Raw genomic sequence first — 72,089 nt, 5'->3', positions numbered from 1 at the left:
TAGGCATCCAAGATGGGTATAATAAAAACTTTCATATAGAGTGCATTAAATACTATGAGAAGTTGGATACTTGATAATTGTTCTGAGATATAAAGATGGTATATTTAGATTCGTGCTAGTTGAGTAATTGTGAAATTGAGAAATACTTGTGTTGAGGTTTGCAAGTCCCGTAGCATGCACGTATGGTAACCGTTGTGTGACAAATTTGAAGCATGAGGTGTTCTTTGATTGCTTTCCTTATGAGTGGTGGTCGGGGACGAGTGATGGTCTTTTCCTAGCCTCTTCGGTACCGTGCATTGCCCTTTCTCACCTTGAGAGTTGGTGCAAACTTCGCCGGTGCATCCAAACCCCGTGATATGATACACTCTATCACACATAAGCCTCCTTATATCTTCCTCAAAACAGCCACCATACCTACCTATTATGGCATTTCCATAGCCATTCTGAGATATATTGCCATGCAACTTTCCACCGTTCTGTTTATTATGACACACTCCATCATTGCCATATTGCCTTGCATGATCATGTAGTTGACATCGTATTTGTGGCAAGGCCACCATTCATGTTTCATACATGTCACTCTTGATTAATTGCATATCCCGGTACACCGCCGGAGGCATTCACATAGAGTCATATTTTTTTCTAAGTATCGAGTTGTAATTCTTGAGTTGTAAGTAAATAAAAGTGTGATGATCTTCATTATTAGAGCATTGTCCCATGTGAGGAAAGGATGATGGATACTATGATTCCCCCATAAGTCGGGATGAGACTTCGGACGAAAAAATAAATAAATAAAAGAGGCCAAAGAATCCCAAATAAAAAAATAGGCCAAAGAAGCCCACCAAAAAAATGATGAGAGAAAAAGATAGAAGGGGCAATGTTACTATCCTTTTTCCACACTTGTGCTTCAAAGTAGCACCATGATCTTCATGATAGAGAGTCTCTTATTTTGTCACTTTCATATACTAGTGGGAATTTTTCATTATAGAACTTGGCTTGTATATTCCAATGATGGGCTTCCTCAAAATTCCCTAGGTCTTCGTGAGCAAGCGAGTTGGATGCACACCCACTTAGTTTCTTTTGTTGAGCTTTCATACATTTATAGCTCTCGTGCATCTGTTGCATGGCAATCCCTACTCCTCGCATTGACATCAATTGACGGGCATCTCCATAGCCCGTTGATTAGCTGCGTCGATGTGAGACTTTCTCCTTTTTTGTCTTCTCCACACAACCTCCATCATCATATTATATTCCACCAATAGTGTTATGTCCATGGCTCGCGCTCATATATTGCGTGAAAGTTGAAAAGGTTTGAGAATACTAAAGTATGAAACAATTGCTTGGCTTGTCATCAGGGTTGTAAATTATGAGAGAATTTTGTGTGACGACAATGAAGCATGGCCAAACTATATGATTTTGTAGGGATGAGCTTTCTTTGGCTATGTTATTTTAAGAAGACATAATTGCTTGGTTAGTATGCTTGAAGTATTATTATTTTTATGTCAATATTAAACTTTTGTCTTGAATCTTTCGGATCTGAACATTCATGCCACAATAAAGTTACATTGAAAATTATGTTAGGTAGCATTCCATATAAAAAATTCTGTATTTATCATTTACCTACTCAAGGACGAGAAGGAATTAAGCTTGGGGATGCTAATACGTCTCCAACGTATCTATAATTTTTTATCGTTCCATGCTATTATATTATCTGTTTTGGATGTTTAATGGGCTTTAATATGCTCTTTTATATTATTTTGGGGACTAACCTATTAACCGGAGGCCCAGTGCCAGTTGCTGTTTTTCTGCCTATTTCAGTGTTTCGCATAAAAGGAATATCAAACGGAATCCAAACGGAACGGAACCTTCGCGAGGATCTTTCTTGGAACAAACGCAATCCAGGAGACTTGGACTGGAAGTCAAAGACGCAACGAGGCGGAGACAAGGCAGGAGGGTGCGCCCAGGGGGGGTAGGTGCGCCCCCACCCTCGTGGGCCCCTCGTAGCTCCACCGACCTACTTCTTTCACCTATATATACTCTTATACCCTGAAAACATCCAGGGGAGCCACGAAACCACTTTTCCACCGCCGCAACCTTCTGTACCCATGAGATCCCATCTTGGGGCCTTTTCCGGTGATCTGCCGGAGGGGGATTCGATCACGGAGGGCTTCTACATCAACACCATAGCCTCTCCGATGATGTGTGAGTAGTTTACCACAGACCTTCGGGTCCATAGTTATTAGCTAGATGGCTTCTTCTCTCTCTTTGGTTCTCAATACAAAGTTCTCCTTGATGTTCTTGGAGATCTATTCGATGTAATACTTTTTGCGGTGTGTTTTCCGAGATCCGATGAATTGTGGGTTTCTGATCAAGATTATCTATGAACAATATTTGATTATTCTCTGAATTCTTATATGCATGATTTGATATCTTTGCAAGTCTCTTCGAATTATCGGTTTAGTTTGGCCTACTAGATTGATCTTTCTTGCAATGGGAGAAGTGCTTAGTTTTGGGTTCAATCTTGCGGTGTCCTTTCCCAGTGAGAGCAGGGGCAGCAAGGCACGTATTGTATTGTTGCCATCAAGTATAAAAAGATGGGGTTTATATCATATTGCTTGAGTTTATCCCTCTCCATCATCTCATCTTCCCTAATGCATTACTCTCTTCTTATGAACTTAATACTCTAGATGCATGCTGGATAGCGGTCGATGTGTGGGGTAATAGTAGTAGATGCAAAATCGTTTCGGTCTACTTGACACGGACATGATGCCTATGTTCATGATCATGCCTAGATATTCTCATAACTATGCGTTTTTCTATCAATTGCTCAGCAGTAATTTGTTCACCCACCGTAATACATGCTATCACGAGAGAAGAGACTAGTGAAACCTATGGCCCCCGGGTCTATTTTACATCATATTAGTTTCCCGTCAACTTGCCAATTTCTGTCGCCGTTTATTTTGCAATCTTTACTTTCCAATCTATACAAAAGAATACCAAAAATATTTATCTTATTATCTTTATCAGATCTCACTTTTGCAAGTGGCCGTGAAGGGATTTACAACCCCTTTATCGCATTGGTTGCAAGGTTCTTGATTGTTTGTGCAGGTACTAGGCGATTTGCGTGTAGTCTCCTACTAGATTGATACCTTGGTTCTAAAAAACTGAGGGAAATACTTACGCTACTTTGCTGGATCACCCTTTCCTCTTCAAGGGAAAACCAACGCATGCTCAAGAGGTAGCATTATTGGGGAGTCTTCTGACAATGATCTCCACCCTCGGAGGTTGGCGGAGGTATGGCCGTGTGCATGGCCGCACATCTCGTTCCTGCAAGAAGCTGGAATTCATGAGGAGTTCATGCAATTCATTGCCAATGCCGGTCTCACCGACTTCATCGCAGATGAGTGTGACCAACACCAAATCCTCACAAATGTCTTTGTTCAAAGCTTTACATTCTTGCCTAGAAATAATCCTCTTGAAGTGAGCTTTGATTTATATGCTGAAAACCACCAGATACCACTTAATAAATTTTGTGACATATGCATGATCCCGTCTGATGGGAGCTTGGCTGAGCCTAGGCCGGCTGATTTAGAGAATTTCTGTCGCACTTTGACAGTGGGTGATGAGAGGAGAGTGCCAGCCATCACTGCCGGTGGATTACATTTTCCTACTGTCCGTTACTTTGCACTCTTCATTACCAAATGCTTGATTTCTAGGGAGAAGGTGGGTGCACTTAGTTCACCAGACCTTGTTGTTTTACGTCGTGCAATAGAGGGCGACAACACCTATAGCTTGGGAGCTATTGTGGCTCGTCGCCTCCATCTTAATAAATCTCAAGGGAAAATACATGGCGGGATTTTTGCTACTCGTTTGGCGGCTCACTTTGAGGTTGCGATACGCCCCCATGATGTCCCTCTTACCACAGTTTACCTAGACCGTGCAGCCATGTAACACCATCACTTTCTTGCACATGATAGTCCTGATATTGCCATTCCTTATAAATTGGTCTATAGCATTGACACTCGTGATGTTATCCCCTTGCCTGCACCTGCTCTGTTTGATTCTGTTGCCAGGGCGGATACCGGATTATGCCTGCAGACATCCTCGCCTACTGGAACGCTCAGGCTGCTGCCGAGGCTGCACAGGCACCTCCGCAGTGGGGTTAGTGGATGCCCGCTCCTCAGGATCCCTACTACCCTCCAGGCTACTATCGATTACCAACTTAGGCCAAAAGCCTAAGCTTGGGGGAGTACGTGTTTCTCACCGACATTATATTCATGTCTACATATCATTCTGTTTGTCGGTGCTCACACTTTTCCATTGTATTATCCATGCTTATATTCATTTTCTTGTTTTCTTCTTGTGTGTTTGAAAAACTTTAGAAAAACCAAAAAATTTAGTTGTAGTAATTTACTTTCTATGCATGCTTAGTAGTAGTACTAAAAAGAAAATCCAAAAATATTTCCTTGTTCTTCTTTTGCTTGTTGGGAGCTTTCCCGTGTAAAAAGTTTTTCTTGTTTTTGCTTTTTATTTTGCTCGTTGAAGAAAACCAAAAAACTCCAAAAATATTTCAGTGTGTTTCTCTGAATTTCTTTTCCTTTTATTCGAGTCGTACCGAGGAGAAGACCACGATGAAAATGTTGAGTGGCTCTCACATGAATAACTGTTGAACTAATAAGAGCACATTTTACCTTGTCTTCTCCTGTTGAATAAAATGTTTTGCAGATTCCAGCTTAGTCCACAGCACTCTTGCACTATTATTATTATTATTTTCATATAATTCGGTCATGTAAGTGAAAGGCAATAATGACGATATTCGATGAGCTGGCCGTGGCAAAGAGAAACTGGTATGAACTCGACTTGTTCTGTTTGTGTAAATATGTTTAACCTAGTATCCAGGCTTCAACCCATTATGATTAAACATGTTTGCAATGAAAATTAGAGATTATAGTTTCTCATGCCATGCATAAGTAGCTGGGAGTTGATAATGATTTATCTTGGATATCAACATTGCGTTAAAATGATTGTGATGTAGTATGATGATATGGTATCTTCCTCCAAATGTTCGAGTGGCTTGACTAGGTACATGTTCATGCATGTAGTTGAATCAAAACCAACATAGCCTCTATAATGTTTATGTTCATGGTGTTCATATCCTACTCATGCTAGTGTCCAATGTTACTTATGCATAATGCCTGGTCATGATCGTTGTTGCTCTCTAGCTGGCTGATTACCAATCTTAATTGCTAGCCTTCGCCTGTACTAAGTGGGAATTCTTCTTGTACATCAAAAACCTTAAACCCAAAGTTATTCCAGATGAGTCCACCATGTTGGAAATATGCCCTAGAGGCAATAATAAATGGTTATTATTATATTTCTTTGTTCATGATAATAGTCTATTGTTCATGCTATAATTGTATTGTCTGGAAATCGTAATACATGTGTGAATACATAGACCACAATATGTCCCTAGTAAGGCTCTAGTTGACTAGCTCGTTGATCAACAGATAGTCATGGTTTTCTGACTATGGACATTGGATGTCATTGATAACGGGATCACATCATTAGGAGAATGATGTGATGGACAAGACCCAATCCTAAGCATAGCATAAAAGATCGTGTAGTTTCGTTTGCTAGAGCTTTTCCAATGTCAAGTATCTTTTCCTTAGACCATGAGATCGTGCAACTCCCGGATACCGTAGGAGTGCTTTGGGTGTGCCAATGTGCCAAACGTCACAACGTAACTAGGTGACTATAAAGGTGCACTACGGGTATCTCCGAAAGTGTCTGTTGGGTTGGCACGGATCGAGACTGGGATTTGTCACTCCGTGTGATGGAGAGGTATCTCTGGGCCCACTCGATAATGCATCATCATAATGAGCTCGATGTGACTAAGGCGTTAGTCACGGGATCATGCATTGCGGTACGAGTAAAGAGACTTGCCGGTAACGAGATTGAACAAGGTATTGGGATATCGACGATCGAATCTTGGGCAAGTAACATACCGATTGACAAAGGGAATTGCATACGGATTGATTGAATCCTCGACACCGTGGTTCATCCGATGAGATCATCGTGGAACATGTGGGAGCCAACATGGGTATCCAGATCCCGCTGTTGGTTATTGACCGGAGAGGCGTCTCGGTCATGTCTGCATGTCTCCCGAACCCGTAGGGTCTACACACTTAAGGTTCGGTGACGCTAGGGTTGTAGAGATATATGTATGCGGAAACCCGAAAGTTGTTCGGAGTCCTGGATGATATCCCGGACGTCACGAGAGGTTCCGGAATGGTCCGGAGGTGAAGAATTATATATAGGAAGTCCAGTTTCGGCCACCGGGAAAGTTTCGGGGGTTACCGGTATTGTACCGGGACCACCGGAAGGGTCCCGGGGGGTCCACAGGGTGGGGCCACCTATCCCGGAGGGCCCCGTGGGCTGAAAGTGGAAGGGAACCAGCCCTTAGTGGGCTGGGGCGCCCCCCTTGGGCCTCCCCCCATGCGCCTAGGGTTGGGAACCCTGGGGGGGAGCTTCCCCTTTGCCTTGGGGGGCAAGGCACCCCTTCCCCCCCTTTGGCCGCCGCCCCCCATTGGAGATCCCATCTCCCTGGGCCGGCGCCCCCCCCCAAGGGGCCTATATAAAGGGGGGGAGGGAGGGCAGCAACCCACAGCCTTGGGCGCCTCCCTCCTCCCCTGCAACACCTCTCTCTCTCTCGCAGAAGCTTGGCAAAGCCCTGCCGAGACCCGCTACATCCACCACCACGCCGTCGTGCTGCTGGATCTCCATCAACCTCTCCTTCCCCCTTGCTGGATCAAGAAGGAGGAGACGTCGCTGCACCGTACGTGTGTTGAACGCGGAGGTGCCGTCTGTTCGGTACTCGGTCATCGGTGATTTGGATCACGGCGAGTACGACTCCGTCATCCACGTTCATTAGAACGCTTCCGCTCGTGATCTACAAGGGTATGTAGATGCACTCCTTTCCCCTTGTTGCTAGTAGACTCCATAGATGCATCTTGGTGAGCGTAGAATTTTTTTAAATTATGCTACGATTCCCAACAGTGGCATGATGAGCCAGGCCTATGCGTAGTTACTATGCACGAGTAGAACACAAAGCAGTTGTGGGCGTTGAGTTTGCCAATTCTTCTTGCCGCTACTAGTCGTTTCTTGTTTCGGCGGTATTGTAGGATGAAGCGGCCCGGACCGACCTTACACGTACGCTTACGTGAGACAGGTTCCACCGACTGACATGCACTAGTTGCATAAGGTGGCTAGCGGGTGTCTGTCTCTCCTACTTTAGTCGGAACGGATTCGATGAAAAGGGTCCTTATGAAGGGTAAATAGAAATTGGCAAATCACGTTGTGGTCATACGTAGGTAAGAAAATGTTCTTGCTAGAAACCTACAAACCACGTAAAAACTTGCAACAACAATTAGAGGACGTCTAACTTGTTTTTGCAGCAAGTGCTATGTGATGTGATATGGCCAGAAGATGTGATGAATGATATATGTGATGTATGAGATTGATCATATTCTTGTAATAGGAATCACGACTTGCATGTCGATGAGTATGACAACCGGCAGGAGCCATAGGAGTTGTCTTTATTATTTTGCATGACCTGCGTGTCATTGAATAACGCCATGTAAATTACTTTACTTTGTTGCTAAACGCGTTAGCCATAGAAGTAGAAGTAATCATTGGCGTGACGACTTCATGAAGACACAATGATGGAGATCATGATGATGGAGATCATGGTGTCATGCCGGTGACGAAGATGATCATGGTGCCCCGAAGATGGAGATCAAAGGAGCATGATGATATTGGCCATATCATGTCACTATTTGATTGCATGTGATGTTTATCATGTTTTTGCATCTTATTTGCTTAGAACGACGGTAGTAAGTAAGATGATCCCTTATAATAATTTCAAGAAAGTGTTCACCCTAACTGTGCACCGTTGCGAAGGTTCGTTGTTTCGAAGCACCACGTGATGATCGGGTGTGATAGATTCTAACGTTCGAATACAACGGGTGTTGACGAGCCTAGCATGTACAGACATGGCCTCGGAACACACGCAATACACTTAGGTTGACTTGACGAGCCTAGCATGTACAGACATGGCCTCGGAACACGCAGGACCGAAAGGTCGAGCATGAGTCATATAGAAGATACGATCAACATGGAGATGTTCACCGATCTTGACTAGTCCGTCTCACGTGATGATCGGACACGGCCTAGTTGAATTCGGATCATGTTTCACTTAGATGACTAGAGGGATGTCTATCTGAGTGGGAGTTCATTAAAAATTTGATTAGATGAACTTAGTCTAAAATCTTTACACTATGTCTTGTAGATCAAATGGCCAACGTTGTCCTCAATTTCAACGCGTTCCTAGAGAAAAACCAAGCTGAAAGATGATGGCAGCAACTATACGGACTAGGTCCGGAACCTGAGGATCATCCTCATAGTAGCCAAGAAAGATTATGTCTTAGAAGCACCGCTAGGTGAAGCACCAATCCCTGAGAACCAAGACGTTATGAACGCTTGGCAGCAGCGTGCTGATGATTACTCCCTCGTTCAGTGCGGCATGCTTTACAGCTTAGAGCCGGGTCTCCAAAAGCGTTTTGAGAAACATGGAGCATATGAGATGTTCGAGGAGCTGAAACTGGTTTTTCAAGCTCATGCCTGGGTCAAGAGATATGATGTCTCCGACAAGTTCTTCAGCTGTAAAATGGAGGAGAACAGTTCTGTTAGTGAGCACATACTCAGAATGTCTGGGTTGCACAACCTCTTGTCTCAGCTGGGAGTTAATCTCCCGAATGACGCGGTCATTGACAGAATCCTCCAGTCGCTTCCACCAAGCTTCAAGAGCTTTGTGATGAACTACAATATGCAGGGGATGGAAAAGACCATTCCTGAGGTATATTCAATGCTGAAATCAGCTGAGGTAGAGATCAGAAAAGAACATCAAGTGTTGATGGTGAATAAAACCACTAAGTTCAAGAAGGGCAAGGGTAAGAAGAACTTCAAGAAGGACGGCAAGGGAGTTGCCGCGCCCGGTAAACCAGTTACTGGAAGAAGTCAAAGAATGGACCCAAGCCCGAGACTGAGTGCTTTTATTGCAAGGGAAGTGGTCACTGGAAGCGGAACTGCCCCAAATACATAGCGAACAAGAAGCAGGCCGGCAACACCAAAGGTATATGTGATATACATGTAATTGATGTGTACCTTACCAGTACTCGTAGTAGCTCCTGGGTATTTGATACCGGTGCGGTTGCTCATATTTGTAACTCAAAACAGGAACTACAGAATAAACGGAGACTGGCGAAGGACGAGGTGACGATGCGCGTCGGGAATGGTTCCAAGGTCGATGTGATCGCCGTTGGCACGCTACCTCTGCATCTACCCACGGGATTAGTTTTAAACCTCAATAATTGTTATTTAGTGCCAGCTTTGAGCATGAACATTGTATCTGGATCTCGTTTAATTCGAGATGGCTACTCATTTAAATCCAAGAATAATGGTTGTTCTATTTATTTGAGAGATATGTTCTATGGTCATGCCCCGCTCGTCAATGGTTTATTTTTGATGAATCTCGAACGTGATGTTACACATGTTCATAGTGTGAATACCAAAAGATGTAAAGTTGATAACGATAGTCCCACATACTTGTGGCACTGCCACCTTGGTCACATTGGTGTCAAGCGCATGAAGAAGCTCCATGCAGATGGACTTTTGGAGTCTCTTGATTACGAACCATTTGACATGTGCGAACCATGCATCATGGGTAAGATGACCAAGACTCCGTTCTCCGGAATAATGGAGCGAGCAACCAACTTATTGGAAATCATACATACCGATGTGTGCGGTCCAATGAGTGTTGAGGCTCGCGGAGGATATCGTTATGTTCTCACTCTCACTAATGATTTAAGTAGATATGGGTATGTCTACCTAATGAAACACAAGTCTGAAACCTTTGAAAAGTTCAAGGAATTTCAGAGTGAAGTTGAGAATCAACGTGACAGGAAAATAAAATTCTTACGATCAGATCGTGGTGGAGAATATTTAAGTCACGAGTTTGGTGCACACTTAAGGAAATGTGGAATAGTTTCACAACTCACGCCGCCTGGAACACCTCAGAGAAATGGTGTGTCTGAACATCGTAATCGCACTCTATTGGATATGGTGCGATCTATGATGTCTCTTGCCGATTTACCGCTCTCATTTTGGGGTTATGCTTTAGAGACTGCCGCATTCACTTTAAATAGGGCACTGTCTAAATCCGTTGAGACGACACCGTATGAATTATGGTTTGGGAAGAAACCTAAGCTGTCGTTTCTAAAAGTTTGGGGATGCGATGCTTATGTCAAGAAACTTCAACCTGAAAAGCTCGAACCCAAGTCGGAAAAATGCGTCTTCATAGGATACCCTAAGGAAACTATTGGGTATACCTTCTACCTCAGATCCGAGGGCAAGATCTTCGTTGCCAAGAACGGGTCCTTTCTAGAGAAGGAGTTTCTCTCGAAAGAATTGAGTGGGAGGAAAGTGGAACTTGATGAGGTGATAGTCACCCCGTCCGAACCGGAAAGTAGCGCAGCGCGGGAAAATGTTCCTGTGGTGCCTACACCGACTGGGGAGGAAGTTAATGATGATGATCATGAAGCTTCGGATCAAGTTACTGAACTTCGTAGGTCCACAAGGACACGTTCCGCACCAGAGTGGTACGGCAACCCTGTCCTGGAAATCATGTTGTTAGACAACGGTGAACCTTCGAACTATGAAGAAGCGATGGCGGGCCCGGATTCCGACAAATGGCTAGAAGCCATGAAATCCGAGATAGAATCCATGTATGAAAACAAAGTATGGACTTTGACTGACTTGCCCGATGAGCGGCGAGCCATAGAAAACAAATGGATCTTTAAGAAGAAGACGGACGCAGATGGTAATGTGACCATCTACAAAGCTCGACTTGTCGCTAAGGGTTATCGACAAGTTCAAGGGGTTGACTACGATGAGACTTTCTCACCCATAGCGAAGCTGAAGTCCGTCCGAATCATGTTAGCAATTGCCGCATACTATGATTATGAGATATGGTAGATGGACGTCAAAACGGCATTCCTTAACGGCTTCCTTAAGGAAGAGTTGTATATGATGCAGCCGGAAGGTTTTGTCGATCCTAAGAATGCTAACAAAGTATGCAAGCTCGAGCGCTCAATCTATGGGCTGGTGCAAGCATCTCGGAGTTGGAACATTCGCTTTGATGAGATGATCAAAGCGTTTGGGTTTACACAGACTTATGGAGAAGCCTGTGTTTACAAGAAAGTGAGTGGGAGCTCTGTAGCATTTCTCATATTATATGTGGATGACATACTATTGATGGGAAATGATATAGAATTCTTGGAAAGTATAAAGGCCTATTTGAATAAGTGTTTTTCAATGAAGGACCTTGGAGAAGCTGCTTATATATTAGGCATCAAGATCTATAGAGATAGATCAAGACGCCTCATTGGTCTTTCACAGAGTACGTACCTTGACAAGATATTGAAGAAGTTCAATATGGATCAGTCCAAGAAGGGGTTCTTGCCTGTATTGCAAGGTGTGCGATTGAGCACGGCTCAATGCCCGACCACGGCAGAAGATATAGAAGAGATGAGTGTCATCCCCTATGCCTCGGCCATAGGGTCTATTATGTATGCCATGTTGTGTACCAGACCTGATGTAAACCTTGTCGTAAGTTTGGTAGGAAGGTACCAAAGTAATCCCGGCAAGGAACACTGGACAGCGGTCAAGAATATCCTGAAGTACCTGAAGAGTACTAAGGATATGTTTCTCGTTTATGGAGGTGACGAAGAGCTCGTCGTAAAGGGTTACGTCGACGCTAGCTTCGACACAGATCTGGATGACTCGAAGTCACAGACCGGATACGTGTATATATTGAATGGAGGAGCAGTAAGCTGGTGCAGTTGCAAGCAAAGCGTCGTGGCGGGATCTACATGTGAAGCGGAGTACATGGCAGCCTCGGAGGCAGCACAGGAAGCAGTCTAGATGAAGGAGTTCATTACCGACCTAGGGGTGATTCCCAATGCGTCGGGCCCAATGACTCTCTTCTGTGACAACACTGGAGCTATTGCCCTTGCGAAGGAGCCCAGGTTTCACAGGAAGACCAGGCATATCAAGCGTCGCTTCAACTCCATTCGTGAAAGTGTTCAAAATGGAGACATAGATATTTGTAAAGTACATACGGACCTGAATGTAGCAGATCCGTTGACTAAACCTCTCCCTAGGGCAAAACATGATCAACACCAGGACGCAATGGGTGTTCGATTCATCACAATGTAACTAGATTATTGACTCTAGTGCAAGTGGGAGACCGTTGGAAATATGCCCTAGAGGCAATAATAAATGGTTATTATTATATTTCTTTGTTCATGATAATAGTCTATTGTTCATGCTATAATTGTATTGTCCGGAAATCGTAATACATGTGTGAATACATAGACCACAATATGTCCCTAGTAAGCCTCTAGTTGACTAGCTCGTTGATCAACAGATAGTCATGGTTTCCTGACTATGGACATTGTATGTCATTGATAACGGGATCACATCATTAGGAGAATGATGTGATGGACAAGACCCAATCCTAAGCATAGCATAAAAGATCGTGTAGTTTCGTTTGCTAGAGCTTTTCCAATGTCAAGTATCTTTTCCTTAGACCATGAGATCGTGCAACTCCCGGATACCGTAGGAGTGCTTTGGGTGTGCCAAACGTCACAACGTAACTGGGTGACTATAAAGGTGCACTACGGGTATCTCCGAAAGTGTCTGTTGGGTTGGCACGGATCGAGACTGGGATTTGTCACTCCGTGTGACGGAGAGGTATCTCTGGGCCCACTCGATAATGCATCATCATAATGAGCTCAATGTGACTAAGCATTAGTCACGGGATCATGCATTGCGGTACGAGTAAAGAGACTTGCCGGTAACGAGATTGAACAAGGTATTGGGATACCGACGATCGAATCTCGGGCAAGTAACATACCGATTGACAAAGGGAATTGCATACGGATTGATTGAATCCTCGACACCGTGGTTCATCCGATGAGATCATCGTGGAACATGTAGGAGCCAACATGGGTATCCAGATCTTGCTGTTGGTTATTGACCGGAGAGGCGTCTCGGTCATGTCTGCATGTCTCCCGAACCCGTAGGGTCTACACACTTAAGGTTCGGTGACGCTAGGGTTGTAGAGATATATGTATGCGGAAACCCGAAAGTTGTTCGGAGTCCCGGATGAGATCCGGACGTCACGAGAGGTTCCGGAATGGTCCGGAGGTGAAGAATTATATATAGGAAGTCCAGTTTCGGCCATCGGGAAAGTTTCGGGGGTTACCGGTATTGTACCGGGACCACCGGAAGGGTCCCGGGGGGTCCACAGGGTGGGGCCACCTATCCCGGAGGGCCCCGTGGGCTGAAAGTGGAAGGGAACCAGCCCTTAGTGGGCTGGGGCGCCCCCCTTGGGCCTCCCCCCCATGCGCCTAGGGTTGGGAACCCTTGGGGGGGAGCTTCCCCTTTGCCTTGGGGGGCAAGGCACCCCTTCCCCCCCTTTGGCCGCCGCCCCCCCCCCTTGGAGATCCCATCTCCCTGGGCCGGCGCCCCCCAGGGGGCCTATATAAAGGGGGGGAGGGAGGGCAGCAACCCACAGCCTTGGGCGCCTCCCTCCTCCCCTGCAACACCTCTCTCTCTCTCGCAGAAGCTTGGCAAAGCCCTGCCGAGACCCGCTACATCCACCACCACGCCGTCGTGCTGCTGGATCTCCATCAACCTCTCCTTCCCCCTTGCTGGATCAAGAAGGAGGAGACATCGCTGCACCGTACGTGTGTTGAACGCGGAGGTGCCGTCCGTTCGGCACTCGGTCATCGGTGATTTGGATCACGGCGAGTACGACTCCGTCATCCATGTTCATTGGAACGCTTCCGCTCACGATCTACAAGGGTATGTAGATGCACTCCTTTCCCCTCGTTGCTTGTAGACTCCATAGATGCATCTTGGTGAGGGTAGAAAATTTTTAAATTATGCTACGATTCCCAACACACCATACCTACCTATATGCGGTATTACCCTGCCGTCCTAAGTAAATTTGCATGTGCCACCTCTAAAAACTTCTAAAAAAATTATCCGTTTTGTGTGCCTAGATCGTTCATGGAACGACAGGAGGTAGTCGATATCTTCCGTGCTAAGCGGGTTATCCTCAGGTCGAGTGTAATAATCAAACATGAAAAAGAGTTCATCTCTTGAATAATCAAACAAAAACTCCCAATGGAGTCAAAACCTTTACTTTCCGCTTGGGAACCGCCACTAGCGTGCTTAGCATGGAAGATGTTGATAACTGATGGTCGTGAAGTGAATGAGAAGGGGGCATGTCTCAAAATATCATTTATCTCTGTTTTAAAAACTGAGCTCTGGCACCTCTGCAAATCATTGCTTCCCTCTGCGAAGGGACTTTCTATTTACTTTTTTGTTGTGTCATCACCTTGTAAAAACAAGCGCCAGAAACTGAGTAGAGCACATCTGTCATGATTTATGCGTTGTGTATAGCTAATGTTGGGTGCATCATGACTGGATCTTTTTTCTACCATGAATTACAATGTTTAGTCGCTGCTTGAACTTTGGAGGTGCTCTGCATTTATGTTTTGCGATCTCAGAAAGGGCTAGCGAGATACCACTATTGTCATATTATATGATGGTTGTTTTGACAACATGTTGCTATTTGAGATATCTTATTATTGCTCGCTAGCTGATTATGTTATTGATATGAGTCATTATAATCTTTAAGAGTTATTGTTGACATGGTTAGTTATAATGTTGGCTGAAAACCTGGGTGTCGTTTAAGCTTATTTATGCAAACAAGAGCAAAAGATTTCGTAAAAGTTTTTCTTTCTCACTTTCAGTTTATCAACTGAATTGCTTGAGGATAAGCAAAGGTTTAAGCTTGGGGGAGTTGATACGTCTCCAACGTATCTACTTTTTCTCACGCTTTTCCTCTTGTTTTGGACTCTAATTTGCATGATTTGAATGAAACTAACCCCGGACTGACGCTGTTCTCAGCAGAACTACCATGGTGTTGTTTTTGTGCAGAAATGAAAGTTCTCGGAATGGAACGAAACTTTGCGAGGATTTTTTATACCAATAATAAGAATTTCTGGAGCCAAGATCCACCAGAGAGGGGCCCCTGGTTGGGCACAACCCACCAGGTCGCGCCCCCCTCTCTTGGCGCGCCCAGGTGGGTTGTACCCACCTGGTGGCCCCGCTGATGACCCCCTGATACTATAAATTCACATTATTCCAGAAAAAATAGGGAGAAAGAATTATCACAATCCACGAGACGGAGCCGCCGCCAAGCCCTGTTCTTCCTCGGGAGGGCAGATCTGGAGTCCGTTTGGGGCTCCGGAGAGGGCGATCTTCGTTCTTCGTCATCACCAACCCATCTCCATCGCCAATTCCATGATGCTCCCCACCGGGAGTGAGTAATTCCTTCGTAGGCTCGCTGGTCGGTCAGGAGTTGGATGAGATTCATCATGTAATCGAGTTAGTTTTGTTAGGGCCCGATCCCTAGTATCCACTCTGTTCTTAGATTGATGTTGCTATGACTTTGCTATGCTTAATGCTTGTCACTTTGGGCCCGGGTGCCATGAACTTAGATCTGAACCATTTATGAATTCATCATTATATCCATGTTTTAGATCCGATCTTGCAAGATATAGTCACCTACTACGTGTTATGATCTAACAACCCCGGAGTGACAACAACCGGGCCCACTCTCGGTGATGACCGTAGTTTGAGGAGTTCATGTATTCACTATGTGTTAAAGCTTTGTTCCGGTTCTCTATTAAAAGGAGGCCTTAATATCCCTTAGTTTCCAATATGGACCCCACTACCACGGGAGGGTAGGACAAAAGATGTCATGCAAGTTCTTTTAATAAAGCACGTATGACTATTTACGGAATACATGCCTACATTATATCGATGAACTGGAGCTAGTGCCATATCGCCCTAGGTTATAACTGTCACATGATGAATATCACCCAACAAGTCATCGATCCAATGCCTATGAATTTTATCCTTATTGATCTTCCTGCGTTACTACTGCTATCATCACTGTTACACTTGCTACAAATTACTGCTATCACTGTTACTGTTACCGTTGTTGCTGTCACTATTATCAAAACTATCAAACTACTTTGCTACTGATCACTTTGCTGCAGATAATTAATCTCCAGGTGTGGTTGAATTGACAACTTAGCTGCTAATACCTTCAAATATTCTTTGGCTCCCCTTGTGTCGAATCTATAAATTTGGGTTGAATACTCTACCCTCGAAAACTGTTGCGATCCCCTATACTTGTGGGTTATCACCCAACAGTAATTTTTTTACCAACTGTATGCTATTTGTTCAAGAGAGAAGCCTCTGGTGAAATCTATGGCCCCCGTGTCTACTTTAATCATATAAAAATCCAAAATATATTTGCTGCAATTTTATTTCTTTTATTTTGTTTTGCAATTTATCTATCTACCACTACGAGATTTGATCCTTGCAATTAACGAGTTCAAGGGGATTGACAACCGTCTTGCCCGTGTTGGGTGCAAGTATTTGCTTTTGTGTGTGCAGGTGCTGTTCACGAGGCTTTGCGTGACTCTCCTATTGGTTCGATAACCCTGGTTCTCACTGAGGGAAATACTTATTTGTACTGTATTGTATCTCTCCTCCTCTCCGGGGAAAATCCTAACGCAACTCACAGGTAGCAATTGTCACAATTTGGTTTGGTGAAAGTGTAGATCGATGGTTGTTTCTATTGGAATGGTGTAATTTGTTCATGGGAATGTAAATGGAGTGAGCAGTTTCAAGGTCAAGAATGGTAGGAAACTCATATTTGGTGGATCGGGCTAGAGGTAGGAGAAGGGGTGCCTTATATATCTCCCATCAAGTTCATTGGTTGCCCTCACTTATAACATACCCCACACATACAGATGTATGGGCTATGTGTATGCATTTTGTGGTGGGATTGGGATGAAAAAATAGTGTGAAGATCCCCACACATACACAATCTAAAACCCTCTTAATAGAGCAGCTTTCCTATGACTCAATAAACAAAAAAGAAAATCTTCACCCCTTTTCAAATTTGTCGGCACCTTTTCCATTTTCGGATTGGTGGGTCGCTCACCTCTATCCTCTTCATATCATGGTGTTAAACATCCAAGAATCACTTAGTTTGAATGTTATTCCCACTAACCATATGTCATCGACACTAAAACACACTTAGGAGTCTAGTTCGACTTTCATTTTCACAATGAGCAAAGCGAGAGGATGTCTAGGGATGCTGAGGAAAATCGATTGCATGCATTGAATATGGAACCACCCTACAACGTGACATGTCCCTTTCATCGGGTGATGGCTGCATTTCATATAGGGGTTTTTCGAAGTAATTTTTTGGTTTTACCATTGGTTTCACCGGTTTTCCCTTTTTACTAACCGATATCCATCAAAATAGAGAAACCTTGTATCCTTGCTTGATTTTAAAGTGCAAACATGTTTTGAAGGATTTGAAGCCATATTTAGGTGATTGATGAGGAAATGGACCACTTTCCCTTTGGAGGGAGCATTTGGCGTCAATAGAAGAGAAGATGATGTGTTGTACGAGTGCAACAACTAGTACCAGGCTCCGCCATCTTCCCCTCATCTACACAAGGAGCTTCTATAACTGGGCGAGATGCAACATAGCAACATGAGAGACATAGCCAACAACCAGAGTAGAGGAAGAGAGATCTGGAGGAGAATTTCTTAACTTAAATACGTTTCGTGTTTCTTTGCAGCATGATCCTACATTCCACCATCCACAACACCGACTTTAGATCGAGAGTCCAACTTGTAAACCTAGGGTTTCTAAACTATATTTGTACCTAAATATAGAGATCATGTTATGTTTTATCCTTCATTTTATCATGGCAAACTACGACATTATCAATATGTCCCCCTTTCATTTGATCTTTGTGTTTGGTTGTTACCCTTCTCTCACGTGCAAGTTATTCTCCTAGGTGTGGGAGATGTAGGGATTTGTGAGATTCGTTTGTGCCTAATCTTTATGATGATATTTTGTGAGATTACTTTGGTGATTAGTTATTAGGTTGATAATCTATGGCATGTGTAATGCTTGTTATCCAATTCAAGGGCCAGGCAACATGATCCAAATACCTACATGGGTAAGCACTTATTGTCCAACAAATCCGCAACCTCCAAATACAGGTGTTGGAGTCAACGAGGAACAAAGAAAATATGAGGAGCACGAGAAGCCACAATGTCTAAAGCGTTGGTCTGGTCTAACAACCTTAATTACTGAGCCGGTCACTCTTGATGGTACCAAGAAGTAGGAAAATAGATCACACAATCCTAACAGGAGCAGTTTGGCTATTTAAGGGTGTCTCGCCTACGAACACAAAATATAATGGGTAACATCACAATACTAGGTAACTTCACATTATCGTTGCATAGGGCACATTCTTTGTTCATGAAGAACTGAACCTCTTCATTGCAGGAAACACTGTTTAATTTCGTGAGCAATTTCGTAGAGATCACATCGAGCATTAGTGGCAACTACATGTTTTTTTCTTAAAAAGATAATATTCATTTTGATTATGTGTTGCATTCATGCCCTTTTTATTTATTTAAATTCAAACTTATTGTTTTGGAATGTTGTTAACCTATGTGGTGTTGAGCATGAAAAGTTTGATTTATATTGATGCAAAATTAAAATTAATTCATAAATAATAGCAAATTGAAATTCAATTATAAGTATTATTATTATTATTTGTTGGGGAACGTTGCATGGATTTTTTTCTACGCACACGCAAGATCTATCCATGGAGATGCATAGTTACGAGAGGGGAAGAGCATCTACGTACCCTTGTAGATCGCTAGGCGGAAGTGTTTATTACGCGGTTGATGTAGTCGTACACTTCGCGATCCGATCACGATCCAACCGATCTAGTGCCGAACGGACGGTACCTCCGAGTTTAGCACATGTGCAGCTCGATGACGTATCTTCCTTCTTGATCCAGCAAGCGGGAGCGGAGAAGTAGATGGGATCACAACCAACACGACGGCGTGGTGGTGTTGGTGGTGGTGGAGCACCGATAGCGCTTCGCTAAGCGTCGCCGGAACGAGGTAGTGGAACTACAGAGTAACGGGAGAGAGAGGGGCACCAAGGGCTTGGTGTATCCTCTTGGGGCGCCCCCTCCCCTCTATATATAGGTGGAGGGGCGTGGGAAACGGCTCCTCCAAGCCCTAGGGCGCAGCTAAGAGGGGGAGGACCTGGACTCCAAGTCTAATCTTATTCATACTAGGACTCCTTCCTTTTTTGCCTTCCCTAGCCACATGGGCTTTTGAGGACTTGGTGCGCCTAGCTCAATAAGGCCAGGGCGCCTCCCCACAGCCCATGCTAGCCCTTGGGTCGTGGCGAACCCACTTGTGGACTCCCGGAATCCTCTGAAACCTTCTGGAAGCTTCCCGGTACAATACCGAAAAAACTTTACCTTTTTCGGAACCCAAAATATGACTCCCCATATATGAATCTTTACCTCTCGACCATTCCGAGACTCCTCATGACGTCCGGGGTCTCATCCGGGACTTCAAACAATATTTGGTTACCACTCATCAAATATCCCAATACTACTCTAGCGTCAACGAACGTTATGCGTGCGACCCTACGTGTTCGGCAATTATGTAGTGATGACCGAGCACCTCTCCCGTCAATAACCAATAGCGGGACTTGGATGCCCATATTGATTCCTACATATTCCATGAAGATCTTTTATCAGTTGAACCTTTATGACAACATACGTAATTCCCTTTGTCTGTGGGTATGTTATTTGCCCGAGATCCGATCGTTGGTATCTCTATACCTAGTTCAATCTCGTTACCGGCAAGTCTCTTTACTCGTTCCGTAATACATCATCTTGCAACTAACTCCTTAGTCACTTTGTTTGCAAGCTTCTTGTGATGTGTATTACCGAGAGGGCCCAGAGATACCTCTCCGATACACGGAGTGACAAATCCCAATCTCGATTCACACCAACTCAACAGACACCTTCGGAGATACCTGTAGAGCATTTTTATGATCATCGAGTTACGTTGTAACGTTTGATAGCACACAAGGTATTCCTCCGGTATCCGGGAGTTGCATGATCTCATGGTCGAAGGAACATGTATTTGACATTAAGAAAGCAGTAGCAATAAACTGAACGATCATATGCTATGCTAACGGTTGGGTCTTGTCCATCACATCATTCTCCTAATGATGTAATCCCGTTATCAAATGACAACTCATGTATATGGTTAGGAAACCTTAACCATCTTTGATCAACGAGCTAGTCTAGTAGAGGTTCACTAGGGACACAGTATTTATTTATGTATCCACACATGTATTTAAGTTTCCGGTCAATACAATTCTAGCATGAATAAAATACCTTTATCATTATTAAGGAATACAATAATAACCATTTTATTATTGCCTCTAGGGCATATTTCCATCATCATCATCATTATTATTATTATTATATGAATTTGTATCTTTTGGTATGAAGTGAATTTGGAGCTGGAATTATGACATCATACATACATCGTGTAACTTTTACCAAATTACTTAATTTTTCATGGAAATTATGTACAACCTTTTGGCTGCGCTTGGGAGCATGAAAGCATCCCATGGCATGGTAGTGCTACTTCTTGAGCTTGCGTTGGTTTTTCCCTTGAAGAGGAAAGGGTGATGCAGCAAAGTAGAGATAAGTATTTCCCTCAGTTAGAGAACCAAGGTATCAATCCAGTAGGAGGCACAAGCAAGTCCCCAATATATGCACCTACACAAACAATCAAACATTTGCACCCAACGCGATAAAGGGGTTGTCAATCCCTTCACGGTCAATTGCAATGGTGAGATCTGATAGAGATAGATATAAAAGATTACTAAAACATAAAATAAAATAAAAGTAAATAAATTGCAGCAGGGTATTTTTGGGTTTTTTGTTTATAGATATGAAAATATATGATGGAAAATAGACCCGGGGGGCATAGGTTTCACTAGAGGCTTCTCTCTTGAAGGAAAATAATACGGTGGGTGAATAAATTATTGTCGAGCAATTGATAGAAAAGCACAAAGTAATGACGATATCCAAGGCAATGATTATGCATATAGGCATCAGGTCCATGTCAAGTAGACCGAAACGATTCTGCATCTACTACTATTACTCCACACATCGACCGACTCCTGCCTGCATCTAGAGTATTAAGTTCATAAGAACAGAGTAACGCATTAAGTAAGATGACATGATGTAGCGGGATTAACTCAAGCAACATGATGAAAACCCCATCTTGTTATCCTCGATGACAACAATGCAATATGTGTCTCACTACCCCTACTTTGTCACTAGGTGAAATCACGCAAGATTGAACCCAAAGCTAAGCACCTCTCCCATTGCAAGAAATACCAATCTAGTTGGCCAAACCAAACCGATAATTCAAAGAGAAAACAAAGATATCAAATCATGCATATAAGAATTCAAAGAAGATTCAAATAATATTCATAGATAAGTTGATCATAAATCCACAATTCATCGGATCTCGACAAACACACCGTAAAAGAAGATTACATCTAATAGATCTCCAAGAACATCGAGGAGAACATTGTATTGAAGATCAAAGAGAGAGAAGAAGCCATCTAGCTACTAGCTATGGACCCGTAGGTATGTGGTAAACTACTCACGCTTCATCGGAAGGGCAATAGAGTTGATGTAGATGCCCACCGTGATCGATTCCCCTTCGGCAGATCGCCGGAAAGGCCCCAAGATGGGATCTCACGGGAACAGAGGCTTGCGGCGGCGGAAAAGTATTTTCATGGACTCCTCTGATGGTTTGGGAATATTTTAGGATTTATAGAGCCGAGAGGGAGGTCGGTGGACTCGCGGGGGGCACAAGCCAGGGAGGCGCACCCCCCTAGGGCGCGCCCTGGAGGCTTGTCGCCTCCTCGGGACTCTTCTGACTTGGACTCCAAGTTCCGTGGGTGTCTTCTAGTCCAAGAAAAATCATCGCGAAAGTTTTATTCTGTTTGGACTCCGTTTGATATTCCTTTTCTGTAAAACTCAAAACAAGGAAAAAACAGAAACTGGCACTGGGCTCTAGGTTAATAGGTTAGTCCCAAAATAATATAAAATAACATATTAATGCATATAAAACATCCAAAACAGATAATATAATAGCATGGAACAATAAAAAATTATAGATACGTTGGAGACGTATCAGGTAGCACTTCATGACATTGAGTGTACTCCCTCCCTAAGAGCGTTTAGATCACTATTTGGGAGTAATACATGTGACTAGTTAGATTTTTCTTCTCGTGATTAGCAAGAATGACAAGGCCATGGAGTGTAATACATCGACAAGCGAGCCTGGGGGTACGTAACTTATGAAATAGGAGATTCCGTGCACCCAATGCACCCCACTATTTTGGGCCGTTAGAAGAGAAACCAATGGACAATATTAAGACAGACTTGGAGTATGGACATATTTGGCGTAAATAAAATTATATTTCGTCAAAATCAACTCGTGGTTCGGTTTGCCCCACGATTTAATTACAGTGGGCTAATTTTGGTGAAACACAAGGTCTTTATTGACAAGCTACCATACTACAACAATGGACCGTGGGTTGATTCAGATAAAACGTGAGGTATGTTTTGCGAATAGGCCAACAACCCATCTGTAGTTAAATCATATCCCTTTATTCTCCATCTAAAGATCCAAAATTACACGGAGCATTGGGTGCATATATTCCTCTGTTTCACATGACACATCCTCAGCGAATCTGAATGTTGAACTTTAAAACACCTGGGTCATAAATTCCTGATGCAAGTTTCACATCTAAAGTTCATTTGGAACTTTGTGAAATCCGCTAGAGCCTAAAGCTATCTTTGGAAAACTAGAACCCAGTTTTAAAACTTTTCTAATTCAAACTAATTTTAGTTCGAAAACTTGCAATCCCTCATGTGACCTCCGGCCGCATGGGAAACCGTACTCCGACTGCTCTCCTCGATAAACAAGAGAGGCAGCCAGGTCAGTTAGAGCATCTCCAGCCGTTCGGCCGCCCTAGGGCAGAAAATAGCGCCACTTGGGGGCTTGTCAGCGCTATTTTCGGTGTGGGGGGGGCTCCGGTTCCCAGCCGCCCCCCAAGTTTGCCCCCCAGCCGCCGAGTTCCGACTCAGATCCGACACAAATTCGGCACACTTCGACACAAATTCAACAAAAAATAATTTTTATCACATAGTTCATCACAAAAATCAATACAAATCTAATAGTTCAACGAAGCAAGCTCATAATTCGAACACAAATTAAAACACATCAAACTAGGCATTGCCCTTGAGCCTTCATAGGTGCTCCACCAGATCATGCTGCAGTTCTTGATGCACCTGTGGGTCTCGGATCTCCTGACGCATATTGAGGAATGCAGCCCATGCTACCGGTACCTGGTGATCAACAGCTGCAAGAGGACCCTGCCTGAAATATGGTTCAGTGTCAAAAACTGGCTCGTCCTGCTCGCACTCAATGATCATGTTGTGCAAGATGACACAACGGTCCATCACCTCCCACATCTGAGATTTCGACCAGGTCAGAGCGGGGTACCGGACAACAGCAAATTGAGATTGGAGCACACCAAATGTCCGCTCGACATCCTTACTGCAAGCCTCTGGACACTTAGCAAAGTAGGAGTTCTGCCTCCTGGCATAGGGTTTATGATAGTCTTCACAAATGTTGACCATTTTGGATAGATGCCATCTTCTAGGTAGTATTCCTTGTTGTAGTGCCGCCCATTGACCTCGAAGTTCACTGGAGGAGCATGACCTTCAGCAAGATTGGCAAAGAGATTCAAGCACTGCATGACGTTGATGTCATTGTGAGTTCCTGGCATACCAAAGAAGGAGTACCAAAATCCAGAGGTCCTGTGTAGCCACTGCCTCAAGTACCACACAACAAACTCCTTTCACGCCTTTGTACATCCTCTGCCAAGCAAATGGACAGTTTTTCCATGCCCAATGCATGCAGTCGATTCTTCCAAGCATCCCAGGAAATCCTCTTGCTTCATTCTGTGCTAGGATCCGACAGTGTCTTCAACATTGGGTGATCGCAAGTATTGTGGTCCAAACACTTCCACCAGTGTCATGCAGAACTTGTACAAGCACTCAATGGCGGTGGACTCGGCCATGCGTCCATAGTCTTCATGTATATCACCGAGAGCTCCGTATGCAAGCATCCTCAGAGCCACCGTGCACTTCTGGAGTGAGGAGAATCCGACTGTGCCGGTGCAATCCTTCTTGCAAATGAAATAGCTGTCGAACTCCCGGATGGCATTCACAATCTTGAGGAAGAGCTTCCGGCTCATCGGATCACGGCGCCAAAATACTTTCTCGCCGTGTAGTGGAGCATCGGCGAAGTAGTCGGCGTAGAGCAAGCAATAGCCCTCCATTCGATGCCTCTGCTTGCTCTTGCGGCGGCCCGGCGCCGAGCCACCTCGCCGCGGCTTTGCATTCTCCGTGAACAGGCCGGCCAGAGCAGCGAGGATCATGAGGTGCTCTTCGTCGTCGGTGTCGGCCTCGGCTTCCTCCTCCATCAGAGCCGCATACGCCTCCTCGTCGTCGGATTCCATCGCCAAACACCTCGCGGACGTGGTGGGAGGGTAGCCGCCGGTATCCTCGCCTGCGTGGTCGGAGTCCTGTAAAGCTCGGCCAGGAGCAGGATGGAGGCTGTCGCGGTGAAACCCTCTCTTTCCTGCGGGGGAATGACCTTTCTAGCGGCGGAACAACGGCTGTGGCCAGGGGGTGACGCCGGTATAGGCATGGCGGCGAAAGGGGAAGTGGCGTTCTGCCGCATGCGGGTCGAATCTAGGCGGGGAAAAGGCATTTCTCGCCTGACAGTGGTGGTCCACGCGCCACTTTCCCATCCACTGGAGCCCCCAAGTGCCCCCCTGATGACCCACAAGTATAGGGGATCTATCGTAGTCCTTCCGATAAGTAAGAGTGTTGAACCCAACGAGGAGCAGAAGGAAATGATAAGCGGTTTTCAGCAAGGTATTCTCTGCAAGCACTGAAATATAGGTAACAGATAGTTTTGTGATAGGATAATGTGTAACGAGCAACAAGTAACAAAAGTAAATAAAGTGCAGCAAGGTGGCCCAATCCTTTTTGTAGCAAAGGACAAGCCTGGACAAACTCTTATATAGAGAAAAGCACTCCCGAGGACACATGGGAATTATCGTCAAGCTAGTTTTCATCACGTTCATATGATTCGCGTTCGGTACTTTGATAATTTGATATGTGGGTGGACCGGTGCTTGGGTGCTGTTCTTACTTGAACAAGCATCCCACTTATGATTAACCTCTATTGCAAGCATCCGCAACTACAACAAAAGTATTAAGGTAAACCTAACCATAGCATGAAACATATGGATCCAAATCAGCCCCTTACGAAGCAACGCATAAACTAGGGTTTAAGCTTCTGTCACTCTAGCAACCCATCATCTACTTATTACTTCCCAATGCCTTCCTCTAGGCCCAAATAATGGTGAAGTGTCATGTAGTCGACGTTCACATAACACCACTAGAGGAGAGACAACATACATCTCATCAAAATATCGAACGAATACCAAATTCACATGACTACTAATAGCAAGACTTCTCCCATGTCCTCAGGAACAAACGTAACTACTCACAAAGCATATTCATGTTCATAATCAGAGGAGTATTAATATGCATATAGGATCTGAACATATGATCTTCCACCAAATAAACCAACTAGCATCAACTACAAGGAGTAATCAACACTACTAGCAACCTACTAGTACCAATCCCGGACTTGGAGACAAGAATTGGATACAAGAGATGAACTAGGGTTTTGAGAGGAGATGGTGCTGGTGAAGATGTTGATGGAGATTGCCCTCTCCCGATGAGAGGAGCGTTGGTGATGACGATGGCGATGATTTCCCCCTCCCGGAGGGAAGTGTCCCCAGCAGAACAGCTCTGCCGGAGCCCTAGATTGGTTCCGCCAGGTTCCGCCTCGTGGCGGCGGAGTCTCGTCCCGAAAGGTTGCTTATGATTTTTTCCTCGACGAAAGACTTCACATAGTAGAAGCTGGCCACCGGAGAGCCAACAGGGGGCCCACGAGGCAGGGGGGCGCGCCTTGGGGGGTAGGGCGCGCCCCCCACCCTCGTGGACAGGTGGTGGCCCCCCTGACGTATTTCTTCCGCTCAGTATTTTTTATTATTTCCAAAAATGACTTTCGTGGAGTTTCAGGACTTTTGGAGTTGTGCAGAATAGGTCTCTAATATGTGCTCCTTTTCCAGCCCAGAATTCCAGCTGCCGGCATTCTCCCTCCTTATGTAAACCTTGTAAAATAAGAGAGAATAGGCATAAGTATTGTGACATAATGTGTAATAACAACCCATAATGCAATAAATATCGATATAAAAGCATGATGCAAAATGGACGTATCAACTCCCCCAAGCTTAGACCTCGCTTGTCCTCAAGTGAAAGCCGATAACGACAAATATGTCCACATGTTTAGAGGTAGAGGTGTCGATAAAATAAAATACGGACATGAGGGCATCATGATTATTCTCATAACAGCAACGTAAATGGATATTGTCATATGATTTCTTATGCTCACGTAATAATCTATTCACAATGCCAAGTATGAATCAGAAACTTTATTGAGAACTAACAAACTATAATCTCAGTCATTGAAGCAATTGCAATTTATCATAACATCAGAAAGAGTCTATGTCAGAGCTTTCTAGCAAGTCCACATACTCAACTATCATTTAATCTTTCATAATTGCTAACACTCACGCAATACTTGTGGTTACGGAGTTTTAATCGGACACAGAGAAAGATAGGGGCTTATAATTTCGCCTCCCAACCTTTTACCTCAAGGGTAATGTCAACAATAATAACTCATGCTGACTTACATCCAATTAGATATATCTATCAGGATCTTTCCAACACCCTGTGCTTGCCAAAGGATAAAATGTAAAAAGGAAAGGTGAAGATCACCATGACTCTTGCATAAGGAAGAAGATAATAATAAAAGATAGGCCCTTCGTAGAGGGAAGCAGAGGTTGCCATGCGCTTTTAGGGTTGGATGCACAAAATCTTAATGCGAAAGAACGTCACTTTATATTGCCACTTGTGATATGAGCCTTTATTATTGCACTCCGTTGCTTTTATTTCTTCCACATCACAAGATCATATAAAGCTTATTTCCTCCACACCAATCAATCATACATATTTAGAGAGCAATTTTTATTGCTTGCACCGATGACAACTTACTTGAAGGATCTTACTCAATCCATAGGTAGATATGGTGGACTCTCATGGCAAAACTGGTTTAAGGGTTTTTGGAAGCACAAGTAGTATCTCTACTTGGTGCAAAGAATTTGGCTAGCATGAGAGGGAAAGGCAAGCTCAACATGTTGGATGATCCATGACAATATACTTTATCTCAGATATAAGAAAACATAACCCATTACGTTGTCTTCCTTGTCCAACATCAACTCTTTAGCATGTCATATTTTAATGAGTGCTCCCAATCATAAAAGATGTCCAGGATAGTATATTTATATGTGAAACCTCTCTTTCTTTATTACTTCCTATTAATTGCAACGATGACCAAAGCTATGTTTGCCAACTCCCAACAATTTTTAATCATCATACTCTTTCTATGTGAAGTCATTACTCTCAATAAGATCAATATGATCTCTTTATTTCTTTTTATTCTTTTCTCTTTTCTTTTATTCACTCAAGATCATAGCAAGATAATCAAGCCCTTGACTCAACACTAATCTTTATTATATAGCTCACGGACTCGATTACATAGAGAGATCATAAAGCAAAACTCAAAACTAGACCATGCCATAAAATTTATTCTACTAGATCAAGATACTACTAATAGGATCGAACTAAGAAAAACGGTAAAGATAGGAGTGTGATGGTGATACGATACCGGGGCATCTCCCCCAAGCTTGGCAGTTGCCAAGGGGAGTGCCCATACCCATGTGATTATGTCTCCTTTGCTGGTGAAGAAGGTGGCGGTGTTGTTGATGATGTGGGCTTATCGTCCATCTTCCAAGGCATAGGCTCACCATCATAGAAGGATGATCGAGTCTCCGGGATCCTCAAATCTGCACCCAAACTCATCCTTTTGAATCTATATTCATACTCACAATTTTGGTTTTGCAGGTCATAGATTTGGGCTTGAAGGTGCTCGATCTTCTCGTGAAGCTTGAAGATGGTCTCCCCAATGTTGTCGGCATCCAGCTTGTGGTTGTTGGTGAACTCCGCGATCATCATGTGGTTGGAGTTGAGTCCACGTTCCACCATCCCCTGGCACTTAAAACTTGTTGCTCCATTGCTTCGAGCCTCATCTCCACGCTTCCGGTCCCCTTCGGTCCCTCAACATCGCGGATGTGCAGCAACCCATCACGCATCTCAATGGTTTGAGGGTGTCGCAGCACCTCCGCAAGGTAAGGGTTGATGACCTTCTCGAAGAACTTGTCCTTGGGGGCGCTTGGAGACGTCATGATAATCTAGATCTGTCAGAAAAACAGCTCGAAACAAGAATAGAGGATAATTGCGTGATACAAGGGTCAAAACCTTCGGGAGATTATTAATGAATTTTTACCGACCAAAATACGTATCGTGCAAGAAAACGGAGTCCGGAGAGCACACAAGGTGCCCACGAGGTAGGGGGCGCGCCCAGGGGGGTAGGGCGCGCCCTCCACCCTCGTGTCCTTCCCGGACTGCTTCTTATTTTTCTATTTTTCTAAATATTCCAAAACGGAGAAATATTGCCATAAAACTGTTTTGGAGTCGGTTTACTTACCGTACCACATACCTATTCCTTTTCGGAGTCTGAAACGTTACGGAAAGTGTCCCTTATGTATTCCTCCAGGGTTACGGTTTCAATAACGTTGGTTTCAACATTTATGGGATTACCTGAGATATAATGTTTGATTCTTTGACCGTTCACCACCTTCGGATTTGTGCCTTCGAAGTTGTTGATTTTTATGGCACTGGAACGATAGACCTCCTCGATAACGTAAGGGCCTTCCCATTTAGAGAGAGGTTTTCCTGCAAAAAATCTTAAACGAGTTGTATAGCAATACATAATCACCTACATTAAACTCACGCTTTTGTATCCTTTTGTCATGCCATCTTTTAACTTTTTCTTTAAACAACTTGGCATTCTCATAAGCTTGGGTTCTCCATTCATCAAGTGAGCTAATATCAAATAACCTCTTCTCACCGGCAAGTTTGAAATCATAATTGAGCTCTTTAATAGCCCAATATGCCTTATATTCTAGTTCGAGAGGTAAGTGACATGCTTTTCATAAACCATTTTATACGGAGACATACACATAGGATTTTTATATGCAGTTCTATAGGCCCATAATGCATCATCAAGTTTCTTGGACCAATTCTTTCTAGATCTATTAACAGCCTTTTGCAAAATTAATTTGAGCTCTCTATTGCTCAATCCTACTTGACCACTGGACTGTGGGTGATAAGGTGATGCAATTCTATGATTAACATCATATTTAGCAAGCATTTTACGGAAAGCACCATGAATAAAATGTGAACCACCATCAATCATTAAATATCTAGGGACTCCAAACCTCGGAAAAATAACTTCCTTAAGCATCTTAATAGAAGTGTTATGATCAGCACTACTAGTTGGAATAGCTTCTACCCACTTAGTAACGTAATCAACAGCAACTAAAATATGTGTATATCCATTAGAGGCAGGAAAAGGTCCCATATAATCAAAGCCCCAAACATCAAATGGTTCAATAACGAGTGAATAGTTCATAGGCATTTCTTGACGTTTACTAATATTACCAATTCTTTGACATTCATCACAAGATAAGACAAACTTACGGGCATCCTTGAAGAGAGTAGGCCAATAAAAACCGGATTGCAATACCTTATGTGCAGTTCTATCTCTAGCGTGGTGTCCTCCATAAGCTTCGGAGTGACACTTGCGTAGGATCTGTTCCTGTTCATGCTCAGGTACACAACGTCTAATAACACCATCTACTCCTTCTTTATAAAGATGTGGGTCATCCCAAAAATAATGTCTCAAATCATAGAAAAACTTTTTCTTTTGCTGGTATGTGAAACTAGGTGGTATAAATTTAGCAACAATGTAATTAGCATAATCAGCATACCATGGAGTACTACGAGAGGCATTTATGACATTTAGTTGCTCATTAGGAAAGCTATCATCAATAGGTAGTGGGTCATCAAGAACATTTTCTAACCTAGACAAGTTGTCTGCAACGGGGTTCTCAGCTCCCTTTCTATCAACAATATGCAAATCAAATTCTTGTAGCAAGAGAACCCATCTAATAAGTCTAGGTTTAGCATCTTTCTTTTCCATAAGATATTTAATAGCAGCATGATCCGTGTGAATAGTTACTTTAGAATCAACAATATAAGGTCTGAACTTATCACAGGCAAATACAACTGCTAAGAATTCTTTTTCAGTAGTAGCATAATTTCTCTGAGCATTGTCTAGAGTTTTACTAGCATATTGAATAACATTTAATTTCTTATCAACTCTTTGCCCTAGAACAGCACCTACAGCATAATCACTAGCATCACACATAATTTCAAAGGGCAGATTCCAATCAGGCGGCTGAACAATAGGTGCAGAGATCAATGCTTTCTTAAGTATTTCAAATGCTTCTACACAATCATCATCAAAGACAAATGGTATATCTTTTTGTAATAAATTAGTCAGAGGCCGAGAAATTTTTGAGATGTCCTTAATGAACCTCCTATAAAATCCGGCGTGACCAAGGAAACTTCTTATACCTTTGATGTCCTTGGGACATGGCATCTTTTCAATAGCATCAACCTTGGCTTTGTCAAGCTCAATACCTCTTTCAGAAACTTTATGCCCCAAGACAATACCTTCATTAACCATAAAGTGGCACTTTTCCCAATTCAAGACAAGGTTAGTTTCTTCACATCTCTGCAAAACTCGATCAAGGTTGCTCAATCAATCATCAAAAGAGGATCCATAGACGGAAAAGTTGTCCATGAAAACCTCACAAATCTTTTCACAAAAGTCAGAGAATATAGCCATCATGCATCTTTGAAAGGTAGCAGGTGCATTACATAAACCAAAAGGCATACGTCTGTATGCAAAAGTACCAAAAGGGCAAGTAAAAGTAGTCTTTGATTGATCATTGGCTGACACAGGTATTTGAGAGAAACCAGAATAACCATCTAGAAAGCAAAAATGTGTATGTTTAGATAATCTTTCTAGCATTTGATCGATAAAAGGTAAGGGGTAATGATCCTTTTTAGTAGCCTTATTTAATTTGCGGAAATCAATTACCATCCTATAACCTGTAATAATTCTGCGGAATCAATTCATCTTTATCATTAGGAACGACAGTAATACCTCCCTTCTTAGGGACACAATGGACAGGACTTACCCACTGACTATCAGCAACGGGATAAATTATACCTGCCTCAAGGAGCTTTAGTATTTCCTTTCTTACCACTTCCTTCATCTTAGGATTCAGCCGTCGTTGATGATCACGAACTGGTTTGGCATCTTCTTCCAAATTTATTTTATGTTGACATAGAGTGGGACTAATGCCCTTAAGATCATCAAGAGTATATCCAATAGCAGCACGATGCTTCTTCAGAGTTTTCAATAATCTCTCTTCTTCATGCTCTGAAAGGTTAGCACTAATAATAATAGGATATATCTTTTTCTCATCAAGATAAGCATATTTAAGAGTATCAGGCAACTGTTTAAGCTCAAACACGGGATCACCCTTGGGTGGAGGAGGATCCCCTAGGATTTCAACAGGCAAATTGTGTTTCAGAATGGGTTCCTGTTTAAAGAATACTTCATCTATTTCCCTTCTTTCATTCATAAACATATCATTTTCATGGTCTAGCAAATATTGTTCTAAAGGATCACTAGGAGGTACGGCAATAGAAGCAAGACCAATAATTTCATCCTTACTAGGCAATTCTTCTTCACAGTGTTGTCTACTAAATTTAGAAAAGTTAAACTCATGAGACATATCACCCAAGCCTATAGTAACAATATCCTTTTCGCAATCTATCCTGGCATTAACAGTGTTCAAGAAGGGTCTACTGAATATAATGGGACAAACGCTATCTTGTGGGGAACCAAGAACAAGAAAATCAGCAGGATATTTAGTTTTCCCACACAAGACTTCAACATCTCTAACAATTCCCATTGGTGAAATAGTATCTTTATTGGCAAGTTTAATTGTGACATCAATATCTTCTAACTCAGCAGGTGCAATATCATGCTTAATTTCTTTGTATAAGTCAATAGGTATGGCACTAGCACTAGCACCCATATCACATAAGCCATGATAACAATGATCTCCTATTTTAACAGAAATAACAGGCATGCCTACCACAGGTCTATGTTTATCTTTAGCACAAGGTTTGGCAATTCTAGCAGTTTCCTCACAGAAATAAATAACATGCCCATCGATATTATCAGACAAGAGATCTTTAACAATAGCAATATTAGGTTCAACTTTGATTTGCTCAGGAGGTGTATAAGTTCTAATATTGCTTTTACGAACCACAGTTGAAGCTTTAGCATGATCCTTTATTCTAACAGGAAAAGGTGGTTTCTCAACATAAGAAGTAGGAACAATAGGATCATTATAAGTGACAGTCTTTTGTTCAACTTTAGTAGGTGCAGCTACTTTTACTTCTATGGGAGGATGATATTTAAACCACTTCTCCTTGGGGAGATCAACATAAGTAGCAAAAGATTCACAGAAAGAAGCTACTATCTCAGAGTCAAGTCCATATTTAGTGCTAAATTTACGGAAAACATTGGTATCCATAAAAGATTTAACACAATCAAACTTAGGTGTCATACCTGACTCCTTACCTTCATCGAGATCCCAATCTTCAGAGTTGCGTTTAATTCTATCCAATAAGTTCCATTTGAATTCAATAGTCTTCATCATAAAAGAGCCAGCACAAGAAGTATCAAGCATGGTGCGATTGTTATCAGAAAGCCGAGCATAAAAACTTTGAAGAATTATTTCTCTTGAGAGCTCATGATTGGGGTATGAATATAACTTTGATTTAAGCCTCCCCCAAGCTTGAGCGATGCTTTCTCCTTCGCGAGGCCAAAAATTATATATATAATTGCGATCACGATGAACAAGATGCATAGGATAAAACTTCTGATGAAATTCCAATTTCAATCGTTTGTAGTTCCATGACCCCGTATCATCACATAGCCTATACCATGTCGATGCATCTCCCTCCAAAGATAAAGGGAAGACCTTCTTCTTAATAACATCACCAGGTATACCTGCAAGCTTAAATAATCCACAAACTTCATCCACATAGATTAGGTGCTCATCAGGATGCTTTGTTCCATCTCCTGCAAAAGGATTAGCTAGCAGTTTTTCTAACATACCTGAAGGAACTTCAAAGGGAACATTTTCATTTTCAGTAGGTTCAGTAGGTTGAGGAGCAACTCTTTGCTCTACAGGTCGGGGTGAAGATACCCCAAACAAGCTCCTCAGAGGATTACTTTCTATAGTAACAAGTGACAGTAAATTTCAGCACACTATATAAATTTTTCCTTACCAAATTCCACCTACCAAAGGCGCTTCACTCCCCGGCAACGGCGCCAGAAAAGAGTCTTGATGACCCACAAGTATAGGGGATCTATCGTAGTCCTTCCGATAAGTAAGAGTGTCGAACCCAACGAGGAGCAGAAGGAAATGATAAGCGGTTTTCAGTAAGGTATTCTCTGCAAGTACTGAAATAAGTGGTAACAGATAGTTTTGTGATAGGATAATTTGTAACGAGCAACAAGTAACAAAAGTAAATAAAGTGCAGCAAGGTGGCCCAATCCTTTTTGTTGCAAAGGACAAGCCTGGACAAACTCTTATACAGAGAAAAGCGCTCCCGATGACACATGGGAATTATCGTCAAGCTAGTTTTCATCACATTCATATGATTCGCGTTCGGTACTCTGATAATTTGATATGTGGGTGGGCCGGTGCTTGGGTGCTGTTCTTACTTGAACAAGCATCCCACTTATGATTAACCTCTATTGCAAGCATCCGCAACTACAACAAAAGTATTAAGGTAAACCTAACCATAGCATGAAACATATGGATCCAAATCAGCCCCTTATGAAGCAATGCATAAACTAGGGTTTAAGCTTCTGTCACTCTAGCAACCCATCATCTACTTATTACTTCCCAATGCCTTCCTCTAGGCCCAAATAATGGTGAAGTGTTATGTAGTCGACGTTCACATAACACCACTAGAGGATAGACAACATACATCTCATCAGAATATCGAACGAATACCAAATTCACATGACTACTAATAGCAAGACTTCTCCCATGTCCTCAGGAACAAACGTAACTACTCACAAAGCATATTCATGTTCATAATCAGAGGAGTATTAATATGCATATAGGATCTGAACATATGATCTTCCACCAAATAAACCAACTAACATCAACTACAAGGAGTAATCAACACTACTAGCAACCTACTAGTACCAATCCCGGACTTGGAGACAAGAATTGGATACAAGAGATGAACTAGGGTTTTGAGAGGAGATGGTGCTGGTGAAGATGTTGATGGAGATTGCCCTCTCCCGATGAGAGGAGCGTTGGTGATGACGATGGCGATGATTTCCCCCTCCCGGATGAGAGGAGCCCTAGATTGGTTCCGCCAAGGTTCCGCCTCGTGGCGGCGGAGTCTCGTCCCGAAAGGTTGCTTATGATTTTTTCCTCGACGAAAGACTTCATATAGCAGAAGATGGCCACCGGAGAGCCAACAGGGGGCCCACGAGGCAGGGGGGCACGCCCTGGGGGGTAGGGCACCCCCCCCACCCTCGTGGACAGGTGGTGGCCCCCCTGACGTATTTCTTCCGCTCAGTATTTTTTATTATTTTCAAAAATGACTTTCGTGGAGTTTCAGGACTTTTGGAGTTGTGCAGAATAGGTCTCTAATATTTGCTCATTTTCCAGCCCAGAATTCCAGCTGCCGGCATTCTTCCTCCTTATGTAAACCTTGTAAAATAAGAGAGAATAGGCATAAGTATTGTGGCATAATGTGTAATAACAACTCATAATGCAATAAATATCGATATAAAAGCATGATGGAAAATGGACGTATCACCCCCCCCTCCCAGTGCGATGGGTTCAGCCTGAGATCACTGGGCCAAAAAATAGTCCAAACCGGCAGAATTCAACGTCCTAGAGGCGCGATTGGGCGATTTTTTTTTGCGCCGATGAAAAAAAGGCCCCCGGGTGCGGCTGGAGATGCTCAAACAGCAACACAAGCCTCTCTGCAAGCCTGCACAAGCAAACTAATTAAATCTACATAGTACAACCATCTCGCAGATATCACGGCTCAACTGACCACAACGCCTGCTCAATAATTTGGTGCCTCATGCTAATCACACCCACGCAGCCTTGAATCCTCCGCTATGCATGCTCGGTCCTGAGCCGTCAACCTGTGACCTCATTTTCCTTCCATTTTCTCTGCATCTCACGAGCTAAAAATAATGCAGAGAAGTACACTCCACCCCTGACTGCAAGAACAATCACGGGAACCTGACGATTAGTATAATTCGTTCGGCCAAGGAAAGCCCCTTATCTTTCCGCCCACCAATCTCAAACTGGCGACCTTGTCTTCTTCCCCTGACGCAGCTTGTCCCGACGCCTGGGACTTGGGAGCTAGCGGCGGGCGGCGGCCACGCCGGCGGCGGTCCCAAATAATGCAGCGCCTCCGAACGCCACGCTGGCCGGCAATCGCGTGGGTGCTTGACAGAGACCCGAGTAGCATACATGGCATGGCATGGCGTAGCACCGAACGCTGGAATGGCACGAGATCGGGAGGAGTGTACCGTGCAACACAGGACGCACCCAGAATAACCATGTGCACTACAACTACAAGGGGAAGGTCGGTAAGTGACAAGACTAATCGTGAGATACCCCTAAGATTCCACTGGCCGTAGGCCATGGGCCATGGCCTCCCCTCTCTCGCCGAGCGTGCATTTAATAGCTCGCCATGGCCGTAGCTCGATCGCCCAGTCTTTGCTACTAGCTAGCTGCCAGTTCTTTCTTGGGGGTGGGGGTGGTATGGTTGGCATGGAGAAGTGGAGGAGGACGATGGCGGCGGCCGTGGTTGTCATCATGGTCTTGGCGGCGGCGGTGGCAGCGGGTGGCGCGGCGACGGATCAGGCGGCGCCGCAGCGGATTCTGCTGGACACGGACATGGACACCGACGACCTCTTGGCGCTCATGTACATCCTCAAGCAGAACCGCTCCGAGTTCGAGCTCAAGGTATGTGTAGCGCTGCGGTGGCCTGCAAATTACCAGCGATATGATCTTCCTTGATTACCTCTTTCATTTCTTGCGTCGCAATCATATGTGGTTTTGCATTAGCTATGTCGACCGATAGTTGGATGCCTTTCACCGGTTGATTTAAGACGGGAATCTATGCCTTCTAGCCCCATTTGACAAGACGTCGTCGGTTAACCAGCATGCATATGGCTTTGTGAGATCAACTACTAATTATCAAGAAGCGGAATGAAACGAGTCGATGTTAGAACTTTCTGCGTAGATATATATGTTCATGACTGAAGCATCAATGCACCAAGACAGTTAAATCATGATCATGATCGCTAGTTTAAAAGAACGACTGTTCATACATATGAGCGACGTGAGATGACTAAACATGGCCAGACAAAACCGTGCCTGTTGACTAACCATGTAGTTGTGCAGTAGAACAAATGGACTCTGACTGCACAAAGAATCATGTTCACGAGTTTTGCTACACCTACAGACTAATTCCACGAAATTGAACTTACGGGCCAAGGTGGCAACATCTGGTTGGAAACACAAGGGAAGGGTCCACAAAGTGAAATTCAAGGGGGTGGATTATTAGCGAGAATTGACTATCCAATTATGATTTTGTTTTTGCGGATACTTTTAAATAAATCATAGAAATCGACAGGTTTTGCGCGTTATGTAAATTTATGTTGTTTTGCTTTCTAGTACATCATTGATTTTTTTTTTCTCTCACGACACGAAAAGTATTTTTTATGAAAATTTAAAGCATATAGTAGGCATGACAATTCGCGTGTATTTTTTCAAAAAATTGTCATTTTCAAGTACTTATAACAATCTGCTGTTCATTCCTGGAGCGCTACGACAAATATTTACTAGAATATTCCCTGAAAGAATAAAAACATTGTATTTTCCAAATTAGACCTAAGGTGTGAGGACAAGCATCATCTCGTTACCTGAATTTGCAACTCATGAATCCTCCAATCCAAGTTTTCGATCACTACAACGTCCGGAACCGGATACCGATCACTTTCTAAACTAGTTGAGCTACAACTGTCCCGGAGACACTGGTTGGATGACAAATTCGTATTTGTGCAGAGAAACGAAGGCAGAACCTTCTAACTGCAAAGTTTGACCCAATAAACTAATCCGAATTTAGCTGGTCTGTGGCTGTGTCATTAGCCAGGCATCATCATAACTAAAGTACAAGCTAGTGATCGATGTTGACAAGACGGTGATGGAGAATCTTAACTTTTGCCTTACTATATTACACTGCCACACATATGTGAGCGCCATATGCCCATATCTCCCAAAAGTAATCTGGCCAAAGGAAATAAGTGAAGTACAAAATGTATTTCTTGAGGTTGGGCGGTTGGAACTTTGAAGATGGTATAGATATTAACAGTTTCTGATACTCTTTTTTTCTTTCGGGTGAACAGTTCTGATTCCTTTTCTCATTATCATGGAGTGGGCACTATGAGTTTTATCTGAATAGAATATTTTTGTGGGACTATATTTGTGCTACCTAATGTATACTTTGTCTACCGCTTCAATTTCTTTTTGAGAAGAATATTTCTAGGAAGTGTGCTATGCATCTGCAGTACGCCAGCGGAAATTAAAATATGGATGGAATTGGTTTGTTTTTTGTGTGCAAATGTTACTGCTAGTTTATCAAATTGGGAAAATGTGAATGAAAGCGATACCTGTCTTTTAAAACTATGAAATGTCAGAGAAAATTTAGGAAATCGATATGCGTTTGCCTGGGAAAGATCCGTGGCACATAAGATGGATACAATATTTTTTAATGCATAAGATGAATATAATATGTAATGCAATTTTAATTACGTGGCTCAACGTGAATAAAAGCTCTAGAAATCAATTAACCTCTACCTGACATACGATGTTAGAATGTGCTCTCCCTACTTGTGCAAGATTTGCAAGTGAACATAGTAAAAATCATATGCATGCATTATCTCAAAAATTTCTAGAACGGAGGGAGTATGATTTTGTTGGGTACTGTGGACATACTTACAATATATAATTGTTGTCAAAACTGTACACTTCAGAAACCGTGTCAATGTCTAAATACCATTTCGGGGGGGGGGGGGGGGGGGGGAGGATTTGAAACTAATTCTATATTGCATATTGGAATTTTTTTTTCCTAAGTCAAATTGTGTGACCAAGTTTATAGAAATAAAATAAAGATTTCATGATGAATCTGATGTTAATATTTTTTTAATATTCTTTGTCAAAGTTTATGAAATTTGACTTAAAAAATTCTAATATGCAGTATGTTTCCTTTTGAGTTGAATCCTACATACTTAAGTAGTTGATTCTCACTACTAATATTGATCTAAACATGCACACACCTCATTAACCCCACTACCTATATTTTTTTCAACATGTATGGGAAATATTTTTTATGTACTATTTCTCTCAACATGCACACATCCTACTTTATCAACCCACTCTATTTCTCTTAACATTCATAAGAAATACTAATTTTATTTTATAAAAACATTGTGGGATATTATATAAATATTTCAAAACTATATAATAATCAAATAAAACAAATATTATGTATTTTTAGCCTTCATTCTCATATTCAAATCCCAAACAATCAAATCTCATCAAAATACCAATTCCTGCAGCAACACATGAGGTATCTTCTTGTTTTTTCCCCTAGAACACATGTATCATCTTTTTTGTGTGTACGGGGTATCATCTAGTATGTGCTGTGATTTGGAAATGGGGAGGAAGATTTTTGTTTGTTTGAGGGAAAAATGGGGAGGAAGTTTTTTTTTGAATCTAAACACACTTTATTAATCATAGTGAAAAAAAAGAATTCCAGTCCCTGAAAAGAAGAATGCTCAGGCAGGAGCCGGCCCAAATACAGAAAAAAACAGAGGTAGCAGGTTTTCTGCTGATTGTGGTGGATTTGGGCCGTGGGCTCAAAACTTGTGAACTGGACGAGTTACCCACTTCTCGCGATTGATGATGGCTGACGGCGAAGTCGGGCCGCCGTCGGTTCCCTCAGAAAAAAAAGGTCGGCCGCCGTCGGCGAGGATCCGGCGACGCCCCCACTGCCACGCGGACGTACCGAGACTTGGTAGCGTACTAGCGTGTGTGCCAGTGGGCGATGCTGAGGGCAATATCTGGCTGTGAGGACCAAGGTGGCGGCGCAGCGTCGGGTGCAGGCTCATCGAAATGGGGCGGCGATGGTGGCGCCCCCCGTCTTTCAGCGCGCGTGGGAGGGGGCGCTCGAAGGGGTTAGGTTGAATCTTGCGCGTTCCCGGGCAACAAAGAGAATTAACGGTGAGAAATCGAGGCAGTCATTCATTTCTTCTCGCTAACCACTCAAGAACAATGGAAAGATCTAGCTCGAATCGGAGAGCTGTCTTAGGAGGTGGTTGTGATTTTGTGATCTTGTTACACTAGGATGAATTTTCTGGTACTGGTTGCAATTCTGTAAATTTCTGACGACATGTTTGACGATAGCAGTAGATGGTTCTCTTGCGGTTGTTCACAATAACATGACAAATTGCTTCTTTTCTATGCATTTGCAGGCAGTTACCATCAATGTGAACGCGTGGAGTGATGCCGGGCATGCTGTGAATCATCTGTATGATATCCTCTACATGATGGGCCGCGACGACATTCTGGTTGGCATTGGTGGCGACGGTGGGATATCAGATGCCGGCACCATATATCCCAACGTTGGCGGTTATTTACCTCTGATTGACCAGGTATGTGTTTTCTCATCCAGTTGCTGTGCCGTTATAAGTGGTATAATTTAGGTATAATTTATCAAGGAAAGACATCTAAATCTTTTTCTAGGTGATTCTCTTTTTCGAAATGTAGGTACTAATGTACAGGTTAAACTTTAGGGGATCACAACCGTCGGGGACTGCCGGTACAGAAAAGCTGTTCCTCTGGAAGGTGGTGGACGGTTGGACATTGACACAAACTGGGGAATTAGGAGGAGCTTCCTTCCGCAGGTATATGCCGCGTGCATAATTTTACATTCCCCTTTGTACAGGTATTGCATTTTGATGTTCAAAAGATTGGTCGATTGTCCACTGCTGCATTATAAATCAAAAGTTGTTTATTTGTCTAATGTCTCCGGAAACTGGTCATATTTGACCTGATGTTTGGGTAGTTTTAGGACAAGCTGATTATGGAGAATCTGTGGTGATAAGTGAAAACACTGTCTGATAAAAAGACACAATATAGCGAAAATGTTTTTGTTGCCCTCACAGAAAGAATATGTATATCGTCCGTGGCGAACCAGCCCTGGGGCCAAACAATGCAATTTGAGGAATACTTATGATATCACACCATCACATTAGTGTCCTTTCCGTAAGAAATATGCCGTGGTACTCTGCTTATCTGTTTATTCATTACCAGCTCCAAGTTAGCAATTTTTAATCCATAAAGCAGGGAAACAGAAGATATATACCATTTCAGCAACCTACAACACAGCAAGTAATGATCGACACAATATCTGCTGGCCCTACAACCGTCATTCTCACAGGGTCACATACAAACTTTGCCATTTTCCTCATGACTTATCCACACCTGAAAGGAAATGTCAAACACATATACACTATGGGTGGTGGTGTGAGATCGAAGAACCCGACAGGTTGCTGTCCAAAAGATGTTACCACAGCTTGTACACCACAGCAATGCGGCGATATTGGTAACCTGTTTTCTAGCTACAGTACCAATCCCTATGCAGAATTCAACATATTTGGAGATCCTTTTGCTGCATATCAGGTATACGTCTTAGATTTGAAAGAGGCCGTCTGTCTTACCCTTTTTGTTTGCTTAAACTTTGAAAGTGGAATTTCTTATTTCCGACAAATCTGTATCTCTATATTTGGAAATTCCTCCCAAGGAGCAAAGCCATAGTCAGGTCTCATTTCTTGTCTTCTAGTTTCTGTAATACATTCTTAGGCTAATATTAGTAAAAAAAATCCATGCTGACATACACAGTAGATTTATTACTTCCCTTTTGTGATTAAGTGCCCGCACAATCATATTGTAGATTCTAGTGCAAATAGCTATGTATAGAAGAATTCAGAATGAGAGTGAATTTGTTTCTGTATCGATGCTGGGAGTTAGCATTACTGATGGGGTAGCCAGCTTGGGTTCAATCATTACTTCTCACTTAATAAAGTTCGGTGTTGTCGAGGTTTGTAAGTTGTCTAGTAGCACCATGTATCTGCCGTCTTTTTCTTTTTCCTCTTGTAAGGTGCTGTCCGATGTAACTCCTGGCCGGTTGATGGCTTTGTTAATTCAAAGCCGGGCTCTCTCTCGAGCCTTCGTTCTAAAAAAATAAAGTTCGGTGCCTAGTTCCTCCTAGGCATCCCTCATATTTGTTTCATGTTAAAAAACGCCAGGAGCTATTATTCTTCTGTCGTGATAAGCATTAGGTGTTTGTTACTGGTATATGAACTTGACCTTTCATACTTAATATAATACCTAGATTATACCGGAACCTGTCTTTATTCACAACTGTGTCTCTTTAGTACGCCAATAAATTATCTAATATGTTACCACTTCAGGTGTTTCATTCTGGCATTCCAATCACACTTGTCCCTCTTGATGCAACTAATACGATTCCAGTCAATGAAGAGTTCTTTTATGCATTCCAACAACACCAAAGTACATTCGAGGCAGAATACTGTTTCAAGTCATTGAAAATGGCTCGAGACACATGGTCTGATGATCAATTCCATGCAGTAGGTTCATATTCTTCGCCCTTGCAAATTAAACTTAATTCAGTATAACATAGGATTTTTCTTATTTTTTCCTTACCATTTCCTTTTTGTTTTCTTGGCCTAATGCAGAGCTATTTTATGTGGGATTCCTTTACTTCTGGTGTAGCCATATCTGGCATGCGCAATGACAAGGACTGCCTGCATGGAAATGATTTTGCTGAGCTGGAATACATGAACATTACAGTAATAACTTCAAATGAACCATATGGCATATATGATGGCTCAAATCCATTATTCGATGGTCATGCTGTTCCCAAGTTTGGTCTTAAAAAGGGTGGAGTTCATAGTGGTCATGTTCAAACTGGAATTGTAGATAGCTTCTGTATTATAGAGGGAAGTAGGAAAGGGAGATGTGAGGTATGGTATAGTCAAATTGATTTTTACAGTTGCACAATTTGTTTATATAAAATATAGTGGACTTACATTAATTTCAATGAAGCTACATTAAATTTTCTCTGACCCGTATGTTTATCTACCATGTCCTGCTATTGCCCAAAACAAAATGTAAAAAAGGACTGTTCAACGGAACTCAAGTTGTGATTTTAATATATATACAATTTACTACCTCTGTTGGGAAATTGGTGATGTTTTAGACACTCTGACACAGCCTCCAACATGTATCTTTGACCGTCGCTTTTTACAGGGGCAGACCCAAAAATGGCTCAAATTTCAAATATCTTTTTAAATACTTGAGAAAAAATGCTTAATTTTAAAAGAAATTCATAGTAAATGCCCCCACTCCAAATTTCTTGTGGGTCCACCCTGACATTTTATACGTATATGTTAACGAAAAGTATGAAATTATATATTACGTGAATACTTCTGGTGACAAATCTAATTATTTAAAATGCCTCACCAATCCAAATTTATTTTATATTGCAAGTCAAAGTTAGGAAATTTTGACTGCACGTTTTCTAGGAAGTTTTTTGTATTTATGAATGGAGATAGTAATGATGAAATGAAGTAGGAGAATGGTGCAGAAGTTGCTGTTTAATGGTGGATGAAGAGTGTTCCCATGTTGCAAGTGAATTAACAAATTGTACTGTGTATGACAAGTTTGGCTAATTAATATTTGTTCTCAGGATGGATACACTAAGGAAATTTCTGGTCTAGAAGCAGTCCGTGTTCGTGTTGCCACAAAGGCTAAATCAAATGTGGATAAAAATAGCCGTTTGGATAGGGAATTTTTCAAGAGCTTCCTAGAGGTAAGCCCCATGCAACACGACCTTGCAGGCCGTATGATTCACAACTCACAAGGTTAACAGTTCTCTTCGAGACACAAGTTTTGCAATTTCTTGAAAAATATCAATGTAGCCTGTACAGTGCAATTGTCTTAGTTTTAAGGAAAAACAATATAATTATCACGTACAGCTTCCAACTAATTTGATTCCTTATGTAACAATAGGCAAGTTACATCCATATTCCTCCAATGTATTCTTGATAATTCAATTTAACTTCTGATTTTGAGCTTGTTTATCCTACATCAGAAAACCTCCCCAAAATGGATTTGGGGTGAGCGCCACTCCTGAGCTTAGAGTGCCATACCGAAAGAATAAATATTTGACTTTCATTAAGCCAGCCCCGTATTGCTGCTTTACCCTGGATGTCCATTGCCATTAGCCTTTTGTACTTACCTAAGAGCAACCTAAACTATGTCTCCAGTCACAGAGTTGTACTCCCTCTGTAAAGAAATATAAGATCTTTTAGAAAACAATATGAAGGAGTCAATGCACATTGCACTCACATACATGTAACATGAAACAAAATCTGCCTCTAAGCATGTCAGCAATCATTTGTGTGTGTCATATTGGTTCTTATTATAGTAATAGCTGAACTGTGGCCTGCAGGTCTTAACTCTCCGTGATAACACAGGCCGTTTCGACATTACAGCACAATTTCCATTCTACAGAGAGGTTCTTTACAAACCAAACTTTGTTAACAAAAGTAGAGGGAAAGTAACCATCTTTGATATGGACATGAGTGCTGGAGATTTCGTCTCCCTTATATATCTCTTGAAGGCGCCTGTTGAAGAAATAGATTTGAAGGTACCAATTGTCTGCGACGATGCAGTAATGTGCCTCCGTACAATAAAATGATTTTTGTCTCTATTTTTCTCTACAACAGTACGTTTGCTATCATGGCTGTAGGGGATTTTCGTCAGCGGCAATGGTTGGGCGAATGCCGCAACTATTGATATCGTTTATGACATTCTACATATGATGGGTCGTGATGACATTCCTGTTGGCCGTGGCACTTCCACCGCGTTAGGCACTGGAATCCTTGGCTGCAAGTATGTCAGTGCTATTCCCCAAGGGAGTGGTGGACTTCTCGACTCTGACACTCTGTATGGACTAGCTCGGTCTTTGCCACGAAGTCCTAGAAGGTATGTCCTTCTACCAAATGACCCAAATCTGAGTAATGAATGTGGTCTAATATTTATAACCCTGTTATTTGAATTATTAGGTACACTGCTGAAAATTCAGTAGAACATGGCGCTCCTAGAAATACTGGTAATCCGGAACTTCGGCAACCATTGGCTTTTGAAGTTTGGCAGTCTGTTAAAAAGCAACTTGATCCAAGTGAGAAGATCACTATACTTACCAATGGACCTCTTACAAATTTGGCCAATATTGTGCTCTCTGACAGGAATGCAAGTTCTGTAATAAAGGTCAGTTGTTTTATATCTTTTGGTTTCATGCAATATGAACTGCATTTTGAACTATGATAACGTCATCTTTAGCACTGTTAATATTGAATTACATGTTTCTCTCTTCTGCAGAGTGTATATGTTGTTGGAGGCCATATCAGAGATGAAAATGATTCAAACGGCAACGTGTTCACTGTTCCATCTAATAGATATGCGGAGTTCAATCTGTTTCTTGATCCCCTAGCTGCGAAAGTAGTTCTAGAATCCACTATGGATATCACTTTGATTCCTCTTAGCTCTCAGAGAAAAGCTTCTTCCTTTCAGACTCTCCTTGAATCTCTGGAGTATGCTGAAAATACTCCAGAATCAAGTTTTGTCCTCCACTTGTTGTCATTGCTGCATGACTTGCAACAGAAGCACCGGCTGTACCATCATATGGTAAAGGTCTTCGGCTCCTTCTGTTCATTTGTTACAACTTACTAATTTTCAAAAAGAAAAGAAAAGTTCATAGTTTATATCAGCTTCCTTGCTGTCTGAACTGGTTATATTTCAAATTGCTCCTGCCGACGAACTGGCGTACTTACTTTCTGTGTACGTGCGTCATGATTTCTGACCATCGAATTTTGATTTTGATTTTTGAGGAGCCCAAGGGCCATGCTTATATTGTTTTAACCAATACCGAGGATACCAAACCCGCAAGACCACAACTATTCCATCTCAAATTGCTGTAGTTTACTTTTATACATGATTCAATACTTTTTTAAGAAGTACTTATCATATTTTTTGGCCCATGAATTGTCATAATCGTAGGGTATATTTCTGGGAGAACTACTTGGTGCTGTTTATTTGGTGGAAGGATCAAACATGGAACATTCATTATTACTGAAGCCAATAAGCATTATTGCTGACAATACAACAAGCACGGATGGACAGGTGGTAGTCAACGAACAGAGTGCAAATTTGGTGAAGGTACTAGAGGATTTCGATAGCGACGAATATTACAGTCGAGTTGCCAACCATCTAGGCAACATGGAGCGATCTGCCGTTATTGGTAGTTTTACAGAACAGAGGGCATCGTGGAGCAGGCAACCAGATAACTTGAGAGTACGCTGACAACTTTAACACAGTATGATAAAAAGTTCATTTTCCTTACTGGATTAGATGCCCCAGCTTATCGGAAAAGTGTAAGCCCTTTGCTCCTTCTTAGCATTGATAGGAAAGTTCTTGCAGTTTTTGGACCTGTATGTAACTGCACTGGTACAATAGATTTACCTTTTCACAATGAAATATCTTAAAAGCAACTTTGTTTTCTTCTCATTTTCTTTGCTTCACAAATCACAACCATCATGTGCTCAACGGTATCATATCAAGTTCCCCTGGCGAAGAAAACATTGTACCCTACAGTTTTCCTTGAATTGCTGCTATGTTTGACTCTCCGACACGACAAAGCTTCGAAGATCTCATTGGAGTATGATTCAGCGGAAAATTCTCAAAGTTTTTTCTAAAAAATATGGCATGTCAAGATCGTGGAGCAGCATAAACACTGGACTCAATTGGCCACCCATCTCAAGCAGAACAGATGCGTTGAACTTTTGAGACCGGAGCAGTAAGTTCCTTGGACTCGTCCACCCTGGTGCCTTGCAACCACAATCTAATTTTCCACACATGTTCTCATTCTCGGGGGAAAGAGGAAGTACCCAACAGTGGGTAAAGCTATCGCTTGTCGGAATTCTCGGCGACTGGTGGATGATTTGGAACCACCCGGGTCAAGCAGGCCGCTGCAAATGGCAGGCAATACGATGGCATCATGGAGGTTTATCGGCTCCCCTGCTGTCGCAGGGTTCAACTTGTTGCAATGCTTCATGGGCAGGCACAACCGGGAGGGAGGCGTGAGGGCAACTCCAACGCGGATCACCTAATATTTAGACACGGACGGTGCGGACATTTTTAGCCATCTAATGCTAGTCATCAAATGTGTGAACTGGTCCGGATATTCAAATTTTCTCAAATCATGCTCAAACTAAGGCCAACTCCACCGCGCGACCCCAAACGGACGTCCGCTTTGGCCGGATTTTGTCCCTTTGGATAGGGCGATGGGGTCGTGTCCGGGCGTGTCTCTGGGATGCGGTGGCCGTGCGCCCAGCGCGCGGCCGCATCGTTTGGCCCCATCTTGTCCGCCTCCATATTTAAAAAAGAACAACGTTTCAAACATCTTCCTTTCATGGAATGTTTTGTGGACTCTCGTCCAAAAAACAAGGCCCTTTTGTTGCGCGCTGGTCGGATCTTGGCTAATCTTCATCCAACATTGGCAAATCAACTTGTCCTCATCTTGTGTATATGAACCCGTGCGAATGCTCTTCCTCCTCTTTTGTGCTTCCGCTCTTTGGGTGAGCTCATCGATGAACAATGGCTCGCCACCAATATCAATGTCATTGCTTTCTTCTTCATCACCATCACCTTCGCAATAGATATCATCGTCTTCATGCCACGAGTCACCATGGTCGTAGTCAGCACGGTCGTCGGCCTCTTCATCGGCAATGTACTGGGCGCGGCCATCCTGACTTTGGGTCTCGTCGGGGTCGTAGGCACGGCCCTGCCCACCCTCGAAGATCACATCCTCCATGAACTGGTTGTAGAAGGGGTCGTCGACCGGTGGCGTTGTTGTTGGCATTCCGTCGAACAAGACGCGGGGGGGGGGGGGCGGCATGGTGCCCGTAAACGGTGGTCGTGCATGCTTTCTTTGCATCTCCACGGACGGCGGCCGGCCGCCGTTGCCGGACCCATGCGTGACATTGAGGTCGATGACGGCCGAGGGGTGCGGGGTGGACGGCGCGATCACGCCAACGTCCGGCGACCCCGAGAAACGGGTCTAGGCGTCGTGCCTTGGCGGGGGAAAGCCGGGCGACATAGGTGTGGTCCGTGACGTCGGCGACTGGCAGTGCGGAGGCCGGGCGACCGACGAGCTTGTGCTCGCCGGGCAAAATCCATGGATATGAACCATCCCATAGACGTGATAGATTGTATTTTCCATCAGATGAAGAGTGATCTAACCATGTGCTTTAATGGATTACACAGTGTTGGCACATTTGAAGGCAAGCAAGCATGGTCGGAGACACCCCCCCCCCTTCCCCTGTTCAAAAATAGAAAATATATGACATCCTGGTGATTCTTGAAAGCCGTACTATAAACAAATGGTACACTTTGGAGAAATAGGTGGGAATCAACTCACATTTCACCCACAAAATCACCTAATGCCAAGAGAGAGCACCCCTTAAATCATTATTTCTACATTTCTCTGGTGTCCGCTGAAAGCTCCAGACTATAGAGTTGCAACTCTTTGTTAACCTAGGAGAGAACCTGAAATATCTGGGGTTGGAACCTTCATGTTGTTTCTAAAACAACCTCCAGGAACAATATAGGCTTGCAACCCCTGTGTGTTGCAGCTCTCTGTTTTCCCGAGAGGCTACCCGAATACTGCCATGAGCCGGTTAGAACCTTTGGGGAACACATGACAACTCCATAATAGTTGGATTTTTTTTGGGGGGGGGGGGGGGGGGGGGTGTCTATATAAGCCTCCCTTCTTACCCATGAGGAATGGGACGACTCCATTCTTTTTCCTCCATTGATTTCAATAGATCTTGGTCTACACTTTCCCCAAGCAAAAAAGATTGAACCCCCTTGAATCCGTCATGGATCTTATAACTCTTGGAGTTGTGGGTGCTCCTAGATGGTTGGAGTCCTTTCAAAAGCTTCCAGCTATGGTGTGGTCCGGAGAAGTTTGTACAGTTTTGTTTGTCACCTCAACACGAACTACAAGTGAATTGGATCCCTTCCTTTGTTGGGAGGCTCAAGGAGGATAGGTTGAGCCTCAACGACATTTGAGAAGCTTCGGTGTACACACCCCTCCAACAAAGATTAGCACTCCTCCAAGAGTGTGAACTTCGACATACATACTTGTCTCCAACTTATAGTTATTAAATTCCCAGTTCCTTTACTTTGTGCATGTGATTGCTATCTGGGTAGTGTGACATTTAGGTCGTTCCCACCATAGTGCATAGCTAGATAACTTACTTATCTACACTATCCCTTACGTTGTTGAGAAAAGCTAAAACTTATAGTCTCCTATCACCCCACACCTCTTGTTGACCTCTTCAATCTTTTCACCTTGGGCAACTATAGAGCCTCCCATGTCCTTTAAACAATATAAGTAAACAACCATGTCCAATTAGGCAGAGTACGAAAAGATTAAATACAATCACCCTCCTCAGGCTCCAATGGGAGGTTGGATTTTATAAATATTGACTTGCATCTGTTGACTCGTACTAACCCCAAATTGAGGGATTTGAAAGCCTAACTTATATATTCAATAGGGAAGCTACTTTTGATCCTGTTGTAACTTCCTACATTTTGATGGAAACTGGCCTTAGAGGGACTTCTTTGAAACAATCCAAAATTGGACCGATATGTTAGACAACATGACACACATTGTACAAGGACTTCAAATAGATAAATTTATATATCCAATTTTGTTGAGTTTTGTACACACACAAAGAGAAAACAGGAATATGTGTACATCCTGCAATAAATATAATTATTCCCATAAAATGATAAATTGCAATAAAAATACATCATTATGCTTTGGAATTAATGATATTTTTGGATGTATCAATTTTGTCAATCTACGTCCTTAGTTTAGATGTTGTGATCTTCTTAATTATGAATTCCAAAAAATCTTGAGCAGAGAATGATAGGAATACATAGGTACTTATCCAAAATAGATTCTTACTTGGGTATATACTAATGATGTTTTAGTTTTTTATAATAAGAAAAATATGATGAGGTCAAAATAAAAACAATAAACCTAAAGGACATTAAAAAAATGGATGGATTCGTGGATCTCTTGGTGGATCCATTTTTGCGCCCCGAAACGCAAGAGGCTTCTAGACACTGAGAAGTTTCTATTAAGTGGGTGACTTATGGTTATCAATTCGTGGAAGCATATGTTGTAGTAATTCCTTCCAAAGTGAAAGGACATCTTAGTCCCTACGCGGGTTTTGGTAATTTAGCCCCATTGTAAGTGAAGCAAAGGTGGTCTGACACCCCCATGACAAAAAGAACAAAAGAAATGGTGTTTATGCAATTATGCTTAGTTTTGTGCATTATTTGAGTCAATGGAAACATCCCACTATACATATGGATTGAACGTGGAACAAGTGGGGATTCTTGCCTAAAAATGAATCCTATGAGGCAGTTGTGCCAAAGCCAAAATTCATATGCACTTGAATGTGCATGTTGCCTGAAGTTTTGGCCCGAAACATCTAGACTTGATCCGGTTAGGCACTCATGGATAGCTCAAAGTATTTCCAGGGATCCATTTTATCCCGGAGACTCTGGGTTTGCTCAAAATCTGGAAAGTAGCATATTTGAAGTGAGCATATATAAATCCCTCTTCTTATCCAAGTGAGTAGTGACCAGATCTGAAGTATGTACCGTAGTTGACCATCTTCAGCTTGCATCCTCCCTCTATAGCCGACCAAAATTTCCTTTTCTTGAGATGAAAAGAAATTGAAGATTTAGATTTGTGGTTCCACCAACAAAGCTTTGACTAACCCCATGTTTATGTGCTTCATATTGCTCCTGGCTTTGTGGGTAACCCTGGCGAGTTTGGTGTCACTCAGAGGCCTCCTAAGTGTGATTTTGTACTCCCGGAGAGTTTTTGATGGTTTGGAGGTCATGTAAAAACCTCCCACTAGTGAAGAAAGTAAGGGCGCTTGTTAACCGAGGCTCTTAGAGAAGAAGGGCAAGGCATTTGGTGTCGCCGAGGGCATTCGTTGGCCTCCACCTCCCTAGCGGATATTAAACACCCCCAAGGGTATGAACTTCAAGATAAACCTTCGTCTTTGCGCTTGTGGTTATCTCTATTCCATGTATTTACTTTCATTCGTATTGTATTGTGTTGAGTTGTTTATCTTGTTGCTAGCTTAGTTTGATTTTTGAGAATCTAAGATACCTCAATCTTAAAAGCAACTAAGAAATGGTTAAATTTTGTAGTCCCCTATTCACTCACCCCCTATAGTCGACTGAAGGAAATATGCCCTAGAGGCAATAATAAAGCTGTTATTTATATTTCCTTATATCATGATAAATGTTTATTATTCATGCTAGAATTGTATTAACCGGAAACTTAGTACATGCGTGAATACATAGACAAACAGAGTGTCCCTAGTATGCCTCTACTTGACTAGCTCATTAATCAAAGATGGTTAAGTTTTCTAGCCATAGACATGTGTTGCCATTTGATCAACGGGATCACACCATTAGAGAATGATGTGATGGACAAGACCCATTCGTTAGCTTAGCACTATGATCGTTTAGTTTATTGCTATTGCTTTCTTCATGACTTATACATGTTCCTCTGACTATGAGATTATGCAACTCCCGAATACCGGAGGAACACCTTGTGTGATATCAAACGTCACAACGTAACTGGGTGATTATAAAGATGCTCTACAGGTGTCTCCGAAGGTGTTTGTTGAGTTGGCATATATCGAGATTAGGATTTGTCTCTCCGTGTATCGGAGATGTATCTCTGGGCCCTCTCGGTAATGCACATCACTATAAGCCTTGCAAGCATTGTGACTAATGAGTTAGTTGCGGGATGATGCATTACGGAACGAGTAAAGAGACTTGTCGGTAACGATATTGAACTAGGTATGGTGTGAAGGAAATATGCCCTAGAGGCAATAATAAAGTATTATTTATTTCCTTATATCATGATAAATGTCTATTATTCATGCTAGAATTGTATTAACCGGAAACATAATACATGTGTGAATACATAGACAAACAGAGTGTCACTAGTATGCCTCTACTTGACTAGCTCGTTAATCAAAGATGGTTATGTTTCCTAGCCATAGACATGAGTTGTCATTTGATTAACGGGATCACCTCATTAGGAGAATGACGTGATTGACTTGACCCATTCCGTTAGCTTAGCACTCGATCGTTTAGTATGTTGCTATTGCTTTCTTCATGACTTATACATGTTCCTATGACTATGAGATTATGCAACTCCCGTTTACCGGAGGAACACTTTGTGTGCTACCAAACGTCACAACGTAACTGGGTGATTATAAAGGTGCTCTACAGGTGTCTCCAAAGGTACTTGTTGGGTTGGCGTATTTCGAGATTAGGATTTGTCACTCCGATTGTCGGAGAGGTATCTCTGGGCCCACTCGGTAATGCACATCACTATAAGCCTTGCAAGCATTGTGACTAATGAGTTAGTTGCGGGATGATGTATTACGGAACGAGTAAAGAGACTTGCCGGTAACGAGATTGAACTAGGTATCGAGATACCGACGATCGAATCTCGGGCAAGTAACATACCGATGACAAAGGGAACAACGTATGTTGTTATGCGGTCTGACCGATAAAGATCTTCGTAGAATATGTAGGAATCAATATGAGCATCCAGGTTCCGCTATTGGTTATTGACCGGAGAGGTGTCTCGGTCATGTCTACATAGTTCTCGAACCCGTAGGGTCCGCACGCTTAAAGTTACGATGACAGTTATATTATGAGTTTATATGTTTTGATGTACCGAAGGTTGTTCGGAGTCCCGGATGTGATCACGGACATGACGAGGAGTCTCGAAATGGTCGAGACATAAAGATTGATATATTGGACGACTATATTCGGACACCGGAAGTGTTCCGGAGAAGTTTCGGATAAAACCGGAGTGCCGGAGGGGTTACCGGAACCCCCCGGGGAAGTATTGGGCCTTAGTGGGCCTGAGGGGAGAGAGAGGGCAGCAGCCCAGGAGGTGGCGCGCCCCCTCCCATGAGGAGTCCGAATTGGACTAGGGGAGGGGGGCGCGGCCCCTCTTTCCCTCTCCCTCTCTTTCCTTCCCCCTTCTCTCTTCCTAGTTGGACTAGGAAAGGGGAGTCCTACTCCTACTAGGAGGAGGACTCCCCCCCTTCCTTGGCGCGCCCCAAGGGCCGGCCGGCCTCCCCCTTGCTCCTTTATATACGGGGGCAGGGGGCACCTCTGGACACACAATTGATATACGATATTTTAGCCGTGTGCGGTGCCCCCTCCACCATATTACACCTCGATAATATCGTTGCGGAGCTTAGGCGAAGCCCTGCGTCGGTAGAACATCATCATCGTCACCACGCCATCGTGCTGACGAAACTCTCCCTCAACACTCGGCTGGATCGGAGTTCGAGGGACGTCATCGAGCTGAACGTGTGCTGAACTCGGAGGTGCCGTGCGTTCGGTACTTGATCGGTCGGATCGTGAAGACGTACGACTACATCAACTGCGTTGTGATAACGCTTCCGCTTTCGGTCTACGAGGGTACGTGGACAACACTCTCCCCTCTCGTTGCTATGCATCACCATGATCTTGCGTGTGCGTAGGAAATTTTTTGAAATTACTACGTTCCCCAACAGTGGCATCCGAGCCAGGTTTTATGCGTTGATGCTATGCACGAGTAGAACACAAGTGAGTTGTGGGCGATATAAGTCATACTGCTTACCAGCATGTCATACTTTGGTTCGGCGGTATTGTGAGATGGAGCGGCCCGGACCGACATTACGCGTACGCTTACGCGAGACTGGTTTCACCGTTGCGAGCACTCGTTGCTTAAAGGTGACTGGCGGGTGTCTGTCTCTCTCACTTTAGTTGAACCGAGTGTGGCTACGCCCGGTCCTTGCGAAGGTTAAAACAGCACCAACTTGACAAACTATCGTTGTGGTTTTGATGCGTAGGTAAGAACGGTTCTTGCTAAGCCCGTAGCAGCCACGTAAAACTTGCAACAACAAAGTAGAGGACGTCTAACTTGTTTTTGCAGGGCATGTTGTGATGTGATATGGTCAAGACATGATGCTATATTTTATTGTATGAGATGATCATGTTTTGTAACCGAGTTATCGGCAACTGGCAGGAGCCATATGGTTGTCGCTTTATTGTATGCAATGCAATCGCCATGTAATTGTTTTACTTTATCACTAAGCGGTAGCGATAGTCGTAAAAGCAATAAGTTGGCGAGACGACAACGATACTACGATGGAGATCAAGGTGTCGCGCCGGTGACGATGGTGATCATGATGGTGCTTCGGAGATGGAGATCACAAGCACAAGATGATGATGGCCATATCATATCACTTATATTGATTGCATGTGATGTTAATCTTTTATGCATCTTATCTTGCTTTGATTGACGGTAGCATTATAAGATGATCTCTCACTAAAATTTCAAGATAAAAGTGTTCTCCCTGAGTATGCACCGTTGCGAAAGTTCTTCGTGCTGAGACACCACGTGATGATCGGGTGTGATAGGCTCTACGTTCAAATACAACGGGTGCAAAACAGTTGCACACGCGGAATACTCAGGTTAAACTTGACGAGCCTAGCATATGCAGATATGGCCTCGGAACACGGAGACCGAAAGGTCGAGCGTGAATCATATAGTAGATATGATCAACATAGTGATGTTCACCATTGAAACTACTCCATCTCACGTGATGATCGGACATGGTTTAGTTGATTTGGATCACGTAATCACTTAGATGATTAGAGGGATGTCTATCTAAGTGGGAGTTCTTAAGTAATATGATTAATTGAACTTGAATTTATCATGAACTTAATACCTGATAGTATCTTGCTTGTCTATGTTAATTGTAGATAAATGGCCCGTGCTGTTGTTCCGTTGAATTTTAATGCGTTCCTTGAGAAAGCAAAGTTGAAAGATGATGGTAGCAATTACACGGACTGGGTCCGTAACTTGAGGATTATCCTCATTGCTGCACAGAAGAATTATGTCCTGGAAGCGCCGCTAGGTGCCAGGCCTCCTGCAAGAGCAACACCAGAAGTTATGAACGTCTGGCAGAGCAAAGCTGATGACTACTCGATAGTTCAGTGTGCCATGCTTTACGGCTTAGAACCGGGTCTTCAACGACGTTTTGAACGTCATGGAGCATATGAGATGTTCCAGGAGTTGAAGTTAATATTTCAAGCAAATGCCCGGATTGAGAGATATGAAGTCTCCAATAAGTTCTACAGCTGCAAGATGGAAGAGAATAGTTATGTCAGTGAGCATATACTCAAAATGTCTGGGTATAATAATCACTTGATTCAACTGGGAGTTAATCTTCCGGATGATAGCGTCATTGACAGAATTCTTCAATCACTGCCACCAAGCTACAAGAGCTTCGTGATGAACTATAACATGCAAGGGATGAATAAGACAATTCCCGAGCTCTTCGCAATGCTAAAGGCAGCGGAGGTAGAAATCAAAAAGGAGCATCAAGTGTTGATGGTCAGTAAAACCACTAGTTTCAAGAAAAAGGGCAAAGGGAAGAAGAAGGGGAACTTCAAGAAGAACAGCAAGCAAGTTGCTGTTCAGGAGAAGAAACCCAAGTCTGGACCTAAGCCTGAAACTGAGTGCTTCTACTGCAAGCAGACTGGTCACTGGAAGCGGAACTGCCCCAAGTATTTGGCGGATAAGAAGGATGGCAAGGTTAACAAAGGTATATGTGATATACATGTTATTGATGTGTACCTTACTAATGCTCGCAGTAGCACCTGGGTATTTGATACTGGTTCTGTTGCTAATATTTGCAACTCGAAACAGGGGCTACGGATTAAGCGAAGATTGGCTAAGGACGAGGTGACGATGCGCGTGGGAAATGGTTCCAAAGTCGATGTGATCGCGGTCGGCACGCTACCTCTACATCTACCTTCGGGATTAGTATTAGACCTAAATAATTGTTATTTGGTGCCAGCGCTGAGCATGAACATTATATCTGGATCTTGTTTAATGCGAGACGGTTATTCATTTAAATCAGAGAATAATGGTTGTTCTATTTATATGAATAATATCTTTTATGGTCATGCACCCTTGAAGAGTGGTCTATTTTTAATGAATCTCGATAGTAGTGACACACATATTCATAATGTCGAAGCCAAAAGATGCAGAGTTGATAATGACAGTGCAACTTATTTGTGGCACTGCCGTTTAGGTCATATCGGTGTAAAGCGCATGAAGAAACTCCATACTGATGGACTTTTGGAATCACTTGATTATGAATCACTTGGTACTTGCGAACCGTGCCTCATGGGCAAGATGACAAAAACACCGTTCTCCGGAACTATGGAGAGAGCAACAGATTTATTGGAAATCATACATACAGATGTATGTGGTCCGATGAATATTGAGGCTCGTGGCGGATATCGTTATTTTCTCACCTTCACAGATGATTTGAGCAGATATGGGTATATCTACTTAATGAAACATAAGTCTGAAACATTTGAAAAGTTCAAAGAATTTCAGAGTGAAGTTGAAAATCATCGTAACAAGAAAATAAAATTTCTACGATCTGATCGTGGAGGAGAATATTTGAGTTACGAGTTTGGCCTACATTTGAAACAATGCGGAATAGTTTCGCAACTCACGCCACCCGGAACACCACAGCGTAATGGTGTGTCCGAACGTCGTAATCGTACTTTACTAGATATGGTGCGATCTATGATGTCTCTTACTGATTTACCGCTATCGTTTTGGGGTTATGCTTTAGAGACGGCTGCATTCACTCTAAATAGGGCACCATCAAAATCCGTTGAAACGACACCTTATGAACTATGGTTTGGCAAGAAACCAAAGTTGTCGTATCTTAAAGTTTGGGGTTGCGATGCTTATGTGAAGAAACTTCAACCTGATAAGCTCGAACCTAAATCGGAGAAATGTGTCTTCATAGGATACCCAAAGGAGACTGTTGGGTACACCTTCTATCACAGATCCGAAGGCAAGATATTCGTTGCTAAGAATGGATCCTTTCTAGAGAAGGAGTTTCTCTCGAAAGAAGTGAGTGGGAGGAAAGTAGAACTTGATGAGGTAACTGTACCTGCTCCCTTATTGGAAAGTAGATCATCACAGAAACCAGTTTCTGCGACACCTACACCAATTAGTGGGGAAGTTAATGATAATGATCATGAAACTTCAGATCAAGTTATTACTGAACCTCGTAGGTCAACCAGATTAAGATCCGCACCAGAGTGGTACGGTAATCCTGTTCTGGAGGTTATGTTACTAGACCATGACGAACCTACGAACTATGAAGAAGCGATGGTGAGCCCAGATTCCGCAAAATGGCTTGAGGCCATGAAATCCGAGATGGGATCCATGTATGAGAACAAAGTATGGACTTTGGTTGACTTGCCCGATGGTCGGCAAGCCATTGAAAATAAATGGATCTTCAAGAAGAAGACTGACGCTGACGGTAATGTTACTGTCTATAAAGCTCGACTTGTTGCGAAAGGTTTTCGACAAGTTCAAGGGATTGACTACGATGAGACCTTCTCACCCGTAGCGATGCTTAAGTCTGTCCGAATCATGTTAGCAATTGCCGCATTTTATGATTATGAAATTTGGCAAATGGATGTCAAAACTGCATTCCTGAATGGATTTCTGGAAGAAGAGTTGTATATGATGCAACCGGAAGGTTTTGTCGATCCAAAGGGAGCTAACAAAGTGTGCAAGCTCCAGCGATCCATTTATGGACTGGTGCAAGCCTCTCGGAGTTGGAATAAACGCTTTGATAGTGTGATCAAAGCATTTGGTTTTATACAGACTTTTGGAGAAGCCTGTATTTACAAGAAAGTGAGTGGGAGCTCAGTAGCATTTCTGATATTATATGTGGATGACATATTGCTGATTGGAAATGATATAGAATTTCTGGATAGCATAAAGGGATACTTGAATAAGAGTTTTTCAATGAAAGACCTCGGTGAAGCTGCATATATATTAGGCATTAAGATCTATAGAGATAGATCAAGACGCTTAATTGGACTTTCACAAAGCACATACCTTGATAAAGTTTTGAAGAAGTTCAAAATGGATCAAGCAAAGAAAGGGTTCTTGCCTGTACTACAAGGTGTGAGATTGAGTAAGACTCAATGCCCGACCACTGCAGAAGATAGAGAGAAGATGAAAGATGTTCCCTATGCTTCAGCCATAGGCTCTATCATGTATGCAATGCTGTGTACCAGACCTGATGTGTGCCTTGCTATAAGTTTAGCAGGGAGGTACCAAAGTAATCCAGGAGTGGATCACTGGACAGCGGTCAAAAACATCCTGAAATACCTGAAAAGGACTAAGGATATGTTTCTCGTTTATGGAGGTGACAAAGAGCTCATCGTAAGTGGTTACGTTGATGCAAGCTTTGACACTGATCCGGACGATTCTAAATCACAAACCGGATACGTATTTACATTGAACGGTGGAGCTGTCAGTTGGTGCAGTTCTAAGCAAAGTGTCGTGGCGGGATCTACGTGTGAAGCGGAGTACATAGCTGCTTCGGAAGCAGCAAATGAAGGAGTCTGGATGAAAGAGTTCATATCCGATCTAGGTGTCATACCTAGTGCATCGGGACCAATGAAAATCTTTTGTGACAATACTGGTGCAATTGCCTTAGCAAAGGAATCCAGATTTCACAAGAGAACCAAGCACATCAAAAGACGCTTCAATTCCATCCGGGATTTAGTCCAGGTGGGAGACATAGAAATTTGCAAGATACATACGGATCTGAATGTTGCAGACCCGTTGACTAAGCCTCTTCCACGAGCAAAACATGATCAGCACCAAGACTCCATGGGTGTAAGAATCATTACTGTGTAATCTAGATTATTGACTCTAGTGCAAGTGGGAGACTGAAGGAAATATGCCCTAGAGGCAATAATAAAGTATTATTTATTTCCTTATATCATGATAAATGTTTATTATTCATGCTAGAATTGTATTAACCGGAAACATAATACATGTGTGAATACATAGACAAACAGAGTGTCACTAGTATGCCTCTACTTGACTAGCTCGTTAATCAAAGATGGTTATGTTTCCTAGCCATAGACATGAGTTGTCATTTGATTAACGGGATCACCTCATTAGGAGAATGACGTGATTGACTTGACCCATTCCGTTAGCTTAGCACTCGATCGTTTAGTATGTTGCTATTGCTTTCTTCATGACTTATACATGTTCCTATGACTATGAGATTATGCAACTCCCGTTTACCGGAGGAACACTTTGTGTGCTACCAAACGTCACAACGTAACTGGGTGATTATAAAGGTGCTCTACAGGTGTCTCCAAAGGTACTTGTTGGGTTGGCGTATTTCGAGATTAGGATTTGTCACTCCGATTGTCGGAGAGGTATCTCTGGGCCCACTCGGTAATGCACATCACTATAAGCCTTGCAAGCATTGTGACTAATGAGTTAGTTGCGGGATGATGTATTACGGAACGAGTAAAGAGACTTGCCGGTAACGAGATTGAACTAGGTATCGAGATACCGACGATCGAATCTCGGGCAAGTAACAGACCGATGACAAAGGGAACAACGTATGTTGTTATGCGGTCTGACCGATAAAGATCTTCATAGAATATGTAGGAACCAATATGAGCATCCAGGTTCCACTATTGGTTATTGACCGGAGAGGTGTCTCGGTCATGTCTACATAGTTCTCGAACCCGTAGGGTCCGCACGCTTAAAGTTACGATGACAGTTATATTATGAGTTTATATGTTTTGATGTACCGAAGGTTGTTCGGAGTCCCGGATGTGATCATGGACATGACGAGGAGTCTCAAAATGGTCGAGACATAAAGATTGATATATTGGACGACTATATTCGGACACCGGAAGTGTTCCGGAGAAGTTTTGGATAAAACCGGAGTGCCGGAGGGGTTACCGGAACCCCCCGGGGAAGTATTGGGCCTTAGTGGGCCTGAGGGGAGAGAGAGGGCAGCAGCCTAGGAGGTGGCGCGCCCCCTCCCATGAGGAGTCCGAATTGGACTAGGGGAGGGGGGCGCGGCCCCTCTTTCCCTCTCCCTCTCCCTCTCTTTCCTTCCCCCTTCTCTCTTCCTAGTTGGACTAGGAAAGGGGAGTCCTACTCCTACTAGGAGGAGGACACCCCCCCTCGTTGTCGCGCCCCAAGGGCCGGCCGGCCTCCCCCCTTTCTCCTTTATATACGGGGGCAGGGGGGCACCTCAGGACACACAATTGATATACGATATTTTAGCCGTGTGCGGTGCCCCCCTCCACCATATTACACCTCGATAATATCGTTGTGGAGCTTAGGCGAAGCCCTGCGTCGGTAGAACATCATCATCGTCACCACGCCGTCGTGCTGACGAAACTCTCCCTCAACACTCGGCTGGATCGGAGTTCGAGGGACATCATCGAGCTGAACGTGTGCTGAACTCGGAGGTGCCGTGCGTTCGGTACTTGATCGGTCGGATCGTGAAGACGTACGACTACATCAACCACATTGTGATAACGCTTCCGCTTTCGGTCTACGAGGGTACGTGGACAACACTCTCCCCTCTCGTTGCTATGCATCACCATGATCTTGCGTGTGCGTAGGATTTTTTTTGAAATTACTACATTCCCCAACATGGTGATACCGACGATCGAATCTCGGGCAAGTAACATATCGATAACAAAGGGAACAACGTACGTTGTTATGCGGTTTGACCGATAAAGATCTGCGTAGAATATGTAGGAGCCAATATGAGCATCCATGTTCCGCTATTGGTTATTGAACAGAGATGAGTCTCGGTCATGTCTACATAGTTCTCAAACCCGTTGGGTCTGCACGCTTAACGTTCGATGACGATTTGTATTATGAGTTATGTGATTTGATGATCGAAGTTTGTTAGGAGTTCCGGATGAGATCACGGACATGACGAGGAGTCTCGAAATGGTTGAGACGTAAATATCGATATATTGGAAGGCTATATTCGGACATCGGAAAGGTTCCGAGTGATTCGGGTATTTTTGGGAGTACCGAAGAGTTACGGGATTCACCGGGAGAAGTAATGGGCCTTATTGGGCTTTAGTGGAGAGAGGGGAGAAGGGCCAAGAGGTGGCGCGCGCCTCCCCCCTGCCCAAACCGAATTGGAAAAGGGGTGGGGGCGCGGCCCCCCTTTCCTTCTCCCTCTCCCTCTCTTTCCTTCTCTCCTACTCCGAATAGGAAAGAGGAGGGGAATCCTACTTGGACTGGGGAGTCCTAGTAGGATTCCCCACACCTGGCGTGCCCCCCTTGGGCCGGCCACCTCTTCCCTCCCCTCCTTTATATACGTGGCCAGGGGGCACCCCAAAGACACACAAGTTGATTGTTTAGCCATGTGCGGTGCCCCCCTCCACAGATTTCCACCTCGGTCATATTGTTGTAGTGCTTAGGCGAAGCCCTGCGTCGGTAACTTCATCAACACCGTCGCCATGCCGTCGTGCTGACGGAACTCTCCCTCGGCCTCAACTGGATCAAGAGTACGAGGGATGTCATCAAGCTGAACGTGTGCTGAACACGGAGGTGCCGTACGTTCGGTGCTAGGATCGGTCGAATCGTGAAGACGTACGACTACATCAACCGCATTGATATAACGCTTCCGCTTTCGGTCTACGAGGGTACGTGGACACACTCTCCCCGCTCGTTGCTATGCATCTCCTAGATAGATCTTGTGTGATCGTAGAATTTTTTTGAAATATTGCGTTCCCCAACAGTGGCATCCCAGCCAGGTCTATCTGTAGATGTTATATGCACGAGTAGAACACAAAGAGTTATGGGCGATAATAGTCATACTGCTTACCAGCATGTCATACTTTGGTTCGGCGGTATTGTTGGATGAAGCGGCCCAGACCGACATTACGCGTACGCTTACGCGAGACTAGTTCTACTGACGTGCTTTGCACACAGGTGGCTGGCGGGTGTCAGTTTCTCCAACTTTAGTTGAATCGAGTGTGACTACGCCCGGTCCTTGTTGAAGGTTAAAACAACACACTTGACGAAAAATCGTTGTGGTTTTTGATGCGTAGGTAAGAACGGTTCTTGCTAAACCCGTAGCAGCCAGTAAAATTTGCAACAACAAGTAGAGGACGTCTAACTTGTTTTTGCAGGGTATGCTGTGATGTGATATGGTCAAGACATGATGATATATAAATTGTTGTATGAGATGATCATGTTTTGTAACAGTTATCGGCAACTGGCAGGAGCCTTATGGTTGTCGCTTTATTGTATGCAATGCAATCGCCATGTAATTGCTTTACTTTATCACTAAGCGGTAGTGATAGTCGTGATAGCAATAATTGGCGAGACGACAACGATGCTTCGATGGAGATCAAGGTGTCAAGCCAGTGACGATGGTGATCATGACGGTGCTTTAGAGATGGAGATCAAAGGCACAAGATGATGATGGCCATATCATATCACTTATTTTGATTGCATGTGATGTTTATCCTTTATGCATCTTATTTTGCTTAGTTCGGCGATAGCATTGCAAGATGATCTCTCACTAAATTTCAAGGTATAAGTGTTCTCCCTGAGTATGCACCGTTGCGACAGTTCGTCGTGCCGAGACACCACGTGATGATCGGGTGTGATAAGCTCTATGTTCACATACAACGGGTGCAAGCCATTTTTGCACACGCGGAATACTCGAGTTAAACTTGACGAGCCTAGCATATGCAGATATAGCCTCGGAACACTGGAGACCGAAAGGACGAGCGTGAATCATATAGTAGATATGATCAACATAGTGATGTTCACCATTGAAAACTACTCCATCTCACATGATGATCGGACATGGTTTAGTTGATTTGGATCACGTGATCATTTAGATGACTCGAGGGATGTCTATCTAAGTGGGAGTTCTTAAGTAATATGATTAATTGAACTTTAATTTATCATGAACTTAGTCCTGATAGTATTTGCATAACTATGTTGTAGATCAATAGCTCACGATGTAGCTCCCCATTTATTTTTGATATGTTCCTAGAGAAAAATAAGTTGAAATATGATAGTAGCAATGATGCGGACTTGGTCCGTGATGTGAGGATTATCCTCATTGCTGCACAGAAGAATTATATCCTTGATGCACCGTGATACGTCTCCAACGTATCTATAATTTTTTATTGTTCCATGCTATTATATTATCTGTTTTGGATGTTTAATGGGCTTTATTATACACTTTTATATTATTTTTGGGACTAACCTACTAACCCAAGGCCCACTGCAAATTGCTGTTTTTTTGCCTATTTCAGTGTTTCGCAGAAAAGGAATATCAAACGGAGTCCAAATGGAATGAAACCTTCGGGAGAGTTATTTTTGGAACAAACGTGATCCAGAGGACTTGGAGTGGACGTCAAGAAATGAACAAGGAGGCCACGAGGCAGGGAGGCGCGCCCCCCACCCTCGTGGGCCCCTCGTGGCTCCACCGACCTACTTCTTCCTCCTATATATACCTACGTACCCCAAAAACATCCAGGAGCACCACGAAACCCTATTTCCACCGCCGCAACCTTCTGTACCCGTGAGATCCCATCTTGGGGCCTTTTCCGGTGCTCCGCCGGAGGGGCATCGATCACGGAGGGCTTCTACATCAACACCATAGCCTCTCCGATGATGTGTGAGTAGTTTACCTCAGACCTTCGGGTCCATAGTTATTAGCTAGATGGCTTCTTCTCTCTCTTTGGATCTCAATACAAAGTTCTCCTCGATCTTCTTGGAGATCTATTCGATGTAACTCTTTTTGCGGTGTGTTTGTCGAGATCCGATGAATTGTGGGTTTATGATCAAGATTATCTATGAACAATATTTGAATCTCCTCTGAATTCTTTTGTGTATGATTGGTTATCTTTGCAAGTCTCTTCGAATTATCAGTTTGGTTTGGCCTACTAGATTGATCTTTCTTGCAATGGGAGAAGTTCTTAGCTTTGGGTTCAATCATGCGGTGCTCGATCCCAGTAACAGAAGGGGAAATGACATGTATTGTATTGTTGTCATCGAGGATAAAAAGATGGGGTTTATATCATATTGCTTGAGTTTATCCCTCTACATCATGTCATCTTGCCTAATGCGTTACTCTGTTCTTATGAACTTAATACTCTAGATGCATGCGGGATAGCAGTCGATGTGTGGAGTAATAGTAGTAGATGCAGGCAGGAGTCGGTCTCCTTGTCGCGGACGTGATGCATATATACATGATCATGCCTAGATATTCTCATAACTATGCACTATTCTATCAATTTCTCGACAGTAATTTGTTCACCCACCGTAATACTTATGATATCTTGAGAGAAGCCACTAGTGAAACCTATGGCCCCCGGGTCTATTTTCCATCATATAAGTTTCCAATCTATTTTTATTTTGCAATCTTTACTTTTAGTCTTTATCATAAAAATACCAAAAATATTATCTTACCATCTCTATCAGATCTCACTTTTGCAAATGGCCGTGAAGGGATTGACAACCCCTTTATCGCGTTGGTTGCAAGGTTCTTATTTGTTTGTGTAGGTACGAGGGACTTGCGTGTGGCCTCCTACTGGATTGATACCTTGGTTCTCAAAAACTGAGGGAAATACTTACACTACTTTGCTGCATCACCCTTTCCTCTTCAAGGGAAAACCAACGCATGCTCAAGAGGTAGCAAGAAGGATTTCTGGCGTCGTTGCCGGGGAGTCTATGCACAAGTCAAGACATACCAAGTACCCATCACAAACTCTTATCCCTCGCATTACATTATTTGCCATTTGCCTCTCGTTTTCCTCTCCCCCACTTCACCCTTGCCGTTTTACTCGCCTCTCTTTTCGTTGGCCTCTTTTTTCGCTTGCTTCTTGTGTGCCTGTTGGCCCTTATGGCCTTGCCTAAAAACATTGATCCTCACCTTAGAAGGTTGGAAGAAATTGAAAACAACGTTAGATGCTTTATGACTTTGCAATTTGAGCATAATAATTTGTTTAGAAACGAGATTAAAGAACAAAAAAGCTTTATGGAGTACATGTATAAAGAGCTTGATGATATGTCTAAGGAATTTTATGGTTTGATATCTCAGTTTTCTCATCTTGAAAAATTAATAGCCCAAATTTCGGATAAGCAGGCCACCTTAGTTAATAAGGTGGCCGCCAAACCGGAAGATCTAGAAGATAATAAGGATGAAGATCTAAAAGTAATTGATGTGTCCCCTATTAAATCTTTGTTTTGCAATATGAATCTTGATAATGATGGGACTGGAGATGAGTCAACTTTAGTTAAAAGGCGTCCCAATGATTCGGAGTTTTTAGATCTTGATGCAAAAATTGGTAAAAGTGGGATTGAAGAGGTCAAAACTTTACATAGCAATGAACCCACTATTTTGGATTTCAAGGAATTTAATTATGATAATTGTTCTTTAATAGATTGTATTTCCTTGTTGCAATCCGTGCCAAATTCTCCGCATGCTTATAGTCAAAATAAGGCTTTTACCAAACATATCGTTGATGCTTTAATGCAATCTTATGAAGAAAAGCTTGAATTGGAAGTTTCTATCCCTAGAAAACTTTACGATGAGTGAGAACCTACTATTAAAATTAAAATTAAAGATCATGAATGCTATGCTTTGTATGATTTGGGTGCTAGTGTTTCCACGATTCCAAAAACTTTGTGTGATATGTTAGGTTTCCGTGAATTTGATGATTGTTCTTTAAACTTGCACCTCGCGGATTCCACCATTAAGAAACCTATGGGAAGAATTAATGATGTTCTTATTGTTGCAAATAGGAATTATGTGCCTGTAGATTTCATTGTTCTTGATATAGATTGCAATCCTTCATGTCCTATTATTCTTGGTAGACCTTTCCTTAGAACGATTGGTGCAATTATTGACATGAAAGAAGGGAATATTAGATTCCAATTTCCCTTAAGGAAAGGCATGGAACACTTTCCTAGAAAGAAAATTAAATTACCTTATGAATCTATTATGAGAGCTACTTATGGATTGCATACCAAAGATGATAATATCTAGATCTATCCTTGCCTTTATGCCTAGCTAGGGGCGTTAAACGATAGCGCTTGTTGGGAGGCAACCCAATTTTATTTTTGTTTCTGGCTTTTTGGTTCTGTTTAGTAATAAATAATTGATCTAGCCTCTGGTTATATGTGTTTTATGTTTTAATTAGTGTTTGTGCCAAGTAAAACCTATAGGATCTTCTTGGATGATAGTTATTTGATCTTGCTGAAAAAAGTCAGAAACTTTCTGCTCACGAAAACAATTGTTAAAAATCACCACAAAGTGATAAAATACTGATTCCAATTGCAGTCGATCAATAAACAAATTATCTAGGTCTTCCTATTTTGGTAGATTTTCCTGAGTTCCAGAAGTTTTCGTTAGATACAGATTACTACAGGCTGTTCTGTTTTTGACAGATTCTGTTTTTCGTGTGTTGTTTGCTAATTTTGATGAATCTATCGCTAGTGTCGGAGGCTATGAACCATAGAGAAGTTGGAATATAGTAGGTTTAAAACCAATATAAATAAAGAATGAGTTCATTACAGTAACTTGAAGTGGTGTTTTTTTTCTTTCACTAACGAAGCTCATGAGATTTTCTGTTGAGTTTTGTGTTGTGAAGTTTTCAAGTTTTGGGTAAAGATTTGATGGATTAGGGAACAAGGAGTGGCAAGATCCTAAGCTTGGGGATTCCCAAGGCACCCCAAGGTAAAATCCAAGGACAACCAAAAGCCTAATCTTGGGGATGCCCCGGAAAGCATCCCCTCTTTTGTCTTCGCCCATCGGTAACTTTACTTGGAGCTATATTTTTATTCACCACATGATATGTCTTTTGCTTGGAGCATCTTGTGTGATTTGAGTCTTTGCTTTTTAGTTCACCACAATAATCCTTGCTGTACACACCTTTTGGGAGAGACACACATTAATCGGAATTTATTAGAATACTCTATGTGCTTCACTTATATCTTTTGAGCTAGAAAATTTGGCTCTAGTGCTTCACTTATATCTTTTAGAGCACGGCGGTGGTTTTATTTTATAGAAATTATTGATCTCTCATGCTTCACTTATATTATTTTGAGAGTCCTTTAGAACAGCATGGTAGTTTGCTTTGGTTAAAATTTTAGTCCTAAAGTGATGAGCATCCAAGATAGGTATAATAAAAACTATCATATAAGTGCATTGAATACTATGAGAAGTTTGATACTTGATAATTGTTTTGAGATATGAAGATGGTGATATTATAGTCATGCTAGTTGACTAGTTGTGAATTTGATAAATACTTGTGTTAAAGTTTGTGATTCCCGTAGCATGCACGTATGGTGAACCGTTATGTGATGAAGTCGGAGCATGATTTATTTATTGATTGTCTTCCTTATGAGTGGCGGTCGGGGACGAGTGATGATCTTTTCCTACCAATCTATCCCCCTAGGAGCATGCACGTAGTACTTCGTTTCGATAACTAATAGATTTTTGCAATAAGTATGTGAGTTCTTTATGACTAATGTTGAGTCCATGGATTATACGCACTCTCACCCTTCCACCATACACCCACCATCACCTTCCTCAAAACAGCCACCATACCTACCTATTATGGCATTTCCATAGCCGTTCCGAGATATATTGCCATGCAACTTTCCACCGTTCCGTTTATTATGACACGCTCCATCATTGTCATATTGCTTTGCATGATCATGTAGTTGACATCGTATTTGTGGCAAAGCCACCTTCATAATTCTTTCATACATGTCACTCTTGATTCATTGCATATCCCGGTACCTCGCCGGAGGCATTCACATAGAGTCATATTTTGTTCTAAGTATTGAGTTGTAATTTTTTTAGTTATAAGTAAATAAAAGTGTGATGACCATCATTATTAGAGCATTGTCCCAAGTGAGGAAAGGGTGATGGAGACTATGATTCCCCCACAAGTCGGGATGAGACTCCAGACGAAAAAAAGAAAAAAAAGAGGCCATAAAAAAAGAGAAAAGGCCCAAATAAAAAAATGAGAGAAAAAGAGAGAAGGGACAATGTTACTATCCTTTTACCACACTTGTGCTTCAAAGTAGCACCATGATCTTCATGATAGAGAGTCTCCTATGATATCACCTTCATATACTAGTGGGAATTTTACATTATAGAACTTGGCTTGTATATTCCAATGATGGGCTTGCTCAAAATGCCCTAGGTCTTCCTGAGCAAGCGAGTTGGATGCACACCCACTTAGTTTCTTTTGTTGAGCTTTCATACACTTCTAGCTCTAGTGCATCCGTTGCATGGCAATCCCTACTCACTCACATTGATATCTATTGATGGTCATCTCCATAGCCCGTTGATACGCCTAGTTGATGTGAGACTATCTTGTCCTTTTTGTCTTCTCCACAACCACCATTCTATTCCACCTATAGTGCTATGTCCATGGCTCGCGCTCATGTATTGCGTGAAGATTGTAAAGGTTTGAGAACATCAAAAGTATGAAACAATTGCTTGGCTTGTCATCGGGGTTGTGCATGATTTAAATATTTTGTGTCATGAAGATAGAACATAGCCATACTATATGATTTTGTAGGGATAGCTTGCTTTGGCCATGTTATTTTGAGAAGACATGATTGCTTGGTTAGTATGCTTGAAGTATTATTGTTTTCATGTCAATATTAAACTTTTATCTCTAATCTTTCGGATCTGAACATTGATGACCCACAAGTATAGGGGATCTATCGAAGTCCTTTCGATAAGTAAGAGTGTCGAACCCAACGAGGAGCAGAAGGAAATTACAAGCGGTTTTCAGTAAGGTATTCTGTGCAAGCACTGAAATTATCGGTAACAGATAGTTTTGTGATAAGGTAATTTGTAACGGGTAACAAGTAATGAAAGTAAACAAGGTGCAGCAAGATGGCCCAATCCTTTTTGTAGCAAAGTACAAGCCTGGACAAACTCTTATATGGAGAAAAGCGCTCCCGAGGACACATGGGAATTATCGTGAAGCTAGTTTTCATCACGCTCATATGATTCGCGTTCGTTACTTTGATAATTTGGTATGTAGGTGGACCGGTGCTTGGGTGCTGCCCTTTCTTGGACAAGCATCCCACTTATGATTAACCCCTATTGCAAGCATCCGCAACTACAAAAGAAGTATTAAGGTAAACCTAACCATAGCATGAAACATATGGATCCAAATCAGCCCCTTACGAAGCAACGCATAAACTAGGGTTTAAGCTTCTGTCACTCTAGCAAACCATCATCTACTTATTACTTCCCAATGCCTTCCTCTAGGCCCAAACAATGGTGGAGGGCGTTCCCTGGGGGGTAGGCGCGCCCCCCTACCTCGTGGCTTCCTCGTCTGTTGCTTGACGTCCACTCCAAGTCCTCTGGATCACGTTTGTTCCAAAAATCACGTTCCCGAAGGTTTCATTCCGTTTGTACTCCGTTTGATATTCCTTTCCTTCGAAACACTGAAATAGGCAAAAAAAACAACAATTTGGGCTGGGCCTCCGGTTATTAGGTTAGTCCCAAAAATAATATAAAAGTGTATAATAAAGCCCATTAAGCATCCAAAACAGAATATATAATAGCATGGAACAATCACAAATTATAGATACGTTGGAGTTTCAGGACTTTCAGTGGCCCCCCTCTGGTACTTTCTTCGCTTAGTATTTTTTATTAATTCCAAAAATAACTTCCGTGGAGTTTCAGGACTTTTGGAGTTGTGCATAATAGGTCTCTAATATTTGCTCCTTTTCCAGCCCAGAATTCCAGCTGCCGGCATTCTCCCTCCTCATGTAAACCTTGTAAAATAAGAGATAATAGGCATAAGTATTATGACATAATGTGTAATAACAGCCCATAATGCAATAAATATCGATATAAAAGCATGATGCAAAATGGACGTATCAACTCCCCCAAGCTTAGACCTCGCTTGTCCTCAAGCGGAAGCCGATAACGATAAATATGTCCACATGTTTAGAGATAGAGGTGTCGATAAAATAAAATACGGACATGAGGGCATCATGATCATTCTTATAACAGCAACATAAATATATATTGTTATATGATTTCTTATGCTAAAGTAACAATCTATTCACAATGTCAAGTATGAATCGGAAACTTCATTGAAAGCTAACAAACTATGATCTCGGTCATTGAAGCAATTGCTATTTATCATAACATCGGAAAGAGTCAATATAAGAGCTTTTCAGCAAGTCAACATACTCAACTATCATTTAGTCTTTCACAATTGCTAACACTCACGCAATACTTATGGGTATGGAGTTTTAATCGGACACAGAGAAAGATAGGGGCTTATAGTGTTGCCTCCCAACCTTTTACCTCAAGGGTAATGTCAACAATAATAGTTCATGCTAACTTACATCCAATTGGATATATATATATCAGGATCTTTCCAACACAATGTGCTTGCCAAAGGATAAAATACAAAAAGGAAAGGTGAAGATCACCATGACTCTTGCATAAGGTATAAGACAAGAATAAAAGATAGGCCCTTCGCAGAGGGAAGCAGAGGTTGTCATGTGCTTTAATGGTTGGATGCACAAAATCTTAATGCGAAAGAACGTCACTTTATGTTGCCACTTGTGATATGGACCTTTATTATGCAGTCCGTCGCTTTTATTTCTTCCACATCACAAGATCGTATAAAGCTTATTTTCCACACACTAATAAATCATACATATTTAGAGAGCAATTTTTATTGCATGCAACAATGGCAACTTACTTGAAGGATCTTACTCAATCCATAGGTAGATATGGTGGACTCTCATGGCAAAAACTGGGTTTAAGGATATTTGGAAGCACAAGTAGTATCTCTACTTGGTGCAAAGAATTTTGGCTAGCATGAGGGAGGAAGGCAAGCTCAACATGTTGGATGATCCATGACAATATAATTTATTTCGGATATAAGAAAACATAACCCATTACGTTGTCTTCCTTGTCCAACATCAACTCTTTAGCATGTCATATTTTAATGAGTGCTCATAATCATAAAAGATGTCCAAGATAGTATATTCATATGTGAAAACCTCTCTTTCTTTATTACTTCCTATTAATTGCAACGATGACCAAAACTATGTTTGTCAACTATCAACAACTTTTATTCATCATGCTCTCTATATGTGAAGTCATTACTCTCCATAAGATAAATATGATCTCTTTATTTCGTTTTATTCTTTCTCTTTTCCTTTTTTATTCCCTCAAGATCGTAGCAAGATAATCAAGCCCTTGACTCAACACTAATCTTTATTATATAGCTCACGGACTCAATTACATAGAAGGATCAAAAAGCAAAACTCAAAACTAGATCATACTAAAACTTTATTAACTAGATCAAGATATTACTAAAAGGATCGAACTAAAAAAAGGTAAAGATAGGAGTGTGATGGTGATACGATACCGGGGCACCTCCCCCAAGCTTGGCAGTTGCCAAGGGGAGTGCCCATACCCCTGTGATTATGTCTCCTTCCTCAGAAGTGGTGGTGATGGGGTTGTTGATGATGTAGGATTGTCGTCCATCTTCCACGGCATAGGTTCACCATCATAGAAGGAGGATCGAGTCTCCGGGATCCTTAAATCTGCAGCCAAACTCATCCTCTTGAATCTATATTCATACTCACAGTTTTGGTTTTGCAGGTCGTAGATCTGGGCTTGGAGGTGCTCGATTTTCTCATGAAGCTTGAAGATGGCCTCCCCAATGTCCTTTGCGTCCAGCTTGTGGTTGTTGGTGAACTCCGTGATCATTATGTGATTGGTATCGAGTCCACGCTCCACCATCTCCTGACACTTGAAAACTTGTTGCTCCATTGCTTCAAGCCTTGTCTCCACGCTTCCGGTCCTCCTTGGTCCCTCAACATCGCGGATGTGCAGCACCTTCTCATGCATCTCAATGGTTTGAGGATGTTGCAGCACTTCCGCGAGGTAGGGGTTGATGACCTTCTCAAAGAACTTGTCCTTGGGGGCACTTGGAGACGTCATGGTGATCTAGATCTATCAGAAAAACAGCTCGAAACAAAAACAGAGGATATTTGCGTGGTACGGTGGTCAAAACCTTCGGGAGATTATATAATGAATTTTTACCGACCAAAAGAAGTATCGTGCAAGAAAACGGAGTCCGGAGAGCACACGAGGTGCCCACGAGGCAGGGGGCGCGCCCAGGGGGGTAGAGCGCGCCCTCCACCCTCGTGGAGGCCTCGTGTCCTTCCCGGACTACTTCTTATTTTCCTATTTTCTTAAATATTCCAAAACGGAGAAAAATTACCATTAGAACTGTTTTGGAGTCGGTTTACTTACCGTACCACGTACCTATTCCTTTTCGGAGTCTGAAACGTTCTGGAAAGTGTCCCT

At 42.7% G+C, this 72,089-nt stretch overlaps 1 protein-coding gene across 6 annotated transcripts; it reads left to right on the top strand.

Moving 5' to 3' along the window:
- The first annotated feature begins 36,225 nt into the window (after positions 1–36,225).
- On the top strand, positions 36,226–46,189 carry LOC123181984 (uncharacterized). 6 transcript variants are annotated; one of them, XM_044594406.1, is made up of 12 exons: positions 36,239–36,483; positions 40,056–40,235; positions 40,377–40,487; positions 40,930–41,265; positions 42,057–42,233; positions 42,342–42,629; positions 43,355–43,477; positions 44,120–44,317; positions 44,420–44,655; positions 44,736–44,940; positions 45,052–45,357; positions 45,730–46,189. In XM_044594406.1, exons 1-12 carry the CDS (start codon positions 36,280–36,282, stop codon positions 46,030–46,032), a joined length of 2,667 nt encoding a protein of 888 aa, XP_044450341.1. In that variant the 5' UTR covers positions 36,239–36,279; the 3' UTR covers positions 46,033–46,189. The 6 variants fall into 6 exon arrangements, 3 of the variants coding, with proteins under 3 accessions (XP_044450344.1, XP_044450341.1, XP_044450342.1); XM_044594407.1 differs by lacking the exon at positions 36,239–36,483 and adding an exon at positions 39,472–39,804; XM_044594409.1 differs by lacking the exon at positions 40,930–41,265 and having other exon boundaries at positions 36,236–36,483.
- The last annotated feature ends 25,900 nt before the right edge of the window (positions 46,190–72,089 follow it).

This window comes from Triticum aestivum, chromosome 1D (assembly GCF_018294505.1).
Source record: "Triticum aestivum cultivar Chinese Spring chromosome 1D, IWGSC CS RefSeq v2.1, whole genome shotgun sequence".
NCBI lineage: Eukaryota > Viridiplantae > Streptophyta > Magnoliopsida > Poales > Poaceae > Triticum > Triticum aestivum.
Note: the sequence above shows the minus strand (reverse complement) of the source record. Positions and strands in the feature narration are given on the sequence as shown.

Coding starts and splice junctions, on each gene's coding strand:
- LOC123181984 (XM_044594406.1), top strand. CDS start 36,280: ATGGTTGGCATGGAGAAGTGGAGGAGGACGATGGCGGCGGCCGTGGTT. Junction 44,318..44,419: donor TTGAAGAAATAGATTTGAAG/GTACCAATTGTC, acceptor TCATGGCTGTAG/GGGATTTTCGTCAGCGGCAA. Junction 44,656..44,735: donor TTGCCACGAAGTCCTAGAAG/GTATGTCCTTCT, acceptor TTGAATTATTAG/GTACACTGCTGAAAATTCAG.